Source organism: Eriocheir sinensis, chromosome 23 (genome assembly GCF_024679095.1).
Source record: "Eriocheir sinensis breed Jianghai 21 chromosome 23, ASM2467909v1, whole genome shotgun sequence".
Classification (NCBI taxonomy): Eukaryota; Metazoa; Arthropoda; class Malacostraca; order Decapoda; family Varunidae; genus Eriocheir; species Eriocheir sinensis.
In genome coordinates, this window is record NC_066531.1 from 6,774,660 (window position 1) to 6,846,748 (window position 72,089).

General features: G+C 45.6%; 4 protein-coding genes and 1 long non-coding RNA gene across 5 annotated transcripts in view; 2 read left to right on the plus strand and 3 right to left on the minus strand.

Moving 5' to 3' along the window:
- The first annotated feature begins 45,027 nt into the window (after positions 1-45,027).
- On the plus strand, positions 45,028-46,011 carry LOC127002561 (uncharacterized). The gene has a single exon (XM_050868643.1). The coding sequence runs from the start codon at positions 45,028-45,030 to the stop codon at positions 46,009-46,011; it is 984 nt and encodes a 327-aa protein (XP_050724600.1).
- A 441-nt stretch (positions 46,012-46,452) lies between these two features.
- LOC127002562 (bromodomain-containing protein 4-like) lies at positions 46,453-48,434 on the minus strand. Its single transcript, XM_050868644.1, has 2 exons — positions 46,983-48,434; positions 46,453-46,857 (listed from the first exon to the last, which is right to left on the minus strand). Exons 1-2 carry the CDS (start codon positions 47,844-47,846, stop codon positions 46,453-46,455), a joined length of 1,269 nt encoding a protein of 422 aa, XP_050724601.1. The 5' UTR covers positions 47,847-48,434.
- Positions 48,435-61,092: 12,658 nt separating this feature from the next.
- On the plus strand, positions 61,093-63,699 carry LOC127002563 (uncharacterized). Its single transcript, XM_050868645.1, has 3 exons — positions 61,093-62,369; positions 62,661-62,882; positions 63,133-63,699. The coding sequence occupies exons 1-3, from the start codon at positions 61,401-61,403 to the stop codon at positions 63,697-63,699; spliced, it is 1,758 nt and encodes a 585-aa protein (XP_050724602.1). The 5' UTR covers positions 61,093-61,400.
- A 710-nt stretch (positions 63,700-64,409) lies between these two features.
- Positions 64,410-65,287, minus strand: LOC127002564 (uncharacterized). Its single transcript, XM_050868646.1, has 2 exons — positions 64,750-65,287; positions 64,410-64,657 (listed from the first exon to the last, which is right to left on the minus strand). The coding sequence occupies exons 1-2, from the start codon at positions 65,285-65,287 to the stop codon at positions 64,410-64,412; spliced, it is 786 nt and encodes a 261-aa protein (XP_050724603.1).
- A 4,777-nt stretch (positions 65,288-70,064) lies between these two features.
- Positions 70,065-72,089, minus strand: part of LOC127002614 (uncharacterized) — a 3,374-nt gene continuing 1,349 nt past the window's right edge. The window contains exon 3 of the long non-coding RNA XR_007756340.1: positions 70,065-71,126. This is a non-coding gene — a long non-coding RNA (uncharacterized LOC127002614). The remainder of the gene's footprint in view (positions 71,127-72,089) is intronic.

Sequence of the window (72,089 nt, forward strand, 5' to 3'; positions counted from 1 at the left end):
TACTTAGAGAAAAGCATTTTAGAAAAGTAGGTAATGAGAGAAAAGCATTTTAGAAAAGTAGGTAATGAAAAGTAGTATTTATGGCCATGTTCATAACAACTAAAAAGTTAATGTCTTATGATGCATGTAAATAAAATACCGGTACTGGTTTAGCTTTCCATCACAGCATGTATTAAATGTTATTGGAGAAGGTATGATAAATAAAAAGCATGCCATAGTGAAACGATTAAGAAACTTGCTTCACATTTATACCCTGACAGTGGTACGTTGGTACAACGTACAACAAAACGTACAACAAAAATCAAAGCCTCACATTGCCAAGTGCAAGAATCAGCAGCGGCAGACTGGTAATTTTTTTTAGTTGTTATGTCTTTAAATGTAAAACTTATATTAGTTTTTTATGTGCTCACAGAATGCAGCTATACTGGCCACAATGCCTTTATTTCAGCTTAAAGTTAATAAGTTCATAGCAGTGAACTGCATATTTGATATCTAATTTTTTTAATGTTCATCTGTCAATGACTATCAATCTATCTAAATACCTTGGTTGTCTTCTCCCAGTGAAGGGTTTTAGCCAAGACAGGCACACACTTACTCTCACACTCATGTACACCACTCTCAGCTGCACAGCCCCTGAGGGAGTAAAAAAGGCCCTCACTGTATGGGGGATTATCTGCACAGTTTAGACAGGGAACTTCCACACCAAGGCCTCACAGCATACACTGGTTTACCCCTGCCCCTTCATAACAATGACATTTCCCCCAGCACCTGAGTGCCCCACACGTGTGGCACCACAGATACGCAGGCGCCTGCCTATATAACTATGACATTAACTGTGGTAGATAAACTGGTGTATGACATCATAGGCTGCTCGTCTCATGTATTTGAAGGGGTACCAGAGCCATTCAGCATTGACATGATGTGCTAGGGATAGAACAGCAGCAACAGTCAAGCAGCAGTGAAATATTTACTGGCCTGTATGTTTTTGGCAAAAACTTTTATATTCTCATTAAAACAATTTATTAATCACCCTTAAATTCATATTCTTTGTAGATACACACGTTATCAGTATTGCTAGAGACCATCCCAGCACATTGTTCATTACTTGTGGAAAAGATAACATTAGCTGCTCCGGCAACAGCCACTGCTTCAATATCTGCTGGCCCTATAACACCAGCCACTACTTCATCATCTGCTGGCCCAATGACACCTGCCACTGCTTCATCATCTGCTGGGCCAATGACACCAGCCACTGCTTCATCATCTGCTGGCCCAATGACACCTGCCACTGCTTCATCATCTGCTGGCCCTATGACACCAGCCACTGCTTCATCATCTGCTGGCCCAATGACACCAGCCACTGCTTCATCATCTGCTGGCCCTATGACACAAGCCACTGCTTCATCATCTGCTGGCCCAATGACACCTGCCACTGCTTCATCATTTGCTGGCCCAATGACACCTGCCACTGCAAGGGATGACAATGAAGCTGCTCCACCACAGTCACCACCTACTTCATCGGAGTTAAGAGATGCCTTTCATAGGGCAGCAGTATAATTTTTTGATGCTGGGGCTGAATATTACTGCCTCAAGGCTATGATTTTGTCACTTTTTTTTATTACTGAGGAGGTTAGGGTGGAAGGGGTGAAAAATAATATCTGCTGTTTTTCGACAGAAATGGTTAGCAAATTCATTCAAAGCACAAAATTTACCAGAAAAAAAATTGTGTGCCATTGTGAGTGGGTTCACTTGAGATTGGGCTCCAATACGCCTCCGTGGTCTAGTGGTCAGCATGCCTGGCTTCTACGCGGGCCCGGGTTCGAATCCCGGCCCGGGCAGTCGGCGTGCAGCTCACCCAGCTGATCCTCCTCCCTCTCGGGCTGGTCGATAAATGACTACCTGGGGAAACTGTGGTAACCCGGATGTCACACTGGCCCTGTGTCCCGGGGTAATGGGCTCCCTCCCACCACAGGCTCAAGGGCCAATGTTACGGAGATGAGCATTAGCTTATAACACCTTTAGGCACCGATCATATTTGCATTTTATGTAGTCTGTGATGTAGGCAGGATATTCATTAGCACCTAATTAGACTCATGCTGCTCTCCAGTGCTCTCTGATTAACTCACAATCAAAGATGTAGTATACCTATATGGCAGCATTGAGTAATCTTAGGTCACTTGGTAAAGTGTTCACCTAAGTCCGACCCGAGCTGACAACATAAACCTAAGCGTGTTTGCAAGCTGAGTGCTTAGAATATTGGCATAATAATAAAAGATGCTGAAAACTGGATTCCACTACTTTATTGAATATATGAATAATAATTATATATTGAATTTGTAATGGAGCCAAGATAAAAAAAAGCTATGTTTTTCTGTTATAGTAGGATATCAATGTATTATTATTATTTAATATCACCACGAATTAGGCGTACAATTGTCAATGGAAAAACCCACGACAGATAGATCACGCCACCTTATAGGAATGTCGTCCGTCAGTGTTTACCGTCTCAGTTTTGTATACTTCGCACTCCGATGGTGCGTGGAGGTCACCTTGACATACGTGACCATTTGTAACAATTATTTTCCAACCTGTAACTCGCCACTCCTTCACGAGAGTCCGACTGACACACGCTCCGTCGCTTCTTGTACATAAAGGCTACGAATATAACTCGCCTTAAGGAAGCTGAAGTCTTAATCAACACCCTTTAAACGCCCCCCGACAAGCCCGTTACATTTGGTTGGCAGCGGTCACCCCGCGCCTGTGCCTTCGCTACCTCGTTCTCCTCCAAGCCACGATAACTCACCAACAAACTCCGGGGACAGGCGTACAAGGGAAGAAGGAGTCAACGCACCTGCCGTCCGCGGCAACGCACCTGCCGTCCGCGGCAACGCACCAGCCGTCCGCGGCATCTCACAAGACGCCAGCTACGTGCAACTCACAAGGCGCCAGCTACAAGCATCTCACAAGGCGCCAGCTACGTGCAACTCACAAGGCGCCAGCTACAAGCATCTCACAAGGCGCCAGCTACGTGCAACTCACAAGGCGCCAGCTACAAGCATCTCACAAGGTGCCAGCTACGTGCAACTCACAAGGTGCCAGCTACAAGCAACTCACAAGGCACCAGCAGCAACTCTACAGGCGTCCAGCCTACAAGCCTCGAGCACACCGGCTACAAGCAACTCTACAGGCGTCCAGCCTACAAGCCTACAGGCTCTACAGCCTCCAAGCCTCGAGCACACCAGCAGCAACTCTACAGGCGTCCAGCCTACGAGCCTCGAGCACACCAGCTATAAGAAACTCTACAGGCGTCCAGCCTACAAGCCTCGAACACACCAGCTACAAGCAACTCTACAGGCGTCCAGCCTACAAGCCTCGAACACACCAGCTACAAGCAACTCTACAGGCGTCCAGCCTACAAGCCTCGAGCACACCAGCTACAAGAAACTCTACAGGCATCCAGCCTACAAGCCTCGAGCACACCAGCTTCAGGCAACTCTACAGGCGTCAAGCCTACAAGCCCCGAGCACACCCACAGGCCTACGCAGCCGAAAGCGAGGGCCACAATCTACAAGCCGCTCCCTCGCTTCAAGCCAGCACTGCTACGACCCCTGCAAGCCACTCCACGATACGGCAGAAGTATTCACACCTGCCTTGTTCCCTCTACACGATTTGAGAACGACTGTCCAGATCGGGTATCAAAATTATAGCCTAACACCTTTATTCACCCCGGACATGTGTCAATATTTTTACCCCTTGATTGAGTCCAGCCTCACCCCTGATGCCATAATCATTCATGTTCCATTTCAGACGGCGGACGTGTTTGAGGCACACGAAATTGTCCCGTTCCCTTTTTCAGCAAAGGACAGTGTGTTAGCCCTGGACACGTCCCCGTCTCTTGTTCTAATCGCGAAGGATTTCGCTCTGTATTCAACGGGTAGCTACTCACTCTTGCAGTATTGCAAGGAGACGGTTTTCGGGCGATTCTATTGCTCTGCGTCTCTCTTTGCCTTCCTTCCAGTTCGGGGAGGGGTATGCGAGATCGCCCTCACCCGCGTGAACGCGTCTGACGCTCTTTCCCTGTGCCCCTACAAGCAGCTAACACCAACGCCTGTTTTCCATAAGAACTTTCAGGGTCAGCATTATTTTTATTTCCCTCAGTCATTCTATGTATCGGTCATCTGCCCGCAGGGTACCACTTATCAACGGGTTACTGGTCACTATGCCATAGCGGAAGCATGCTATATCCGCTCCACTAACATAACAACGTACCCGTCCCGGATCCGTCTGGTTTTCACGGCCAATATTTCCCATCGAGTGTTTCCTCTACGGTCTCTCGATGACATTCATTTCTCCAGCATCTCGTATGTGACTAATTCCCTTAATTCATTGTCTTTCGCAAACAAAACAGAGTTTGCGGAAACCCTGGAGGAAACGCTGCCTGATTATTTGCATCTCCCCTACCTGTACCCTGGATTTTTGGTACCAATGTTTCTGATGTTCGTCAGTCTCGTCGTCATGTGCTACCTTATTAGGAGAAACTCTGTCCTGTACGATTATTTGGTTGTGCAGACACGGCGACTGGATGCAGGGAGGCCACTGGCAAGGTAGTTTTTCCTTTTCTCAGACAAGTCAGGGGACAGAAACCTGGCTGCTCCTATACTTAACATTGTACTGTGTTTCACTACTGTATTTTTTTTTTTAGGAGCTAGATCAACGTTTCATTGTCTGTAACTATGCCAGTTGATAGCTTCTTATACATGTGTCCTTATATTTATCTTTTGTGAGGTTTCTTATGTTTCATGTCACACACGTTGTGGTTTCCCTCTCACTATTTATATTATAACTCCACATCTGTTCTTACATAGCCAGTGTTTTATTGTAATTGTATCATAGGCAGTCTGCTTGACAAACTCCTGCTATGTATGTTCATGGTAACTAGACTGCTATTTAGATTTTTGTATATCGCGAGGTCGCGATCACTGGTAGGTGACCAAGCAGTGTTATGGTAGGATATCAATGTATTATTATTATTTAATATCACCACGAATTAGGCATACAATTGTCAATGGAAAAACCCACGACAGATAGATCACGCCACCTTATAGGAATGTCGTCCGTCAGTGTTTACCGTCTCAGTTTTGTATACTTCGCACTCCGATGGTGCGTGGAGGTCACTTTGACATACGTGACCAATTGTAACAATTATTTTCCAACCTGTAACTCGCCGACTCCTTCACGAGAGTCCGACTGACACACAACGACAGTCGCTCTCGCTCCGTCGCTTCTTGTACATAAAGGCTACGAATATAACTGGCCTTAAGGAAGCTGAAGTCTTAATCAAGCCCGTTACATTTCAGCGGTCATACCATGATCTCATGAAGATAATTAGGTTGACATATATAATTAATTATTACGTATTTTGGTATGATGACCATTGCACGTTAATACCATAGCTTTGCTAGCATTGAGTAATCTTAGGTCACTTGGTAAAATGTTCACACAAGTCCGACCCAAGCTGACAACATAAACCTAAGCATGCTTGCAAGCTGAGTGCTTAGAATATTGGCATAATAATAAAAGATGCTGAAAACTAGATTACACTGATAGAGTCATTATATACTGAATTTGTAATGGAGCCAAGATAAAAAAGCTATGTTTTTCAGTGGTCATACCATGATCTCATGAAAATAAATAGGTCGACATATATAATTAATTACTACGTATTTTGTTATGACGACTATTGCACATTAATACCATAGCTTTGAATCCAATGATGAATATCTTCAAGCAAGACACAAATAGCAACAGATTGGTCACCAATTCACTCAGTAAACACAATATTCCAGAAAAGTAAACACTGAATTCACAACAAAGTTGTTTTTCCACTTAGAACTGTGTAAACAGAAACCAAGTAACCTCGTTTTACTTCAATTATAAGTCATGATGTTCACGATGTGGTCACCTCGACCTTTCGTTCCTCCTCCCTCACACTGGTAGACGCCTCTAACAAGCTTTTTTACCACCATTATCTCAATACGAATAACCGGCAGGAGTAATTTGTTTTCTGACTTGATTTTAAAGCAACAATAATTATAAATCATATTCTAAATTACATTTTAATGCAATTTTAATGTCATCTTTTTCAAGTGTGTACCTTTCTGCTACAAATGAAAGTTTTTTTCCCATGTTTTGTTTTCCTTAACTCAAATATTTCACATTTTAATCAATAACAAAGGCATCAAACACTAATTGTATGTTCAAGCTATGTAAGTTTTTTTTTTTCTGTTCACATAAACTACTTCGTTTTCCTTTGGTGCCATTATTTTCACATGGGTGCAGTCTATCACTCCCACAACACCGGCAAGTTGGTACAATTCTGCTTGATTTTCACGGATCTCTACCCTATCAAGGGGAGACTGGATAAACCTCCCGACTACCTACGGGTCACTGAGGGCGGCCAGAGTTTCCGCAATCACCCTGCTTACACTACTCTGGCTTACCCCCAAACTCAAAACTTGAACACTGCAGCATTTTTCCTGTAGCCAAGTATCTAAGTCAAAATCACTTTCAACCCCGGGGTGAGGGAATGCTCCCTTTGAACTGGATCTTGTAGCTCTCTTCTCACCAAATCAGTCACATACTCCATTCCTGCACGGTCTAATATGTATGTCTTGACAAGTTCACCATCGTTATACAGTTCCAAAGCGTCCTATCAAACTCTAAATTGCGGAGGCGGGCTGGGCGAGGAAGTCCGGGGGCCATGTTGATATGGGTCTGGGTCTGGGATTCACTATTAACTTTACTATTAAGGGTTTAGAAGTCCTCGCCAGCACTCCAAAGTTAATACCAAAGTTAATAGTAGGTATTAGGCTAATAGTTGTTGAGGATACACTTTGAGAGTGAAGTTAATACCAAAGTCGAAAGTTAATACCAAGTTTAGTATTAATAGTTGTCGAGGATACGGGCCCTGGGGCTGCCCAAAGCCGCGCTCAAGCTCGTGGTGGTCCGGGCCCTCGAAGGAGGAGTCCGGATCTTCCAAGCACACAGAAACACGGCAGGGGCACCCGTGGCAAGGGGTGCACCATGAAAAGGGCCGCACCATGTGCAAAACACTAAGGGAATGTGCAAATGAAAAGAGCTGGATTGTGATAGTGAAGTGAGATGTGTTAAGACCTGGTAAGAGACGAGAAGTGCTGTGAAGTGTTGCACGAAGCCAATAATGGCACCCATCTATCCCTGTGTTCTCCTGCCTCATGAGTATGTATGTGGTGGAGGAGAGTGTGTGTCGGTGATGGTTTTGTTATTGTTTTCTGTGTACTATTTATTTATATGAAGGACTTCGTGTGTGCGTTCCTATTGCTTGACAGCAAAAAACAGAAACGGAAACACTGGGTCCATCCCATTAACGCAAGGAGAGATCGGTATGGAGAATACCACCGAACTGAAGAGAGATGAATCGCGATTCTTCCCGTATTTACGGATGAAACCGGCAAGTTTCGATGTTCTACACTCCCTTATAGAAAGAAATTTTTCGAAAAGGTAAGATAAGTTTTTATTTAGTAATAATTCAGAAATTTATCTTGAGGATACATGTAAAACAAAGCAGTTTGAACAAAATTAACTTCCTTTCATAACGTGTTTTATCCCTTCTTACAGGACTACAGCTTTTCGTAGGCCGGTTGGAACGGAAGAACGTCTTGTAGTTACTTTAAGGTGGGTGCAAGTAAAATAATTACCTTCAGAAGTTACTGCAGGACTGCAGGTCACAGTTCACAAAGGGGCTAAATTCTGCTAATTTGGCATGTGCATTTTTGGACAATTACCATGTGTTAGGAATATATACTGAAGAGTATTGTGTTGGATCCGGTGGGTCAGAATATTGGTTAGGTGGCACAAGAGTGTGGTATGTTTGCTGGACGGCAGATGCTCCCTGGACACAACTACTTTCTATTGGTGTCAATTATGCCTTCGGAGTTATTTGCTTCAATTCCAGCTTAGTTTGTATGAGAAGTCTCCCGTCTTCAATTTGCTTCAGATCATTGGCCAGATCCATAGCAAACACTTCCAGTGGGTCTTTTGTTTCTTCCATTTTCTGCCTTGAAATTGCAGTGGTTTCTTTCAACAGATTGAGCTTCTCTTGCTCAATGCTGTCCGAACATGCTGTGCTGTACCTTTTTCGCTTTGACAGCGAAGCTGAACTTGTCGATGCCTCGCTTGGACTCCTGCTTCTGGCTGAGGATATGCCAGATGCCTGTAGTGCTTACCTCACCACATCTTCCTCATTATTTTCCTCTATTAGTTCGTTTGTGTCGTCGAAGCTCTTGTCATCGTTGTCTCGTCCGCTGCACTGTGTATCCCCCGGGTGACCTGATGTCATTTTACGTCCAATGAATTCATCTTTCATGAAGTATTGTGATACAGTGAATTTACCGTACCCAACGGTTATGTTTCTCGCAGGACACTAGAACTACACCAGGACAACTCCACAAAAAAGACACACAAACCACTTACCACTAATTCATCAGGGGTGCCGGGCTTTCCCCTACAAGCACCTCCCAGCGTTACAACGATAATCCTAACAGGCCTGATAGTAATACCTATTTGTAATCATTGTAGGAGGCACTTATCTTTCGAAGGGTTTCAAAAGTAGTGGTCTCTTGAATTAAGTTCTGGAGGAGTCCTGTTGTCCTCGAGACTAAGTTTAAGTCAGCACTGCCGCGAGATAATGTGGGGCGAAAGCGAGCGCTGAGGTGTTGTTAGCTTGAGAGCTGGTGATGTTGTGGGCCGAAAGCCAACCACGTGGGTCAGAAGGGGTATTTTGAATTTCCCTCGCCAGATGGCGTGGCTTTCGATCGGTTAAATTATCCTTGCCGCAAGGGCAATTATTTATTATTTCATGAAAGGAAATTGTAAATTGTAAATGTGTTTAGTCTTCAGGCAGTGAATATGGTGATACTGTCTCGGTTTGGGAGCCGATGAGCGAAGTATGTAAGTACCATCCAAGGCTTATTTGAGCTCAGACGATACTCTTAGTTGGCTTGAACTCTTGGCCCGAGACTAGTTAATTTGCCTAACCCCCTGGTTAACTGACCTAATTCCTAACAGAAGAGAAGCTTTGTAAAATAGGGCCATGTTATCTGAGAGGACTTATCAAAGGCCGGGGCACCAGATTTTGTTTTTGGCAGGGAATTCACGTGCTTTCTCATGGCATCTTTCAGGGTTTTCAGGCGCTCTTTGACCTCGTTGAATGAAAAAAAAAAAGATTAAAGATTCACTTATATATTATGTTATATATTTATTGTAAAATTATATGGTCAAAATTAAAAAAAAAAAAAAAACGTGAACATTTAGCAAAATTTTGAGTCGAAAATAAACTTTCCACAATAATGAGTTAAAAACGAATACTTTCTTACGGTATTATTCTTACCAATGCGTAAATACCTAAGTCTTTTTCGATACTAATTTTTTTTTTTTTTTTTTTTCACTTCCAGGGTTTTGGCGACGGGAGCATCATTCAGATCATTGGCGTTTTCTTTTCGTCTAGGAGTATCTACCGTAGCTGGCATTGTCAAGGAGACTTGCTTGGCTATTTGGGAATTACATACAACGCATCTGCCAATGCCGACCCTGCAATCCCTTCAAAATACAGCAAAGGAGTTCCTTGATAGGTGGAACTTCCCAAACACCATTGGTTGTATTGACGGCAAACATATTCGCCTTCAATGCCCAGACAACAGTGGCTCCATTTATTTTAACTACAAAAAATTATTCTCAATCGTGCTACAAGGTGTTGCTGGTCCAGATCTCAAGTTCATTTTTGTGGACGGTGGAGTTTTCGGAAGATCAAAAATTAAGCATCTTTTGGACTCCAATGAGTATTTTTGTGGACGGTGGAGTTTTCGGAAGATCAAAAATTAAGCATCTTTTGGACTCCAATGAGTATAACCTCCAAGCAACTGCCAAAACTACCTCAGACTTGCTAATATAACTGCCCCTCTTCCTACTTGGAGACGCAGCGTATCCGCTACGAATAGACCTAATCACCCCATATATCACCGGCATGTCCTATGAAAAACGAGTGTTCAAGTACAGACATTCGCGTTGTCGCCTTTGTGTTGACAGTGCATTTGGAATTCTGGCCGGAAAGTGGCGTGTGCTGTGCACGGCTATGTAAGTCAACGTTCACAATGCTACTACTATCGCACTGGCGACAATCGTTCTCCATGACTTTGTCTTGTCAGTGGAACAAGTAGATCCAAATGATTACGAAGATTGGAGTGATGACTGTTGGTCAGGTACTTGTCGACACTTGTAATCATTGGATAGACAAACACTGAATAAACTTAAGTCCGTATATTCTATGGAAAGTAACAGAGAACGAACTAGTACGTGCGTACGCGATACAGAGACGGGGTGAACTGGCCCCTGAGCGGGAGCGTGGATGTTTTGGCACCAGCTTTCTCCGCGTGGTTTTAGACCCTTCTTTTCTTGTATTAAATCAACTCTTTTTATCACTCATTAATTACTCAATAAATGATCTCACCGTCTCGTATTCTTGGTAGCGTGATCCGGCTTAAGTTGTTATTGGAGACTAGTGTTCGGGGATAGACAAGGGAAAATATAATTTACATTTATTTAAGATTAAATGAAAATAATTGCCTTACGCAATATTCTATGCTCAGACGATCATAACACTCTGGCATATTAAGCAATGGATACAACATATGACAAACGACATGTCTTAAACATAATACTATAACATGTGCTCAATTGTTGCCAATAATAAAAACACCAAATCATATTACACGCAGTGGTTTGTATTTCTCTGCTTACATCACAATCATTATGTGCTCTCCTCACAAATCCTAGTAACACATCCTATAGTATAATCTACTGCAATTCACGGAAACACCAAATCATACCACACGATGTGGTTTCCATTTCTGCTTAACATCGCAAGCAAATAATCACTATCCTGTACCACTCACAATCCTACTACACATTTCCTCACAATATAATCTCTAGGACAATACAGTCGGTTTCCCTTAGATTCTCGAATTTCTACTCACGATTAAGATCACAAAAGCCATTCTCAACTGGGTGAGCAGGAGGTCTGCTTGAAGCGAGAACCAAGCTCGGTCTACCTATACCACTGATTTCTAGGTTACATTTTTCTTCGCTTTAGGCGGACTTACATCCTTGACACGCCCTTATTTGTCTACATAACCAATGGCCAATACTTCCTGTCACACCCATCTGCTCGCTCATTATGTTGTATTGTTTTACTTCTCCTGCTATTCGTGAGTCAGTCTTAAGACACTCCCACAGTGATTTTTCTGTTAAATTATTGGCTCATAACATGTCGCCACAACTGACGTCACGGGTCAGAGTCTTTTTCAATGGTTGTTCACACTTTCTGACCACGCCCACTGGGCATCTGTTTTCTGTATCTGAGTCTGGGTATCTGTTTTCCTTTACCCTCGTTGTTTCCCCTCTTTGGTACTTGATATGCTTACACTTATATATATGTCACCCTTTTTGTTAGTGTTTGTCCTGTCAGATGTTTACACAGTTGTATATCTCACTCTGTTTCCTCGTCTTCTGGGTCCTGACATACTTCCCCTTCCGGAAGAGCTCGCCCCTGAGATCTCACAGGTGTTGGTGGAGAAGATACGCCTTGCAATGTCTGCAGTTGGCTCGAGTCTGAAGTAGGCAGCGTCGTGCGTAGCGCAGGACATAGGAATACCCCCCGGCAGACGTCACCAGCAGTAGAACCAGGATCACGACAATGGCGAAGACAATCCACCAACGGATTACGGGTTGAAAGGGCTGATCCGGCTCGACCACATAATTTAGGGGCTGCAAGCCAGCTGTTAGCGCCTGTGGGGGGATGGACTCAGCACTGCGAAGAGAACCTTGCCGAAGCGTCAATATACCACTACCCGTCAAGCTGACAGTATGTTTGTTTACAGGATGGGTAGGGCATGTGAGTGTCAGAGTGATGGGGGAGGCAAGTGAACAGGTCCAGTAGCCAGGACCTTTTATAAACATAGCGGGAAATGTTTTCAAGACTATTGTGTGGCAGAGGTTGATCACAGACTCATGTTTCAAGAAAGCAGCCGATTCACAAGAGGCTGCGTTACTAGCCTCATGGTCGGGGCCTGTGGGAGGACAAACTAACATATGGTTATTCTTGTTACAGTGTTTTATACTAGAAAGCAGAAAATATATTTTCCTATTCTCACTGAAGGCAATACATCTTGAATCAACACTATACATAAGAAAGTAAGTGCTATTCTGCACAGAAAATGGAAGGGAGTCGATTCGAAAGACATCAAAGGTGTCAATCGGATCTCCTCGCTAAGGTTTGGTGAAATAGAAATTACGAGAATCGTGCAAAGCCGTTGTCCTGGAGGACAGTTATTACATCCCTATATAAAGCTAAAAAATCAAGAACTGCAAGGCACAAAAGACCTGGAGGCCGAACCTAGACTTCCTTGAATGTGCTGAACAACTGTTTGTCTCACATAATGGTTGGAGTTATGTATGTTTGCAGGGGAGCCTGCAGACTCAACTTTAAATCTTGTATACCTGGACTTATGTGTCTCAATGCTAAGTCAAAATACAACAATGCTTGTAGGAGCTTTTTTCTCTTCCTAATGCCATAGTCTATAGTAAAATGGCGCACAACTTGGTTCAATACATCTACAGCTGAATATAGCCTATTAAAGGCAGATTGCATGGCATGCATATTACTTAATGATGTTGAGTTTTCCATAATAAACATTTAACTATATAAAATCTTTCTCAGTTAATGACTCTAGTCCTCTATTTTTTCATGAATAGCATCAACTTGAGCCTGGGTCGCGGTACCAAATAGGTTATTAGACAAGGATCCTCAAAAAAAAATTATTTCCCATTTTTTTTTTCTATAATTCATAGAAGCATGCAGCTTGTTTTGAATAGTAGTCATCACATAGCCTAAAACTTTTCGTAGATGATGCAACAATGAACTGAATTCATTTTCAAAATTAAAGCGAGTGTATTTTACTGCTTTTACAGCTGGATACTCAGGTGACATTTGAATAACATTTCAAGCTAAAGAAGCAGTTAAAATCCGTACTTTATATAATGCAGCTAAAACATCTTCTGTGAGGCTAAACGGTACTATAGTCTCTGTCTGTGAGGACTATAATATAGATAGTATGTTGGTGTGAAACTTTGGCCAGCACGTGTTGGGGACTCCTGTTGTGTCATTGAGTCGTACACCGAACGAGTCAAATCAATCTGTGGTTTATTTCCTCATATTTCCGCTCAATCATTGCATTTTCATCCTTATACATTATTCCTGTTTTATATCGTATTAGTTTTGACACTACATTAGGCAACTCTTGTACCGTGCAAGAGCGAAGGCTTTTTTTTTTTTTTTTTTTTTTTTTTTACATTGCAGCCTATTGCGCCGGTAGGCTTCTTCCCGGTGGATCCTGATGGTCGGTCCAAGGCTTCTTTCCGGTAGGTCCTGATGGTCGGCCCAGCCCGTTCTGGCGCAGGCGAGTGTTTTATAGTGGCGCCATCTTGCATTGGCTCATGCTGCCCTCCCAGAGCTCATCTTTGATCCTAGAATCTAGAGTCCGGGTTGATAGGTGGTCTTCTGGACAGCATGTGGGTAGTTTTAAGCCACTCGGCGGCGGCTGAAAAATCCCAGCTTGGTGGCACCGGGCGGGGATTGAACTCGCGTCCTCCTGAACACGAGGCCGTTACTTTGACGACTCAGCCACCGCCTCCCCATCTATGCCGAGGTGACTCTGAAAGTTTGGGAGTAACCTGAGAAGGTACGGCCTGTGCATCAGCTGTTTATTGCTGTTGTAGAACGAACATTATTTAATGTGTCATGAGTAGCAGTCACCTCTCCGCTACGAGTTATCATTTTCGGTAGAATTTTTCTCAGCGATTTCAGGGTTGAGCAATGCAAAGACTAGACCAGTGTCTGTCTCTGGATTTAAAGGGTATGCTCGCCTAATCGTTGGACGTTGCTGCACATCGATGCAGTCTTCATGAAGGACTTTTACTCTATCTGTGGGGACCGTTGAAACCTTACTAGTCATGAGGTTCCTAATTTTTACCACTATATCACTGATCTTCTCTATTACCCTGTAGGGTCCATCAAAAATAGGTTGCAACTTTTTATTTGCTTTTCTTTGTGGTCTCGTTTGAGGAACATTGTCTCCAACGTTGATAGTTTTGATTTTGTAGCTTTGTATTACTTTTCTATTTCTTCTCTACCTTTTTCAATGTAAACCTGGCATCTAGCATAAACTTTCTTTGCAATTGCAGCCATTTCCTCTTCATAGGAGTAAATATCATAAACTTTCCTTGCATTACAACCATTTCCTCTTCATAGGAGTAAAAATCATAAACTTTCCTTGCAATTACAACCATTTCCTCTTTATAGGAGTAAATATCATAAACTTTCCTTGCAACTACAACCATTTCCTCTTTATAGGAGTCAATATCATACCAGGGCTGCTGATTTTTTAAATTTTTTTTCTAACATAGTGTAGGGTACAGGAGGATCTCTAAAAATCCCCTCTCTGTCTCTCTCGATAAAATAGGGACTCCTTTATGGTGCGATAATACGCAGCATTATAGGCCAAGATGTCTATAAGTAGCATTATATCCCAAACGGACACATTTCCTAGAACATTCTCCTCAAAATGTTAACAACAGTATAATTTGCGCGCTTTATTATTCCATTTCCATTTGTATGGTAAGCCGTTATTCGCGTGTCGCACAGGTAGCTTCTAATGTATCTCCTGCATCACGGAATTAACGAACTCTGAACCTTGACCTGTAACAACCGTCTGAGGAACACCGTGTACACAAACAACATCCACGTACAACGCCCTTGCCATTTCGCGGGCTTCCTTACTCCGTAAGGGTACTGTAATCAAATACCTTTTAAAAACATCAACTATGGGCATTACGTATCGAACCCCATTGTCCGATACACCCATGGGACCCACAAGGTCCATGTGTATTCTTCCAAAAGGAGCGGTGACGTCTGGATATTGCCGCCAAGGAGCAGGGTGCAAGTTCCCAACTCGCTTGAAACGACTACACGTGACGCACTTCCTTACATAATTCTCTACATCCCGTTTCATTCCAGGCCAGAAAGCGAACTTTCTACACCGAGATAACGTAACTTTGGTTCCTCCGTGCCCTGCAGTGGCGACGAATGAGCCAGAGTTATCGCTTTCTGGAAATACTTCGGGGGTAAAACCACCACCTTAGTGGCTTCTCCGTACGGATTCACAAGAACACGATATAACACATCGTGTTCCACCTGCAATTCTGACAGGGGCATCTTCACATTATACCTTTTATCTCTGAGTCTCTGCTCAATCTCATTCATGGGGCACCCTTCTTTAATCATATTTTTTTATCATTCTATATGCTGGCTGCTCATCTTGCAGCTCAATAATCTCTTCAATACTCCAGTCAAGTGTGTGGCCAATACACTCACAATTCATGTCCATACCTTTCATACATTTTGATTCCATATCATTTGGCGCCTTTTTCTTTTTCTGCACTAGTGCAATACCTTGCCCCTCATTATCCACGTGTTCCACGGTTTTTGTTGTTCCCCATCCACAAATATTATCGCGCGTGTCCTTCTAATTCAATCTCAGTGTCCTGTTGAGCCTTCATCCTTGATAAAAAATCTGCAACTATATTTTCCTTGCCAGGCACATGATTGATTGTGAAATCATACTCACTCATGAGAGTCTGCCATCTAGCTATCCTGCCGTTGGGACTAGCTACCTGTAACAACCATACTAAAGGTCTGTGATCCGTGTGGATCTCAATAGGGTAGCCCAGTATTAATGGGCGGTTCACTTGCAACCCATATATTACCGCTAAAGCCTCTCTTTCAACTGTACTATACCGCTGTTCTGCTGTGTTCAATTTCCTACTAAAAAAGGATATAGGTCTTAGTTTATTATCATTATCGTGTTGTTGCAATACTCCCAATACTATAGCTGGACGCGTCAGTAGTGAGCACGAAAGGTTTGTTAAAGTCAGGGAATTTTAGAGTGACTGTGTCAAGCATTCTATCCTTAAGGGTTGAGAACGCAATTTTTGCTTCATCTGTCCATATGATGGAGTTTTATCTTTTTTCTCGAGTGTACCTTTCTTTCCTTTGTTAATCTTTAGAAGAAGAGCAATGATTTGTGAATAATTTGCAATAAATTTGCGATAATAATTAGTCAATCCAAGAAATGACTGTAAATCATGAACAGTTTGAGGGGCCGGGATGTTTTGTATGGCCTCCAGCTTGCTAGATTGAGGTCTTATTCCCTCTGAGCTGATGACATGGCCCAGGTAATCTACTTTGTCCTTAAAAAAGCTACACTTCTCCATCTTAATAGTCAGTTTGGCTTCCTTTAAGCGATCCAGAATTTGTTCTAAGTTATCTACATGATTAGAAAATGTATCGCCCAGGATAATTATGTCATCAAGGTACACCTGAGCCTTGTTACCTAATAGTCCTGTAAGGACAGTGTTTATTATTTTCTGGAAGCAGGACGGGGCTGTTTTAAGGCCAAAGGGGAGGGAAGTAAATTCCCAATGTCCTGCTGGAGAAGAAAATGCCGTCTTTTCTCTGCTGATTTCTTCTAGGGGGATTTGATGGTAACCCTGTTTCAAGTCTAGGCATGAAAAAAGATTACTATCTCCCAATTGATTGAGTATGGTAGTTATATTAGGGAGTGGGTACCGGTCGTCCCGTAGTGTCTTATTAAGTGCCCGGAAGTCCAGACAAAGTCGTAGTCCTCCATCTTTTTTTGGCACTGGGATAAGTGGGGCATTATAGGGTGATCGCGAAGGGCGAATCACACCCTGTTTCTGGAGCGATATAAGTTGTTCATTTACTCTGTCATGATAACTGATAGGAATGTTATAGGGACGCCTGTACACTACTTCATCAGTGTTTTGCTTGATGGTGCTTAGGAAATAGGGCGTTATTGTTAATGGTTCTTGTTCTGTGGAAAACACTGTTATATATTTATTTATTAAGGACTTTAAGACCTGATTTTCTCTCTCTTCGTTTGGGAATTTAGCGTCAACAATTTGATAGAGGCTTTTCTTCCTTGCTTCAAGCTCTGCGGGCTTCAAGTCTGTCTTAACTGTGTCAGCGGTCTGTACCCTAGATACTTGTGGCAGATCAGCGTATTGCTCATGAGTGACAGGCTTCACAAATCCTAACGTTGTACTATCATCTATCTCTATGCTTTCACTTTCAACATTCAAATATGGCACAGTGACATAAGATCTTTGATTGTCAGGTGAAGGGTCAACTTAACTATCCCTGAGCACAAGACTCTAGCCTGAGAATTACTAACACAAGGCTCAAATAAAGCTTCACTTGCCTGTAGTTGCGTCACTTGCGTTATGTAACCTGCAACAGATGCATGCAGTTGCAAAGGTTCAGCTGCTTGGCAACGTTCGGCCTTGCTTTCAGTGAAGCTTTCTTCATTTTCATCTTCATTCAACTGAGGTCCCTCACCTCTAGATATCAGAGATATTTCTCCGGGCTCAATGGGTTGTATAGGTATAGTTTCCCTTTCTATCATCAGTTTCCAACCTCGTTTCCCTTGTTCTTCAGGTGGTTGCCACGTTTTTAGAGTAATTTCGTGTTGCAACATGAAATCAGTACCCAACAAGATAGGAGTCGGTAAATCTACATTGCATGTTATTATTAGATCTTGTACGCTATTTCTCCTTCCAAATTTAAGGTTAACCTGTCTCCTACCTTCATTTTCAATATGGTGTCCTAGCACCGAGACAATATTTACGGGTTTCGCTTCACTTTCATTTACTGCGAGCCCTAACTCTTGAATAAATTCATCAGTTATAAGACTCACACACGCTCCCGTATCTAGGAGAGCGGCCACCTTTGCATATGTTTTATCATGTTTTTGTACCTGTAAGTTTAGTGCGATCTGGCTACCAAGATTACTCCGAGTTCTGTTGATTATAGCCTTATTTTCATTGCTTGTTAGTGATGTGGTTACTCCCTTGTTCGTTCTCCGTTCATTTTCTGTTATTTCTACCGAAAGTTAGCGTTTTTTTTTTTTTTGTTTGTAGGAGTTACCCTGAGGTGGGTACCTGCCCTGTCCTCCTCTTCCTCTCGGAAAATGCCAGCAATGGGCAGTAGAATGCCCAGCCATGCCACAGTTTCTGCAAATTTCTACCCAGCAAGACTAGCTACATGTCCTACCTTTTCACAACGAAAGCATACTACAGAATTATTTTGGGGGCGTCTTTGCTCCTCCTTCCTAGCTTGCCTAGAGTGCTGAGATTTGTGGCCAGTCACCATCGCTACGGGCTGACGAGTCTCTTTCATGAGATCAGCATGTTAGTTTCAACTGTGGATTATTTTTCACAAAGTTCAGGGCTTTTTTGTACAATGCTGAAGGATCTTTCATGTCATCATCAGTTTAGTATGATCGAAAGCGTTTTGGTAAGACGATCAGAAAAGCAGATATATTACCCTCCTGTAATGATACTTTTTTTTCTGGCCTCATTTTTTGAAGTGAACAGGTTGCCTCATGTAGCCTTACCCAAAATTCAGGTATTGTTTCCCCAGATTTACGCCTTGCTGTGGCCAGGTCTTCTTTCCTCTCATAATAGGTTTTATCATCAGGAAATACTTCTAACAGTTGCTGCTTAACCTTGTTCCAGTCATAACCGTCCGTCTCATCTGTAGTGGAAATCATTTGAAAGACAGGGCCTAATGAGTGTTGCTTTGCTAACTGTATCCTTCCTTGATCTGTCCAGTTATCAGCAGTCCGTGAATCTATATCTTTAATCCACTGCCTTACACTAGTAGTACAGGAAAATGTAGGGTTGTCTGGGTCCTTGCTCCGACCTCCCATATAATATTTTAATCTTTTGACTTTGCCATAGTTGTTCCTCGAATTAAGGGAAATGATAGAGGCTAGATCAGTTTTATCTACTGTAGTAGACTTGTCTTGGCCACTGCCTTCACTAGTGCTCTGCTCAGGATCCGGTACATCGTTTCCGACCTGACCTTCGTCCGGCATGTTGTCTGATTCTGAGTCTAACTCTCCGGAAGAACAAATACTTATATCATCGCTATCACTACCACTGCTAAAACGAACTAAACTTGGTGAAAGTAGGAGCCCTTTTCTTATCAAACGTAGTTAATTTAAGGAAAGACACTGATAAACACACCCTCCTGTCAATCCCTATACCGCTGCCGCCAGTTTTAGACCCTTCTTTTCTTGTATTAAATCAACTCTTTTTATCACTCATTAATTACTCAATAAATGATCTCACCGTCTCGTATCCTTGGTAGCGTGATCCGGCTTAAGTTGTTATTGGAGACTAGTGTTCGGGGATAGACAAGGGAAAATATAATTTACATTTATTTAAGATTAAATGAAAATAATTGCCTTACGCAATATTCTATGCTCAGACGATCATAACACTCTGGCATATTCAGCAATGGATACAACATATGACAAACGACATGTCTTAAACATAATACTGTAACATGTGCTCAATTGTTGCCAATAATAAAAACACCAAATCATACTACACGCAGTGGTTTGTATCTCTCTGCTTACATCACAATCATTATGTGCTCTCCTCACAAATCCTAGTAACACATCCTATAGTATAATCTACTGCAATTCACGGAAACACCAAATCATACCACACGATGTGGTTTCCATTTCTGCTTAACATCGCAAGCAAATAATCACTATCCTGTACCACTCACAATCCTACTACACATCTCCTACATTATAATCTCCAGGACAATACAGTCGGTTTCCCTTAGATTCTCGAATTTCTACTCACGATTAAGATCACAACAGCCATTCTCAACTGGGTGAGCAGGAGGTCTGCTTGAAGCGAGAACCAAGCTCGGTCTACCTATACCACTGATTTCTAGGTTACATTTTTCTTCGCTTTAGGCGGACTTACATCCTTGACACGCCCTTATTTGTCTACATAACCAATGGCCAATACTTCCTGTCACACCCATCTGCTCGCTCATTATGTTGTATTGTTTTACTTCTCCTGCTATTCGTGAGTCAGTCTTAAGACACTCCCACAGTGATTTTTCTGTTAAATTATTGGCTCATAACATGTCGCCACAACTGACGTCACGGGTCAGAGTCTTTTTCAATGGTTGTTCACACTTTCTGACCACGCCCACTGGGCATCTGTTTTCTGTATCTGAATCTGGGTATCTGTTTTCCTTTACCCTCGTTGTTTCCCTTCTTTGGTACTTGAGATGCTTACACTTATATATATGTCACCCTTTTTGTTAGTGTTTGTCCTGTCAGATGTTTACACAGTTGTATACCTGCCTTTCCTCTCTGGGTATCTGTTTTCCTTTACCCTCGTTGTTTCCCCTCTTTGGTACTTGAGATGTTTACACTTATATATATGTCACCCTTTTTGTTAGTGTTTGTCCTGTCAGATGTTTACACAGTTGTATATCTCACTCCTCTGTTTCCTCGTCTTCTGGGTCCTGACAGTGGGCCGCCTTCTTACCCTTCTTGTACTGTGAGACGCCTCTCACGGCAGTGGACGGGGTCTCTATTTCAGAGTACGTCACATCGGTGGCCTCATACGACCGACATTTCGTCACTGTCTCTTGAAGCGTGCGGGAGGCGTCCATGGTGATATGCTCTCGCCTCAACTCCCCGTTGCGAACTCCCATCAACAAGGCATGCTTCATCCAGACTGCCTCGCAACGTGCCCCTGAGCACACTACAATCTCTTCCGAAAGACCCATGAGACGTGCGTAGAAGTCGGTGAAGCTCTCACCCTCGGCTTGCTGACAGGTGGAGAAGGCACGGCGACGGATCGCTTCGTTATTCTGACCCTTCACGTGCTCCTGCAGGAGGTCAAGCACCTCTTCCACCGTGTGCGGGGAGTCGACGGGGATCTGAAGCGAGGTCTCCAAATCACTCAGTGTCTTCGTGGAGAAGCACGTCCTCAGCTCTGCACGCTGCATGTCTTGGGGCATGCTCGACAGGCGACGCATTGTGGCGTGATCATTCCACCGGCTCCTCCAATCCGGAATTGTCGGAACGTCCCATCATGAGCGAGAGGCGGAGGAGTGGCGGCGGAGGCCTTGATGGGGGCCTTCTCGATTAGAGGGGAGACGCGCTGCTGCGTGGCACTCGTAAGCAGTGCCTCGATGCGCCGTGTGTCTTCCTCGCGACGCACTCGCTCTTCCTCGCGCCGAAGCCGTTCGTCTTCCCGACACACTCGCTCTTCCTCGCGCCGAAGCCGTTCGTCTTCCCGACACACTCGCTCTTCCTCGCGCCGAAGCCGTTCGTCTTCCCGACACACTCGCTCTTCCTCGCGGCGTTGTGCCGCATCCTCACGCATCCATTGTAGAAAGCACGACATGTCCATCCCTTGCGAGGCGGAGGAGGAGGAAGGGGAGGGAGGCGTGGGTGCCTCCTCCCTGCCCTCGGGATGCGCGGGCTCCGATGGTTCATCCATCAGGGGCGAGGTAGCGGGGGTGGCGGGCGAGGCGGCGGTGGCGTTACTCCTGGTGTTCCGAACACCGCGCTTGCCCATATGTACACTTAATACTGCGTTATTTCAACGATATATAGGGGCGGCGCCTCGACAGCTCGAACCGCATATAAATCGTAAATAACCATACAGCAATAAGCAGAGTTCACGGGCGGGTGTGGCCCTGGGCCTCACTCACCGGCACAGGTCAGTAAGGTCACGCACGGAATGCGGGCGGCTGGCCGTTACGCCAACCGGCTTGTACACTGCTTTTCACTATTTCTGTTTCCACAAAATCCTACTCACTGCGCCATGTTGGTCAGGTACTCGTCGACACTTGTAATCATTGGATAGACAAACACTGAATAAAAGTCCGTATATTCTATGGAAAGTAACAGAGAACGAACTAGTACGTGCGTACGCGATACAGAGACGGAGTGAACTGGCCCCTGAGGCACTGCCAGCCTCTAAGGGGCCACAACGGTCAAAACCGCTGACACCGCGGGATTAGTGTTGCCCCAGGCAAGGTGCCTATATTCAGAACTAACATTACCCACAATGACCATCCTGCCAGTCAGCAAACCCTGTATCGCGGAAGACCATTGGCCTATCCCTCATGGATCCGTGACCAGCTCAAAAATTATGTTAATGGTGTCGGTGCGGTTCCATGGCAAGCTGATAGGGTTGGATAAAGTGTATATAGTAAGTGACATAATGTAATTGGCGGTGGTTTTTCGTAAGTTTTAAACATTTACAAATGTAAAGAAAAACATTGTAAAACCGCAGTTGTAATTCAAAATTATTTTTTGAGATGTGCCATTGCTTACTATCTAAAAATTGAGAAAAACCGCCGTCAATGGGGAACCTTCCAAACCCCGTTAAAACCCCTGACGTATGTTACTAACATCAGTAGTCGAACATCTTTGAAATTTTATTGCATAAGTAGTAGGCTACGCGGATTTAACTATTTCGATTTTTCTCCTGTATCATTTTTGTTGTATTATCATTATTATTATTAGCTACCTATTATTATGAATGTTAAGTAAAACAAAAAGATTATTTTAAGATATTAATAACGATAACAAAACTCAATGACTATCATCAAAACTATTATTCTCCACTTCTAATTAAATAAATATAATCCACTTCCGAAATAATAGGCTAACTAATAAATTATACAGTATAGGCTAGTCTTGGCGCGAGGCTTGTAAATCTTTAAATCTAAAATTGTATGTGTTATGTTATATACATTATGCAAATAACAAAAATGTTATAGTTCATGTCCTTCTAGCTCAGTATTTCACTTGCGAACACTACTTATGCATGTCATTTACTTTAGTTTCTACTTACCGGTGACTGATAATACATCTGCCATTTCACGCAAGAGGGTGTCGCGGACATCTCCATTTTGGAAGTCTGGGTGACCTTTTTGCCACAGAGCAGGTCGGGCAGGCAAAAACCCGATAAATTATTTGGTGTTCATCTGGAAGAATGATGAAAAATGTAACGATTTACATGGCTGTGTGGGTCACTGATGATTGTGTATAGGATCAGAATATCACCAAATTAGCTTTTCTCAACATACGGCTATTATATATCGTTAAATTGTACCTCAACTATGCACAATCTGGTCAGTTTTTGTAATTTTTGCTTCAGCAATAAAAACTTACCTTTGTAGATAGCTTCTTGGCCATGTTGATTGAATGGTGGAGCCGTGGAGGACCGCTAGCTACGCCGCTCTGCTTGAAGTGTAAACACCTAAGGGTCTGTACATTCAAAACTATGTAAAAATTAATGCCGCTACTAACCGCTCTGCTCTGCCCTGCTCTGCTTGTAGTGTGAACGAACCCTAAGGCTCTTCGTCTCATTAGCTCTCCTCTTCTTACTACCAGCCTTTTAACTCTTAAATTCCGCCGCCATGCTGCTTCTCTTTCTATCTTTTATCGATATTTTCATGCTGTCTGCTCTTCTGAACTTGCTAACTGCATGCCTCCCCCCTCACGCGGACCCGCTGCACACGACTTTCAACTCATGCTCATTCCTATACTATCTAAACCCCTCATGCAAGAGTTAACCAGCATCTCCATTCTTTCATCCCCTTCACTGGTACACTCTGGAACAGTCTTTCTTCGTTTGTATTTCCTCCTGCCTATGACTTGACCTCTCTACTTTTTACTTTAGTGGGAGCGGCGAGTAGCGGGCTTTTTTTGTACTATTTTTGTTGCCCTTGAGCCGCATCCTTTGATGTAAAAAAAAAAGAGCTTGACCGTGAAGTCACAGAGATAGTAGTGCAAAAGTCTCTTGTTCAGGCCATTATCCATAATTTACATTCCTCCCCACATGCAGGCCACCCGGGGAAAGTTAGGTGTCTCCTATCTGGAATACTATTGGCCCACCATGCTGAAGGACATTCACAATTTCATAGATAAATACCAGTCTTGTGCTGAAAACAAAGGTTCTTTAAAGTCACAGGTGCCTGTTCTAAGTTATCCAGTTCCCCATGAACCATGCAACACTGTAGCGATTGACTTGTTAAAACTGGGCCACTCACCTCAGAAGGCCACCAGTACCTTCTTGTAGCCATTGATCACTTTAGTAGGTTCTCAGTACTGGTGCCACTCAAAAATAAATCAGCCAAAACAGTGGCGACAGCGCTAATTGATGAGGTGTTCTGCAAATTCAACACACCAAAGGTGTTATTGTCGGACAACGGCACGGAATTTAATAATCAAATCTTGCAGGAAATTTGCCGTCAATTCGAGATCCGTAAATGCAATATTGTAGCGTGTCACCCTGCTTCCAGCGCCATTGTTTACACAGACACTTAGTTGGAGCTCCTCGTATTTTGCAAGACTTCCAGAGACTCAGGGCTTCTACCGCACCAGGACTAGCACTGCAAGTTGCCTAAGGTTGCCGTTTACTAGCCAGGGCTACTTGGTAGCACAGTGCTTTTGGACTCTGTCGTTTTTTGCTATGCAAAATCAAGCTACTGAGTCCAAGGCCCCCTCCTGGCCGGGATTCCCGCCATTGCGCATGCGCAGTGGAGCTAGTGTGACGTCACTACCAGCGTCAGCACAACGTCACAGCGGCTAGTTTGCTCAAACATGGACTCGTCGACCTTCAAGCTGCTGTTGGAGGCCCAGGAGCGAGCGTACAAGTCTGCACTAGATGTGGTCGTCAGGCAGCTAAACGACCAAGTTACCAAGTTGGATAAGAAAGTGGCAGAACTAACAACTAGCCTAGAATTTACTCAGAGGGAAGTCGACGACCTTAAATCTAATGCCAAAGAACACGAAAAGGAGAAAAAGGAAGACAGAAGCAAAATAGACACACTTAACCAGCAACTTCAATCATCTCATCTTAAAATTAAAGAACTAGAAGAAAAAGTCACTTACCAAGAAGACTACAGCCGCAGGAAGAACTTGAGAATTAGTGGACTGGAGGAGAGAGGAGATGGAACCTGGGAGCAAACTGCAGCGGCTTTGACATCTCTCCTGGAATCAAAACTGCAGATACCAGGAATTATATTGGAGCGCGCGCACAGGGTTGGTCAACGCCGAGATGCCAGGCCCCGCCCCGTTGTGGCGCGCTTCGCTCGTTATGGGGATCGAGACGCAGCAATCAGACGAGGAAGACACCTGAAGGGTACTAACATATACCTGAATGAAGATTTGTCTGCAGCTTCTCTAGCAATCAAGAATGCTCAGATGCCCTTGCTCAAGCAGGCAAGGGCTGAAGGAAAAGTAGCTTTCTTCCGACACACCAAACTGATCATTCGGGACAAGACGTTTGGAAGTGCTACTGGACTGGACGTGCGGGCCGGGCGCGCGGCTGAAGCTGGAGGCTGGGGCTTGCTCGTGTCTTCCTCGCTGTGCCAGTGACTGCCGTTGCTGGTGCTGGTGATGCTGCTGATGGTGCTGACGCTGCTGCTGGTGCTGTTGGTGCTGCTGGCGCTCCTGATGGTGCTGGTGATGCTGATGGTGATGGTGGTGTCGTCCGTGTCGAGGCGGCTGGGGCGTGGGGTGGTGTGGACAACACTCGCTCTCCCCTCCCCGCGCACCGACCTGGTGACTCGCGGCTGTCCTCGGCCCCACCTGCTGCTTCGTCCCCCCAACGCAAGGAAATCAAGAAAATCCTGCGAAGCGGCACCAAGAAATAGATTCACAACGTTAAGTAATTTAGTACATAATAACTCACAATTCCACTACAACAACTAACAATGATTCTACTACTACTACTACTACATCTACTACTACTACTACTACTACTACTACTAACTACTATTACTACTACTATCTACTACTACTACTACTACTACTACTACTACTGCTATTACGTCTACCACCACCACCACTACTACTACTACTACTACTACTACTACTACTACTACTACTATTTTTATGGTTACAACAACAACAAATACTACTACTACTACTACTACTACTACTACTACTACTACTACTACTTCTATACCTCTTCTACTGCTACTACTACAGCAACTACAACTATTACCACTATTACTACTACTACTACTATTTCTACTACTACTACTACTACTACTACTACTACTACTACTATCACTATAACCGCTTCAATATACCACCACCACCACTACTACTACTACTACTACTACTACTACTACTACTACTATTTCTACTACTACTACTACTACTACTACTACTACTATTACTACTACTACTACTACTACTACTACTACTACTACCACTACTACTACTACTACTTCCACTACTACTAACGATAATATGCCTCCACCAATAGATTATATTTTCCTTTTGCCTCTATTAACAATGAAGATTTGTTGCATTGTTTTAATGTCAATAATACACAAAATCAAGACCTACATGCTTTCCATCCACTTAGTGTAGAAGATAGAAATTATAATAACGATCTTGATGTAACTCATTTTTATTTTAGAGCAAGAAATTTAAATTTTTCTAAATCTGAATATATTTATCTGGATAGCTTTCCTTTTTCTACTAATAATAGTGAATTATATTTATTAACACTGAATATTAGATCCATCTCATCGAATTTCCAATACTTTGTAGACACTGTCCTTTCGTGCCAAACTAAATTTGATGTCATAGGATTAACAGAAACCCGCTTAGATGTAGATACTTCTCCACTGTACAGACTACCGGAATATGAAATGTTCACTAATAACAGAAACAGGTTTGGTGGGGGAGTGGCCATTTATATCTCTAGTAAGTACAAATCTTCTGTGATCAATGAATTTTCTAAATTGGAACCTTTTATGGAATGTTTGGGAATCGAAGCAATATGTAATGCTAATACCTATTTATTTCTTTGTATTTACAGACCACCTCAAAGCAGTATAAATAATTTTCACAATTCACTTAATGAAATCTTATCCCTAATTAAAGATAAAAATTACAAGTAGGTTTTTGTGTTTGGAGACTTAAACATAGATTTGTTACAATGTAATAATGACAATGTGCAGGATTTAATTAATATAATGTACAGCTATTCTTTATTTCCTCTAACTACCTTCCCTACTCGAGTAACTTCAACTTCATCCACGTTAATTGATCATGTTTGGTCATCTCAGATTGAAAGTAATACTGCCAATTATATATTAAAGACAGATATCAGTGACCACTACCCAGTAATCCCTGTATTTAAATGTGGTAAATATCGTCATCCTTCTCCCACTTACGTAACTAAAAGAATATTTAATCAGGACTCCCTTGAAAAATTTAGTAATAGTATCTCACAAACTAATTGGAGTGACACATTAAATTGTATATGTGCTAATGAGGCCTACAACTTATTTTACAGTAAATTTAAAACATGTTTTGATAAGTGTTTTCCGGAAAGAAAAATTAAATTTAGTTTTAAAAAGGAACGTAGTCCACACATTACTCTAGCTCTTAAGAATAGTATTAGAGAAAAACATCGACTTGAAAAACTAGCTCATAAATGGCCTTTAACGTTTAAGGAGCCTTATAGAATATATAGAAATAAATTAACGTCACTTTTAAAATTAGCCAAGAAGAAGTATAACCAAGAGCAGTTACTTAATAGCCAAGGTAATCCAAAACAACACTGGAGATCCATTAATACTATTCTTGGTAGATGCACAGGTGCTAAACATACAGTTATTGAATTAAAGCCACATTGTACTGACATTTCTGAAACATTTAATGACCATTTTTTGAAGGCTGGGGGTCTAGATCATGATATAGTAGGGGATGAATATATGACATATTTACACAACTCACCTAATTACTCGGTATACTTATCACCAGCTACACAGATAAAAATTGAAAACTTTCTTAAGACATTAAAAGGTACATCATCTGGTTTTGATGAAATTTCTCCCTTGGTCGTAAGACAAACTGCCAGCATAATTTCCTTGCCATTAACACACATAGTTAACCTCACATTAATGAAAGGAGTTTTTCCGGACGAACTTAAGAAAGCTAAAATTATTCCATTATTTAAGTCAGATAATAGAGATGATGTCAATAACTACAGACCTATATCAGTTCTTCCTGTGTTCAGTAAAGTCTTTGAAAAAGTGATATGCACTCGTCTTGTAAATTTCATTGAGAAAAATAATTTATTTTCGAATTGTCAGCATGGTTTTAGACCAGGGCGCTCTACTGAGTCGGCCATATTTCAGTTTACCAATAATGTGTATAAATATCTGGAAAAGAAACATTATTTAGTTGGAATTTTTTTAGATCTTTCTAAGGCTTTTGATTCGCTATGTCATAAAATTATTTTAAGTAAACTTAGTAATTTTGGGATTCGGGGAGTTCCTTTAGAATTATTCAAAAATTATTTAACAAATCGATTTCAAGCTGTTTACTGTAATTCTAAATATTCTTCTTTCAAGCCTATCAACAAGGGTGTACCGCAAGGATCTATCCTAGGACCTATACTTTTTCTCATCTATATTAATGATATTGTCAATGCTAGTAATAAATTTAAGTATACCATTTATGCTGACGACACTAATTTACTATTAGATGATAAAAAAATATCAATTGGAAATACCAAATTAATTCTGTTGCAAATAAACTTTCTAGGATATGTGGCATACTGTATCGAATAAGAAATAGCCTTACACAAGAAGCACTTATCAGTATTTATTATACACTTTGTTACCCGCATCTCATTTATTGTGTATCTGTGTGGGCGTGTACGTGGCCTTCCTTTCTTAAAAATCTTCAGGTTTCTCAAAATAAGATATTTAGGTGTATGTTTTATATGAACAAGTTTGATTCCACACATAACGTATTTTCCACACATAGATTTCTTAATTTTAAAAACATTCATTGTTATTTTCTACTATTATTTATTTATAAAAACCTCGCACTGATGCATGGAACTCATCCTTTTCAAGTTATTAATACATTGCATAATACGCGCAGGAACAATATAAACCTTATCTCTCCACAGTTCAGGACAGTTCTTTTCAGAAATAGTAGTTTATGCTCAGGACCTCAAGTTTGGAATTCTTTGCCAGTAGAAAGAAAAATCTCCTTAATAGTAATAATTTCTCTCTATTTAAAAAGTCAGTAAAAACACACTTATTTGCAATCCAAAACAATCACGGTTAAAATTATAATTTATTCCTGAAACATGAACACAAATTTACATTATTAAATCTAATCAGTGAATTGCATAGTACTATTGTCCATATTATTTTTATTATTGTTATTATTATTATTATTATTATTATTATTATTATTGTTATTATTATTATTATTATTATTATTATTATTATTGTTATTATTATTATTATTGTTGATGCTGTTGTAGTTGTTATTATAGTTAACATTTTAGATATAACTATTATAACTTCATCTGGTATTATAGTTAATGTTATTTATTGTATATTTGTATTTAGCTTTATGGTTGGGAGCTATCTGCAACCTTTAGAAAGATATTAATAGTGCAATGAAATAAATATACAGTCTGTCGGGAAGCTTCGGCTTGACAGGCTAGATTCGTTGCCAGAATTATAATTATATTTATATGTATATATCAATGTGTGTATATTATGGCAATAAACATTACTTACTTAAAAAAAAAAAAACATTACTTACTTACTTACTTACTATGGTGGAGAGACAAAACAAAGATTATCCAACTCCTTCGTTCCCTGGTTTGCGATGTTTCTTTCTCCTAGCAAAAGTGGATGCCCCAAGTAGCAGCATCACTAAATTCTTCTTTACACTCCTCAATTCTAAATAATTCTGACTGGACTGAAATCTCGGCGGAAACAGATATTGATCAATCTTGGGGGGCCTTCACCACAATATTGAACAATGCCATAAGCATATGTGTACCCTATCGTAACAGACGTTCAGCTTTAAAGAAGAAACCCAAAGGAATAACGAAATTCAAAATAGCCTATCTCTTAAAAAACGCGTATACAGTAGATACATATCATTTCAAGAGTGAGGCTGACAAAATAGAGTTGGACAGAATTCGCCGCGAAACCAAGACATTAATAAAACGAATCAAGAAAAATATTGAAGAATATATAGCGGAAACGAGTAAATCTAATCCTAAATAATGTTTTAGCTATGTAAATAATAAAAAGTCACTCACTTGTGGTATCGGACCGCTTGCTAATGATAATGGCAACCACACGAACGATGAAAATTAAATGGCTACAATCCTAAATAACTTTTTTGCATCCGTCTTTACCGACGAAGATTGTTTAACACCTCAACCGCCAGAGGTTAGAAGAACCGAAAAGATGTTAAGTGGGGTGCTCATCATAGAAAGTGACATTTTACGCACAATTGAAAATATTAAAGTAAGCAAAGCTCCTGGTCCAGACAAAATTACCTCTAGGGTATTAAAAGAAATCAAACATCAAATTTGTAAACCGCTCTACATCATATTCAATAAATCTTTAACAGCTGGAAAAGTTCCGTCGGATTGGAAACTTGCAAATGTCACACCAATTTTCAAAAAGGGGGAAAAGTCTCATCCAGGAAACTATCGACCAATTAGCCTGACATCGATTGTTTGTAAGTCAATGGAGACGATCATTCGCGACAATATGGTGAAATTCTTCGAAGAAAATAATATAATAAATAATTCGCAACATGGCTTTGGGGAGGCGGTGGCTGAATCGACAGAGTAACAGCACCGCGTTCAGGAGGACGCGAGTTCAATCCCCGCCCGGTGCCACCAAGCTGGGATTTTTCAGCCGCCGCCGAGTGGCTTAAAACTACCCACATGCTGTCCAGAAGACCACCTATCAACCCGGACTCTAGATTCTAGGATTAAAGATGAGCTCCGGGAGGGCAGCATGAGCCAATGCAAGATGGCGCCACTAAAAAAAAAAACACTCGCCTGCGCCAGAACGGGCTGGGCCGACCATCAGGACCCACCGGGAAGAAGCCTTGGGTCGACCATCAGGCCCCACCGGGAAGAAGCCTACCGGCGCTAAAGGCCGCGACGTAAAAATAAAAAAAATAAAAAATAAATAAATAAATAAATAAACGTTCGTGTTTAACTAACTTACTTGATTTTTTTCATTATATTTTTGAGGTGTTCGATGAAAGCAGATCAGTAGATATCATATATCTGGATTTTCAAAAGGCATTTGATAAGGTCCCCCACCAACGATTGCTCAGCACGGTATCTCGGGTAACATTCACGATTGGCTTGCGGACTGGCTCTCTGAGGGGAAACAAAGAGTAGTTCTAAACGGTGTTACATCTAACTGGCTCGATGTCAGAAGCGGCGTACCCCAAGGATCAGTGCTTGGCCCCATGCTCTTCTTAATTTATGTTAATGATATCGATGATGGGCTTACTTGCAAAGTATCAAAATTTGCTGACGACACGAAGAAGCTTTACAATCAGATCTAGATCGACTTGTACGTTGGGCCAATCAATGGCAAATGGAATTTAACGTTGACAAATGTAAAGTGTTGCACATCGAAAAAATAACAATCGCGTTCGGCACATAATAAATGGCCAACAACTTTCTGCAGTAAGTAAAGAAAAGGATCTTGGAATTACTATATCAAGCGATTTAAAGCCCGGTCAGCATTGTTCAGAGGTAGTTAAAACTGCAAACAAATTGGTTGGCTTCATCGGTCGAGTCTTTAATAATAAATCGGAAAAAGTAATATTAAAACTGTATAATTCGTTGGTTCGACCCCGTCTAGAGTAATGTGTACAGTTTTGGTCTCCCTATTACAGAAAAGACATCGAAAAGTTGGAACGGGTTCAACGAAGAGTAACAAAGATGACTCCTAGGTTGAGAAATTTATCATATGAACAAAGGCTTAAATAAGTAAATTTTATCAGCTTATCAAAACGAAGAATGCGAGGCGATCTTATAGAAGTGTTTAAAGTGTTTAAAGGATTCAGTGATATTAATGCGGAAGATTACTTAACAATTGATCGATCAAATAGAACAAGAAGAAATCACAATTTGAAGATAAGTGGTAAAAGATTATCGTCGCACGAAGCCAAACACTTCTTCTTCAATCGAGTTGTTAATGTTTGGAACTCTCTACCTTGTGATGTCGTTGATAGTACAACAGTTACGGCCTTCAAAAATAGATTAGACAAGTGTTTTGAATCCAACCAGCAACTAAGGTATTACTCATTACATAATTTCCATGCAGTTTTTCCATGCTGCATGGTTCTTTTTCCTTTCCTGCCAGATTTTGCTGGATGGATGGGGGGTGGGGAGGAGCCTTTGCTGTCCTTCATCTTCCACCTTTGATTAGTTAGTTAGTAGCTTGTCACAAACAGCCTCGTCAGGACCGGCAGGTCTGCTGTTGTTTGTTCTTCCTTTGTGTTTCTTTGTGTTCAATCAGCGACGCGCCCCATTTCGTTGTCATCGGACAGGACTTCTGAGGCTTCTGTGAGGCCCATTTACAATTTGATGAGCGGATGATTACAATTTTGATGATTATGTGAGACTCAGAGTTGCAGACTTCCAAAACAGGATAAAATGATCACTCAGCAATGGCGGACCACTAAAGATAAACTAATTAGCCCTGGTGATGTTGTATTCAAGAGATTCAGGAGATTCAAAGCAAACTCGCTCCACGCTTTGAAGGCCCTTACCGGGTCCTCCAACATGAAAGAGGAAACAAGATTAAAGTACGACACTTAACGTAGTACAGGGTCAAAACAAAGTTGTCCACCTCGACCATGAAGCGTCTCTCGTTCTTTTGATAAAGGCTGGTTTACACGGACGACAGTTTGCCACGACATGCCACGACAAATGGGCACGAGGAAAGCTCAAAAGCAGAGAAGGCCATTGATGTCGTTGTCGTTGTCGTGCACCCTCCGGTCAAATTGCTTGCTACACAGGTCGCGAGGCCACGACAAACACACGAAGGGGGGTCGACAGTGGCACGAGGCTGTCCAAGGTGCTATGAGGGTGCCACGACAGCCACGAAAAGTTGTATGCCCCCAATGTTTTATATAGGCGACACGTCTTCTGCATGTTGAGGCCTCTCCCCGCAAACTGTGCCGGGCCTGGGCGACTGTCGTAGCCCATTGGGCACTCTTTCGTGCATACTCGTGACACCGGAAGCGCCAACCGCCGCAGGGCTATATATAAGTGACAAGACGAATTCAAAGTTTCATCCAGACGGCCTGCAACATGGACAGAGCTCTCGCCCTCGACATTAACAATCCTGAAGGTTTTGGCCCTAGCATGTTTGCTGGCGGCTTGCTACCTCTACCTGAACCCCAGCGTAGGCGAGGGCCCAGAAGAATTGTTCAAGCACCCCCCCAACAGGAACCCCACCTAGAATGAGAAAGAAGAAGACGTGCCCTGTGGTGTCGTAGCTGGCTTCGACGCCCTCTGTTCGGTCACTCCTACGAACTACACACAGAGAAGATCGAGGGGCTACCGGAGTTTTGTGTTTCACGCCAGAGGTTTTGGGGAAATGGTGGAGCGACTTACTCATGGATGGTTGGATGTCCAAAGACACCAACATGCGTCAACATGCGCTCTTCCCGTGGGCCTCAAGCTGGGAGTGACACTACGCTACCTCGCCACGGAGATGACTACACACCTCCACTACGACTTCAGGGTGTCTGTTCCATCGATCTCCAGATTTGTTCCCAAAGTCCTCAGGCCATCATCCATCGTTGATGATGGACGAGTACCCTGCACTGCGAGATGAGCCTCTGAGGAGTGGAAGGAGGGCAACGATTCCCGCAGGTGGAATACCACAACTGCCTCGGCCCCGGAGACCACCACACGTACTCCATCAGAAGACCACTCCATTATAAGAAGTTTCAAGTTCTTATAAGTCAAGGCTTTGCATTCTCCTGGCTGGAGGACTCCTGCCCAGGTTCATCTACGTCGACGTCCGGGGCAGGGGGGGAGCTGGCCGTGCAGGCACCTGGCGCTGCTTTGCACAGCAGCAGGCCATCGAATCATGAGCGCTCCTCCTGACGACACACGACCCTGCCTCACGACGACACTCCCCTGCCCTACCACATCGTTGGTGATGATGCCTTCGCCCTGCAGCCGATCCCCCAGCAGAGACTGTTTTCATACCGTCTTTCAAGAGCTCGCCGGGTGGTGGAGAACGCCTTCGGGGTGATGCAGCGCAAGTTCAAGGTTTTCGGAGTCACCCAAGGGATTTTGCCTGCAACAGTGAGAGATTGTAGCAGTCACCGCTCGAATCGCGTGTTCCTTCCCCTCAGTGACACAAGAAAACGGGGTGCTGCAAAGAGAAACTAAGATTCTCAGTGTTTTCATGTAATGTCCATCGTCACTGTGTCTGTCAGTCTGTCTTGTTGCGTCTTCATCGTTAACTTTCCTTGTATTCGTTTACCTTTGACTGTCCGTCCACGTTCTCTTGTTGTCCACCGTTACACATAGTTATACACATACACCAACACTTAAATGTTAACCTACACAAACAACATTCACACAAACGCATACCCACACAAACACCTTTTTTTTGTGTTGTGTTTGTCTTAATGACTTGTTGTATTTTTGTGCAATAAAGCAACCCTAACGGATACTGAGTTTCATTATCCGTGAACCGACTAGCACTTATAACACTCGCTACCACCAACAATTGGTGACCCTGCAGTGTTGCTATGGTTCAAGGTGGCTTATAGCCGGTGCCGTTTTAAGGGCACTCTCTCCTAGAGTGGAGGACCTGGGCAGGGTAACTTGTCCATTCGTCCGCCCTCTCCTGGGGCAAAAATCCTCACCTCCATTCGGGGTTCGTGGGGCTGAGCACTCAGGTCGGGAGAAACATTACGCCATAGGCGTAGTTGCCACCTTCAGGGTTTTCCCCCGCCCTCCCCTAGGCGCCTTCTGCGCCTTCCCCAGGCACCCTCTGTGCCTTCCCCAGGCACCCTCTGTGCGCCTCTTCCAGGCACCCTCTGTGCGCCTCTTCCAGGCACCCTCTGTGCGCCTCTTCCAGGCACCCTCTGTGCGCCTCTTCCAGGCACCCTCTGTGCGCCTCTTCCAGGCACCCTCTGTGCGCCTCTTCCAGGTTCCCTCTGTGCGCTTCTTCTAGGCTCCCTATGTGCGTCTCCTCCAGGCATCTTCAGCGCCCTTCAGGCATCTTTTGTGCCCCATGGTGCTTCTCCCGGCGCTCACCCACCCCCGCCCCTCCTCCTCCCTGCTTTTCTGCTGGTCCGGCGACTGAGACACGCACATCGTGTGACACGCTACACAGACTCAGTGAACACTCAAACACAGTGCCACACACGCAGTGTACACGCCACACACAGACTCAGTGTATACGCCGCCACACACCACAAACTCAGAGAGACACGCAAACACAGTGCGACACCCCACTGGGACTACTAGCTGCCCCCTGGATTAACCACCGCCTCCTGGATCTACCACCGCCGTCTTGGATTATCCTACTCTTGTGGATCCTTGTGTACAGTGCAGTGTGTCCAGCAACAGTTCAGTGCAGCAAGTCCCCAGCAACAGTTAGTGTCACAGTGTTCCCACTAAGTGTACAGTGTTGTTTTACAGTGCTTTCTTGGACACTGGTTCACTCCCCGGGCCACTGAGGTCCCTAGCACGCGCCAGTGCCTATACTACACGCAGTTCGTTCTACTCTCACGGACTGCCGTGGCTCCTGGCCCGTTGTACGCCAGCGCCCTTGCCAACACCGTTCAACTTCACCATGTCTGACGACGACAACTCTTCCGCTGCGGCGGCGGTGTCCTTCAAAGCGCCGCCCTTCTGCTCACACGACCCGTCCATATGGTTCTCGATTTTGGAGTGCGGATTCAAGACCGCCAAAATTACTAACAGCCTTACTCAGTACACTCACGCTGTTAGCCTCCTGCCCGCCGACGTCCTTCCACAAGTCTCTGACGTCATCGCCTCAGCCTACAACTCTGATCATGCCTATGAAGACCTGAAGACTGCCCTACTCCAACGCCTTCAGTCTTCTGTCGCCACCCGCCTCCGTGAACTCCTCTCCAAAGAAGAGTTGCTCGGCGAAAAGTACCAGTCTTTCGACCCAGACTTGTTCAAACAGCTGTTTTACCAACGTCTGCCCCCTGCTGTCCAGCGCAGCCTCTTCAGCGTTAAGGACGACCTGAAGCCCGACGCCATTGCCAAGTTAGCAGACGAATTCATGGCAACTCTACCTGGACCGGTAACTTCCTCAGTGTCTTCCGTCGTCTCCGAAAGGACCACTCAATTTGACGAACTCGTCAAGCAAGTCTCCCTGCTCGCGACGAAAGTCACCTCTCTTGAGGAGCGGCTCGATCGCCGCCGCTCTCGCTCCCCCACTCCTCACCGACGTCGGCGCCGCTCCCGTTCGAAAAGCCCAGGACTCTGCTGGTACCACAAAAACTTCGGCGAGAAAGCTACGAGGTGTACCACCCCGTGCACTTACAAGGCGTCAAACTCCAAGGACGAGCACTAGTGCAGCATAGCGCTCGTCATCAACCCTCAGCGCTGCTCCACCTTCATGATTGCCGTTCCAACACAAAGTTCCTGATTGACACCGGCGCTGATGTCAGTATAATCCCAGCAACCGCCAGTCAGCGAACTCTACCTCCACTCTTGCACCTGTACGCCGCCAACGGTACCAAAATACCTGTCTACTCGCGACACACCATGCAAGTGGACCTTTACCTACGACGTTGCTTCGAATGGACCTTCTACGTCGGGAACGTCTCGCAGGCAATCCTCGGAGCTGACTTCCTAAGGCACTTCAACCTCTTAGTCGACGTCAAAGGACGGAGGTTGGTTGACCCGCTCACTTCCATCTTCTCCAATGCTCAACCAGCACCAGGTGACAGCTCGCAACTTGCCGTCGTTCACAAGGACCACCAGTTCGCCGCCCTGCTCAAGTCCTTTCCCACGCTGACACAGCCCTATTCAGCCAGCCTGCCCGTCAAGCACCACGTTACGCATCACATAGAGACTACAGGACCTCCAGTACACGCCAAGGCCCGTCGCTTAGCTCCTGAACGCTACCGTCAAGCCAAGGCCGAGTTCGAGTCCCTGTTGCGTCAAGGTATTGTACGGCCCAGTAGCAGCAACTGGTCATCAGCCCTCCACGTCGTCCCCAAGAAGAACGGCGACATACGTCCCTGTGGAGACTACCGAGCCCTTAACTCGCGCACTAAGATGGACAGATACCCGGTGCCAAACATCCAGGAATTCTCGTCTCAACTTGCTGGTTCCACCATCTTTTCACGTGTGGACCTCGTCAAGGCCTTTCACCAGATTCCAGTCCATCCTGACGACATACCGAAGACTGCCGTCATCACGCCCTTCGGTCTCTTTGAATACGTCAGGATGCCGTTTGGACTCATGAATGCGGCCCAGACCTTTCAACGCTTCATCGACGAAGTTCTCCGCGGCTTTCCCTTCTGCTTCGCCTACATAGACGATCTACTCATCGCTAGCCCGGATGAAGCCTCTCACAAACAGCACCTTCACCAAGTCCTCACCCGCTTGCAAGACTACGGAGTACAGATCAACGTGGACAAGTCTGAGTTCGGTGTTACTTCCCTCACCTTCCTTGGCCACACTGTTACTCCAGAGGGCATCGCTCCACTCAACTCAAGGACTGAAGCCATCCAGCAGTTCCCGAAGCCGTCCACCCAGCGCCAACTCAAGGAATTCCTGGGTATGGTTAACTTCTACAACCGCTTCGTCCCACACTGCTCTCTCATGCTCCAGCCCTCTACGCCATGGTGAAGCCCTGCAAGCGTGGCCAGTCTGTCACTCTCGCCTGGACTCCGAACGCTGACGCCGCCTTTCTCGCTGCTAAGAAGGCTCTCAGCGACACAGTCATGTTGTCCTTCCCTGCCCATGACGCGGAGATCTCGATTGCAACAGACGCCTCCGACACTGGGACTGGTGCTGTCCTTCAACAGTTCGTCGACAACGCCTGGAAGCCGATAGCCTTCTTCTCCCGTAAGCTCTCCAAGTCTGAAGCCAAGTACAGCGCTTACGACCGGGAACTTCTCGCCATCTTCAAGGCTGTCAAACGTTTCCGCTACTTCATTGAAGGCCGGCGTTTCCACGTGTTCACCGACCACAAGCCCCTCACTACAACTTTCCTGAGGAACAAAGACTCTTATACACCACGTCAACTCCGCCACATGGACTACATCTCGCAGTTCACCACTGACATCCGGTATATCAAAGGTGCAGACAACGCTCCAGCTGACGCCCTCTCCCGCAACATTACCGCTGTGACGTCCTCTTCACTTGATTACGCCGCCATAGCCGCCGATCAGTCCGGCGACGCAGAGCTGGAGAGGCTTCTGAACAACCCGGCGCTTAAAGTGAAGAAAATCACACTCCCAGGCACCAAGGTCACTCTCTACGCTGACGTCTCTACGGCCACCATCCGTCCCTACCTGCCACAACGACACCGCTACCAGGCCTTCCGTCAGCTTCACGACCTCTCTCATCCTGGCATTCGAGCCTCGCAGCGCTTGATGACGTCCCGCTTCATTTGGGAGGGAATTAACAAAGACGTCAGACTATGGACCAAAACCTGCACTGACTGCCAAGCCTCCAAGGTGACGCGACACACACTCTCCACCCGGCACCTTCACGCCCGTCACGGAGAGGTTCGACCATGTCCACATCGACCTTGTTGGTCCCCTGCCGCCCTCCGCAGGCCACCGCTACATCCTCACCTGCGTGGATCGTTTCACACGCTGGCCCGAGGCCGCCCCCATCGCTGACATCACTACGGACGCCGTCGCCCACGCCTTCATTGCTACTTGGGTCTCCAGGTTCGGCGTCCCTCTCAGCCTCACCTCAGACCGCGGCGGCCAGTTCGAGGCTAACGTGTGGAACAAAGTCATGACCCTCCTTGGCATCCGCCGCTACAGAACGTCAAGTTACCACCCGCAGGCTAACGGCATGGTCGAGCGCTTCCATCGGCAGCTGAAATCCTCCCTCATGGCATCCACCCAACGCGACAACTGGTCCCTGGCTCTTCCCTTGGTCCTCCTCGGCATCAGGTCCTCCCTGAAGGAAGACCTGCACCACTCCTCGGCTGAACTAGTGTACGGCACCACCCTCCGGCTCCCAGGCGAACTTCTGGCGCCCACACCTGACATCGCCCCCTGCGGCGTCCAGGACTTCGCCGCCCGCCTCAAAGGTGCCATGAGGAGCCTCCAGCCGGTGCAGCCTCGCTCTTCCCCGAAGAAGACCTTCGTCAACCAGGACCTCGACACCTGCACCCACGTCCTCGTGCGCGTGGATGCCGTTCGGCGGCCCTTGCAGCAGCCCTACCAAGGACCCTACCGCGTCCTGAGACGGACCAGAAAGACTGTCACGATAGACAGACTGGGTTCTCAGGACGCGGTCTCCGTAGACAGGGTCAAGCCGGCTTACCTACTGGCCCCAGACCAGGCGCCCCATCTCTCCGTCGCCGAAACAACACCATCTGCACCACTCCGCACCAGGAAGATATCGTTCCTTCTATGAAGTCACTGGGGGGGAATATCTGTAGCAGTCACCGCTCGAATCGCGTGTTCCTTCCCCTCAGTGACACAAGAAAACGGGGTGCTGCAAAGAGAAACTAAGATTCTCAGTGTTTTCATGTAATGTCCATCGTCACTGTGTCTGTCAGTCTGTCTTGTCGCGTCTTCATCGTTAACTTTCCTTGTATTCGTTTACCTTTGACTGTCCGTCCACGTTCTCTTGTTGTCCACCGTTACACATTGTTATACACATACACCAACACTTAAATGTTAACCTACACAAACAACATTCACACAAACGCATACCCACACAAACACCTTTTTTTTGTGTTGTGTTTGTCTTAATGACTTGTTGTATTTTTGTGCAATAAAGCAACCCTAACGGATACTGAGTTTCATTATCCGTGAACCGACTAGCACTTATAACACTCGCTACCACCAACAAGATGTCGTCACCACCTGCTGCATTCTCCACAACATGGTCGTCACACCCGCCATCCAACCTGCCGAGATAGACCACGAAGACGAGGACCACAACATTGTTCCTGGCAGCTGGAGAGAAGGCGAGACCCTGATGGCAGACCTCGCTCCAGCCAGAGGCAACAACCCCAGCAGGCGAGCAAAGGCCGTGAGGGACTACCTGGCGAACTACTACACTTCAGAAGTTGGAGCTGTGCCCTGGCAGGAACGGCTGGTCTACCCCCGAGGACGCCCCCAAGACGCCGAGTGAAAACTAATAAATATGTAATATAAATTGTACTCTCTTGTAACTAATAATATGCTTACTTTAAAACTGTGTTTCATTCTCTTTAAGTGTTTGTGGTGTCTGTAGTTAGCCATTGAAACTTTTATTGAATAATAAACAAAAAACAAAAAACAAAATGACATGGAAAAAAATGAAAAGGTACCAAAAAAAAGATATATAAGAAATGTAAGAAATATAAGAAAATATAAGAAAAGCTACCCACTGAAACATATATTGAATGAGAAATAAAAAAAATGAAATGGAAAACTAAACTTAGAAGGTACCAAAATAAAAAAAATAATAAGAAATAATAGCATGCTAATAATGAAAGTTATAAAAGCTATATGATTAAAGTAGAACAATATACAATGAATCTCTAGTAACTTGAAAAGAGCAAATGTCTACCAATGAAAAAAGTGTATTTGGACAAATAAAATATATTAGTGAGATTGCATTAAACTTTAACTCAAAAGGTTACACCATACTTGATGACATACTATTTTCTAACAAGTTAAATATAAAATATATATATATATATATATATATATATATATATATATATATATATATATATATATATATATATATATATATATATATATATATATATATATATATATATATATATATATATATATATATATATATATATATATATATATATATATATATATATATATATATATATATATATATATATATATATATATATATATATATATATATATATATATATATATATATTCAGAACAAGATCCGCACTCTTAAATTTCGACAATACCGTAAAAGAAACAGATCGAACTACAAAGAAACAGATCGAACTATAGAAAGAAAGTGAGAGAGAGAGAGAGAGAGAGAGAGAGAGAGAGGGGGGGGGGGTTGGGGGGTTGGGGGGAGCTGGGGTCACAGGTAAAGAAAGGGGTGGGGGGGGGGTGAGGGAGGTAAGGTCACAGGTAGAGAAGAAGGGGTGGGTTGGCAGGAAAGGAGGTGAGAGAAAAGGGTTTGGGGGTCAAGGAAGGGGGGTGAGGTCATCGGTAGATAAAGGGGTGGTTTTTTTTTTGGTGGGGGGGGGCGGTGACTGAGGGTGGGAAAAGGTAATTAACAGGGCAAGGGTCTCAGGTGACAGGTAACTACTTCTGTCTTCAACCGACACGAAACAAGAAGCTGTGTATGAACGCATAGTTTGAATAAGTTGTTTGAGTGGTTTCACTACTTAGTTCATGGACCCACAAGATGTCCATGCAAGCGTACTTGTATTACTTTCTACAATTAATGTCATTACTTGTGTTTTTCCTAATTCCTTCAAAGCGCATGCAATACACAATGCGTCCATGCAAGCCCACTTATGAAGTTTGAGTAAGTGCTGTCACTATTTTTTTTTTCTAAGTCCTACACAATCCAATGAACCTAAAAGCTATTCCTGCAAGCGTACTTCTAGTGTTGACATACTTGATTCTATCTAACTGCACTAATGTGTGCTCTATAAGATGCACATGCATAGCTACTTTTTGTAAGTGCTACATATGAAATTTTTCTAAGTGCAACTAATGTGTCTACGAGACTACTGTCTGCATTCAACAAATCGACATGCACATGCATAGCTAATTTTTCTAAGTGCTGCATATCTAATTTTTCTAAGTGCAACTAATGTGTCTACAAGACTACTGTCTACATTCAACAATTCTACTAAGTTACCTAATTTTTTTTTATTGTTTTTTTGCTAGCTATATGGTCTTCTCTATTTTCAGTTATATTTCCTATCATATTGTAGGCCATTATTTTTTAACTATCCTAGCTATTACTTTTTATATATGTTTTGTTTTTCCATATCTATTTTTATGTTTCTTTTTAGCTGCTAAACTTTAATTTTCTTATAGTCTACCTACCTACCTATCTACCTGCCTGCCTAGCTACCTAACTTTTAGAGTTACGATAGGAAGGATTTGTCATTATCATTCTCTTTTAGGAAGTGCAACCAAGAGGTTGCTGTTTTTTGGAGTGCCTACATAAGAAAATACAAGTTGTGTGAACACAGCAAGTATTAAGTTATGTGTGGCTAGTCAGTCATTCTCTTTTTTTTTTAAGTGCATAACAGAGCTAGAGCAGAGTCATAGCAGAGTTATGCGTAGTCAAGTCATTCTCTTTTTAGTAATTGATTGCGGCCTCCTAGAGGAGGCCTTTAAAAAGGTGGCTGACCTCCGCAGAGGCCAGGAAAGGTGAGGTTTTTAATTGTCCTCGTCAAGGTTCAGGGCCTGGGGTGTGTTATGGCTGGGCGTCATGGATCTAACGTCCTTTACAGGGCTTATGGTGGGCAGGCTGAAGGGTGACATCGGAGGAAAGGTGTGCTGGACCGGTATCTGCTGCTGGATCACAGGAACGGTCTGGAATTGTGGCTGTTAAATAGTCTGACTCGGAGGCCAGGACCCATGCTGGTACTGCGATGACTGCCCCGCCGCTTGAACAATCTGGGTGGCCGCTGGAGTAGAAGGCTGGCTAGAACTTGGAGGTGGTGCTTGAGGCTCGTGCATGTGGGAAACAGATGAATCCATCGCCCTTCGCATTCTCCTGTGCATGGCCTGGCGATGCTGAAGAGGACGCCGCTTGCTGCACTCGTTGGCGTACACCATCATGTTGGCCTGCAGCTCCTCGCAGTCGTCATCCTCGAGGTGGGCCAGCTTGTACCGGAGCATGTTGAGAAATGCGTCGACCTCCCTCTCTCGCGGTGTCATCTGCTTCTCCAGTTGCTGAGCTGCGTGGTCTACCAGGCGTTGAATTTGGCCCCGAACAGGTGTTGTAGGAGTGGCAGAATGAAGGGCTCGACGGCGGGCGATGGAGTGAGCTGACAGGTCAGAGTCAGCATCACTGAGAAGATCGGGAGACGCTGCAGTGGCTTGGGAGAAGGTGTCCGAAGGGTCGTCTGCTCGTGGGCAATGTGCCCCTTGAGGAAGCCCCACGTCTCCATGATGGTCTCCTCCCTCTTGGTCCGCTTGCGTCGAGGAGCACCACTCTTGTTCTCCTTCTTCTCAATCCTGCCGTACTCCGTCCGACGATTGTCAAATAGTTTCTTGACCTGCTGGTGCGCAGCCCCCTCGAACTTCGCCGCAATCTCCTTCCACAGGTTAGTCTTGTGGTTCGGGTCCATCCACCGGGCGTGGGTCTTGTCGTACAGCTCGGGGTTTGTAGCCACAAAGTCAGCCACTTCCAACACTTGGGCAGGGGTGAAGGAGTACTCCGGGATGTCCTTCTTCGATGTGCGGGATCTCTTTTTCTTGGCCGGCGCAGGTGGTGTATCGGTGAAGAGATCCTGGCTTTGGATCTCTTCTATCTCCTGCGACATAATTTCCGGTGTCTGGCTACGTTCAGGGTCAGGCTCGTCAGGTGAGTCGTCCTGGACGATCTTGGTGGGCTGGGGTTGCTTGGGGTTGACCATCTTGATGATGTGTTGTGAACGGCGGGCCAGCAGGGAATGGAAATACAGGCTGTACCTGCCTTGCTTTTATAGGGGGGTTGCGGATCAAGGTGCTACAGCGTCTCAGCCAATCAGCGTCGAGTATTTTTCCCCGCCTACGCCGCCCACAACTCATTCCGCCTCTGACTGTCGTGCCCTCCACATCTCGTCGCGCGCCGCTCGTGACACCTCGTGGCAATAAAATTCAATAAAATTTTTCTGTCGCGTCAAGCCCGTGCCACTGTCGCTGCAGGCCATTTTGCCTGTCGTGCCCTCCTCGGCACCCCTTGGATTTCTACGGACGACAGGGCACGACGTCGTGGCTGCCACGACAGTTCATCTTCTTGCACGACGGGCCACGGGGCGCCACGAGGTGTCGTGCCCTTGTCGTGAAGGGGCTACGAGGTGGCACGACAGAATGGGCACGACAGATTTAACATTTTTCTCGTGGCACTGTCGTGACCAAATATTGAGCATGTTCAAAATTTTTCGGGTTGTCGCGACAAGGCCGCGGGGTGGCACAACAAAGTCACGAGGAGTCCACGGGCTGCCACGACAGTTGTATTTACACGGACACGAGGTGGCACGACAGTTTGTCGTGGCATATCGTGGCAAAACTGTCGTCCGTGTAACGTGACACTGACACTTGCACGACTTTGGCACGCATTGCCACGAACTGTGTCGTGGCAATGCGTGCCATTTTGGTGGCACGCAGCGGGAGGCTCCCGCACTGTTCCCGCACTGTTCACGACGACTTCACACACTGTTCACGCATAGGTTACGAATGCGCGCCCAATAGTGCCCACATTGACACGAACTGGCATGACGTATTTACGCATAGTTTACGCACTGTTCGCGCAAAGTTTACGCACTTCCCGCATTGGCCCGACGAGTTTGCGCTATTCGGAGGCCGTCGTGGCGATTTGGGCACGCCATATAAAAAGGGGGCCTCCCCACCCCTGGCGTCATTTTTGGATTGCCTGTGGAAGAGACAACATGCTGAATTCCAGAGACAGCGTCGTAGCAGAGAAGAGAAGATGCCTATACCTGGCGGCTGCTCTAGCCATTGTTGAAGAGCAGCAGAAAAGGGTGCAAGAGGCAGAAGATGAAGAAAAGGCAACCCCACCTCGAAGAAGGACACCAAGGAAAGTGTGGGTCAGGAAATGGTTGGCCAGAAGACAGGAGTTTGGACAGTATGACACGCTACTGACTGAACTCCACAAGGAAGATCCAAGGGGCTACAAGAATTACCTCAGAATCACACCTGACCTGTTCCAAGAGATGGTTGAGAAGTTAACCCTCGCCTCCAGAAACAGTCCACCTTCATGAGGGAACCGCTTCCAGTTGGACTCAAGCTGGCTGCCACCCTCCGCTTCCTAGCCACTGGAAATTCCTATCCAAGTCTGCAGTTCAGCTTCAGGGTTGAAGCAAGTACAATCTGCAAGTTTATACTCAAGGTGTGTCAAGCCATCATCGCGGTCTACAAGGACGAAGTGCTCCGCTGCCCCAAAACTGAAAAGATGTGGAAGGAAGTTGCTGCCAAGTTCAGCTCCAGATGGAACTACCACAACTGTCTGAGAGCTGTAGACGGCAAGCACATCGCCATGAAAAAGCCACCCAATGCTGGTTCAAAATACCATAACTACAAGGGCTTCCACAGCATTGTACTGATGGCAGTGGCAGATGCTGGCTACAAGTTCCTGTATGTGGATGTTGGGGCAGAGGGTGGTGCATCGGATGGAGGAACATGGAGTAACTGTTCCCTGCATGATGCTGTAGAAGACCACAGAGCTGGAGTGCCTCAACCAGAACCGCTCCCTAATGATGATAAGCCAGTGCCCTATCACTTCGTAGGGGATGACGCCTTCGCACTCCGAACCTGGATGATGAAACCATTCTCCCACCGATCACAGGTCCATCGAGAACGCATATACAGCTACATATTGTCTCGTGCCCGTCGTGTTGTGGAGAATGCCTTTGGAATCTTGTCTCACAGGTTCCGTTGCTTCTTGACAACAATGCAGCAGCACCCCGACAACATCAACCTGATCACCATGTGCGCCTGTGTCCTACACAACCTCCTCCTCATCAGATACCCACATGCAATTCCAGAAGTGGACCGCGAAGATCCGGACACACATGATCTGATCCCTGGTAGATGGAGACTCGACCAGCAGCTGCTGGGGCTGATGCCTCTACCAGGCCACCATTCAGCGAGGGAGGCGAAGGATCAGCGAGACTACCTGTCACATTACTACATGTCCCCTGCTGGTGCCGTCCCTTGGCAAGAAAGAATGGTATCCCCATGAGCTGCATCTATATTTGTACCACTATTGAAATAAAATCTTTCTCGTTTATTTTTCTTTTCTTTTCCTTTTTGGTGTCTCTTTTATTTGTGGCTAACTTTATTTTAATGTGAAAATGAAAACAAGTGTTTTAAAGTAGTCAACTTTATTAACATGAAAACAACAAACAACATTTTCAAAGTGTCTCACTCAGTGTCCTTGCTGATGCTGGGACCGCTGCCTGGGGATACACGGTGGACTTTCGGGGTGTTAAGGTCCTTGGAGGTGAAGGGGGTTGAGGGTGAACTCCTCTCTAGGATGCTGCCTACCGACCCTGGGGTCAGGCCCGGGAAGCTGGGTGATGTCACAGGTGTCTTTAAGATGACTGACGGCGACACTAAAGGGGTTGGTGATGGCGACTGGACAAGAGTCGCTGACGGGGCAGGTGGCATCCGTGGTTCCCACTCAGGACGACTGGCCTGAAGACTGGGAGGCCAGTGGTGGCTGGGGCGGCAACAAGGGTTGAGGTGCTGGCTGACTTGCTGGAGGTTGCTGCTGCTGCTGCTGCTGCTGTGGCGGTGCCTGCCAGGTGGCCGGTTGAGGGGGGTGCCAGAACTGCTGCTGCTGAAGGGGCTGCCAGGGTTGCTGCTGCTGTGGGCCTTGCCAGATCATGGGTGGTTGTTGCTGTGATTGCTGGAAGAGCGGACGCCGCTGCCTGTAACGGTGGACCAGGTTGAGGCAGTCAATCTGGAACTCGTGCCAGGATTCCTCCGGGATGCCCTGCATGTGCAGGCACACGAAATCATGGACGATCTTCTGGTGGCCGGTGTAGGAGTGGCTGGCGCCCTGGGAGTCTGCTTTGGAGAGGATCTGAAACATACAGACATTGGCACCAGTTAGTACAGCATTTGATTGCATCATATTGCACATGTCATGTCAAGAGAAATGGAACAAACTGGAATACAATCTACAACTAGTGACATTGGGATTCTCACCTGCCTGACAGCTTCACTGAGGTCAATGTGGGTGACCCCCGATGTGGTGGTAGTGACGGCGGTTGTGGTGGCTGTCTCTGTTGTTGGGGGCCTGGACCGCTTCCCCTTGCCCTTGCCTGTTGTAGTAAATGCCTGGCTCTGGGACCCTGTAGACTGGACATCATTATCCTCATCGTCGCTGCTCGTCACTGTGGCTGACTCGGGGACAGCAAACTGCTCACTGGGGACTGTCTTTCCCCGAACGATGTGCTGTGTTAAGAAACTCCAAGTCTCCATGATCTCGTCGTCACGGGCACTCCTCTCAGGCTGGCTTGCCCCACTCTTCTTCTCCTTCTTCAAGATCTTCCCCACCCTGGTGCGCATGTTCTCGTAGTGCTTCTTGCATTGGGGACCAGTGGCAGGGGGATTCAGCTGCTCTCCGACTCGGTTCCACAGGCTGTTCTTGGTCGCCACGTTAAGCCACTCCTTTTGCTTCTTGTCATACAGCTGGGGGTATTCCTTGATGAGGTCAGCCAACCCCCTCTCCCCCTCATCTGTCCAGCGGTACTCAGGGATTTCCTTCTTGGATACCCGGACCCGCTTCTTCTGCTGCCGGGTAGCCTCTTCCTCACTGGATGGCTGTCTCTGGGTGTCAAGTGTATCCTGCTGTGTCTCAGGGATGCCATCGACACTTGATATGGATGACTGGAGGGATTTATCTCTCTCAGCGGTCTCTGGCTCTGGATCTGCTCCAATATTTTCTGGCCTGTCGGCTTGTGGCCTTCTCTGCTTTGCTCTTCCACCTATTTGTTTCGTCTTCGGCATGTTGTCTGCTTGCTGGCAAGTTGTGGAATGGCGAGAAGTGGCTATTATATACCCCCGCATTGACGCGAGCGACACTGTTGCGCAATAGTTGCGCAATAGTCGTGAACTACTCGCAAACTCGTCGTGAACTGCTCGTGCCAAGCGCAAACTGTTCGTGAAGTGCGTGAACTAGTCGTGAACTGTTCGTGCCATCAAGGCGTGAAGTACACGTGACCGTGTCAGGGGTAACGCACGACCATGCTGCGACGCGCACCAATGCGTAAACATGTCGCAAACTTGTCGTGAACAGTTCGTGAACAGTTCGTGAACAATGCGTGGCAGGTCGTGCATGTCGTGGCATGGCGCGCACTGGCACGCACTGGTGCGCATCCTCCTGCATTGTCCCGCACTGTTCGCGACAAGTTCACGAACAGTTTGCGCATAGTTAACGAACCCGTCACGAAAAATTTGTCGTGCCAAAATTTTAAACATTTCAAAATTTTCGTCCCGACATGTGATGCAGTCACGACGAGTTTCCGAACACTTCACGCGAGTTTACGACTAGTTTGCGCATTGGCACGACCGAGTTCGTGCCAATGCGTGCCACAAAGTCGTGCAAGTGTCAGTGTGGCTTAAACCAGCCTTTACGAGTGCCACGCAGCAGCGCGTCTCCCCTCTAATCGAGAAGGCCCCCATCAAGGCCTCCGCCGCCACTCCTCCGCCTCTCGCTCATGATGGGACGTACCGACAATTCCGGATATGAAGGAGCCGGTGGAATGATCACGCCACAATGCGTCGCCTGTTGAGCATGCCCCAAGACATGCAGCGTGCAGAGCTGAGGATGTGCTTCTCCACGAAGACACTGAGTGATTTGGAGACCTCGCTTCAGATCCCCGTCGACTCCCCGCACACGGTGGAAGAGGTGCTTGACCTCCTGCAGGAGCACGTGAAGGGTCAGCATAACGAAGCGATCCGTCGCCGTGCCTTCTCCACCTGTCAGCAAGCCGAGGGTGAGAGCTTCACCGACTTCTACGCACGTCTCAAGGGTCTTTCGGAAGAGATTGAAGTGTGCTCAGGGGCACGTTGCGAGGAAGTCTAGATGAAGCATGCCTTGTTGACGGGAGTTCGCAACGGGGAGTTGAGGCGAGAGCTTATCACCATGGACGCCTCCCGCACGCTTCAAGAGACAGTGACGAAATGTCGGTCGTATGAGGCCACCAATGTGACGTACTCTGAAACAGAGACCCCGTCCACTGCCGTGAGAGGCGTCTCACAGTACAAGAAGGGTAAGAAGGCGGCCCACGCGGAGAAAGCTGGTGCCAAAACATCCACGCTCCCGCTCATGGGCCAGTTCACCCTGTCTCTGTATCGCGTACGCACGTACTAGTTCGTTCTCTGTTACTTTCCATAGAATATACGGACTTAAGTTTATTCAGTGTTTGTCTATCCAATGATTACAAGTGTCGACAAGTACCTGACCAACAGTCATCACTCCAATCTTCGTAATCATTTGGATCTACTTGTTCCACTGACAAGACAAAGTCATGGAGAACGATTGTCGCCAGTGCGATAGTAGTAGCATTGTCAACGTTGACTTACATAGCCGTGCGCAGCACACGCCACTTTCCGGCCAGAATTCCAAATGCACTTTCAACACAAAGGCGACAACGCGAATGTCTGTAGTTGAACACTCGTTTTTCATAGGACATGCCGGTGATATATGGGGTGATGAGGTATTTTCGTAGCGGAAACGCTGCGTCTCCAAGTAGGAAGAGGGGCAGTTCTATGAGCAAGTCTGAGGTAGTTTTGGCAGTTGCTGGGAGGTTATACTCATTGGAGTCCAAAAGATGCTTAATTTTTTATCTTCCGAAAACTCCACCGTCCACAAAAATGAACTTGAGATCTGGACCAGCAACACCATGTAGCACGATTGAGAAGAATTTTTTGTAGTTAAAATAAATGGAGCCACTGTTGTCTGGGCATTGAAGGCGAATATGTTTGCCGTCAATACAACCAATGGTGTTTGGGAAGTTCCACCTATCAAGGAACTCCTTTGCTGTATTTTGAAGGGATTGCAGGGTCAGCATTGGCAGATACGTTGTATGTAATTCCCAAATAGCCAAGCAAGTCTCCTTGACAATGCCAGCTACGGTAGATACTCCTAGACGAAAAGAAAACGCCAATGATCTGAATGATGCTCCCGTCGCCAAAACCCTGGAAGTGGAAAAAAAAAAAAAAGATTTTAGTATCGAAAAAGACTTAGGTATTTACGCATTGGTAAGAATAATACCGTAAGAAAGTATTCTTTTTTAACTCATTATTGTGGAAAGTTTATTTTCGACTCAAAATTTTGCTAAATGTTCGTTTTTTTTTTTTTTTTAATTTTGACCATATAATTTTACAGTAAATATATAACATAATATATAAGTGAATCTTTAATCTTTTGTTTTTTTGTCATTCAACGAGGTCAAAGAGCGCCTAAAAACCCTGAAAGATACCATGAGAAAGCACGTGAATTCCCTGCCAAAAACAAAATCTGGTGCCCCGGCCTTTGACAAGTCCTCTCAGATAACATGGCCCTATTTTACAAAGCTTCTCTTCTGTTAGGAATTAGGTCAGTTAACCAGGGGATTAGGCAAATTAACTAGTCTCGGGCCAAGAGTTCAAGCCAACTAAGAGTATCGTCTGAGCTCAAATAAGCTTTGGATGGTACTTACATACTTCGCTCATCGGCTCCCAAACCGAGACAGTATCACCATATTCACTGCCTGAAGACTAAACACATTTACAATTTACAATTTCCTTTCATGAAATAATAAATAATTGCCCTTGCGGCAAGGATAATTTAACCGACCGAAAGCCACGCCATCTGGCGAGGGAAATTCAAAATACCCCTTCTGACCCACGTGGTTGGCTTTCGGCCCACAACATCACCAGCTCTCAAGCTAACAACACCTCAGCGCTCGCTTTCGCCCCACATTAACTCGCGGCAGTGCTGACTTAAACTTAGTCTCGAGGACAACAGGACTCCTCCAGAACTTAATTCAAGAGACCACTACTTTTGAAACCCTTCGAAAGATAAGTGCCTCCTACAGTGATTACAAATAGGTATTACTATCAGGCCTGTTAGGATTATCGATGTAACGCTGGGAGGTGCTTGTAGGGGAAAGCCCGGCACCCCTGATGAATTAGTGGTAAGTGGTTTGTGTATCTTTTTTGTGGAGTTGTCCTGGTGTAGTTCTAGTGTCCTGCGAGAAACATAACCGTTGGGTACGGTAAATTCACTGTATCACAATACTTCATGAAAGATGAATTCATTGGACGTAAAATGACATCAGGTCACCCGGGGGATACACAGTGCAGCGGACGAGACAACGATGACAAGAGCTTCGACGACACAAACGAACTAATAGAGGAAAATAATGAGGAAGATGTGGTGAGGCAAGCACTACAGGCATCTGGCATATCCTCAGCCGGAAGCAGGAGTCCAAGCGAGGCATCGACAAGTTCAGCTTCGCAGTCAAAGCGAAAAAGGTACAGCACAGCATGTTCGGACAGCACTGAGCAAGAGAAGCTCAGTCTGTTGAAAGAAACCATTGCAATTTCAAGGCAGAAAATGGAAGAAACAAAAGACCCACTGGAAGTGTTTGCCATGGATCTGGCCAATGATCTGAAGCAAATTGAAGACGGGAGACTTCTCATACAAACTAAGCTGGAATTGAAGCAAATAACTCCGAAGGCATAATTGACACCAATAGAAAGTAGTTGTGTCCAGGGAGCATCTGACGTCCAGCAAACATACTACACTCTTGTGCCACCTAACCAATATTCTGACCCATCGGATCCAACACAATACTCTTCAGTATATATTCCTAACAAATGGTAATTGTCCAAAAATGCACATGCCAAATTAGCAAAATTTAGCCCCTTTGTGAACTGTGACCTGCAGTCCTACGGTAACTTCTGAAGATAATTAGTTTATTTGCACCCACCTTAAAGTAACTCCAAGACGTTCTTCCGTTCCAACCTGTAAAAAGGGATAAAACACGTTATGAACGGAAGTTAATTTTGTTCAAACTGTTTTACAGGTATCCTCAATATAAATTTCTGAATTATTACTAAATAAAAACTTATCTTACCTTTTCGAAAATTTTCTTTCTATAGGGAGTGTAGAACATCGAAACTTGCCGGTTTTATCCGTAAATACGCGAAGAATCGCGATTCATCTCTCTTCAGTTCGGTGGTATTATCCTTACCGATATCTCCTTGCGTTAATGGGATGGACCCAGTGTTTCCGTTTCTGTTTTTTGCTGTCAAGCAATAGGAACGCACACACGAAGTCCTTCATATAAATAAATAGTACACAGAAAACAATAACAAAACCATCACCGACACACACTCTCCTCCACCATATACATACTCATGAGGTAGGAGAACACAGGGATAGATGGGTGCCATTATTGGCTTCGTGCAACACTTCACAGCACTTCTTATCTCTTACCAGATCTTAACACATCTCACTTCACTATCACAATCCAGCTCTTTTCATTTGCACATTGCCTTAGTGTTTTGCATAGAGTGCGGCCCTTTTCATGGTGCACCCCTTGCCACGGGTGCCCCTGCCGTGTTTATGTGTGCTTGGAAGATCCGGACTCCTTCGAGGGCCCGGAGCACCACGAGCTTGAGCGCGGCTTTGGGCAGCCCCAGAGCGCTCCACGTATTCGCGGAGGCAGGGGAAACCACCCCCGCCACGACAGTGTGAGCGAGCTGACTACGGGGGGTGTTCCACTCCACTCTTTTACTTTATCTCTCACCGCAGCCACGTTGTAGTATGACACTTTGCGCTCGTGGGCCACGTGCAGGTCCGTGGCGGCACTATCTGCAACAACCTGCACGTCAATTACCCGCGAGCGATCATCCCTCCAGCATACAATATCTGGGTATCTTAACCCTGCTGGAGTCGGGATGGAGTGTTCTTTAAGCACCTGATACCCAGACTGCTGGAGGGCCTGGACGGCGCCATCAAGAATGGTATTGTGGCGTAGAGTTCTAGCCCCTGCAACGGCCGGACACTGCTGTAAGATTTGTCCAAGGGAATGAACCCTACGGCCGAAGCAGAGGTCGCACATGACGTCGGGCTTCAGTCAACCCCTAGCCGAGCGGGGCTTCGTAGGTAGCAAGGCTCCTCTAAGCCTCACCGCCTTCGAGTAAATCTCGCCCTTCATCAGGGCAGACCCGTCCAGGAAGGCTGCGGATACCGGTGTTTGTGTTGCTCCTCGCAGCCCCCGACCGTCAACAGAACCATAATGGTTCTCGGACCAGAGACTCTCTTCTCTCTTTCTCCCAGATGGAGTGGAGGCGTCGTCGAGTGGACTTGCCGCAGGGTCATGGGACTGCCTGAGGTGGGCTAGAAGGTCATGGTTTAATCGGGGGGATGCGAGACTCGAGAGCTGCTACTCCGAGCCCGCCATCCACGCCGGTCGCATGAAAGTACTCCTTGGGGGTATCATGCGGCAGATGGAGGGCGATCCGGACAAACTTCCGAATCTCCACATCCATCCTTTTTAAAGCACCCTTGTTTGCCCTCGAGTGTAGCAGAGGGTACAACATCTGAGGGAGAAGCACACTGGCCAGGCCCCATTGCTTCTGCTGGGGTTTGGCTGGGGCTCGTTGGAGTTGCCCCAGCTTAGCGAGCTCAACATGTGGGACGGACCACTCGCCCAAGCGGCGCCCACCCGTGAACCCAGGTACTTATAAAAGTCACCTGGGCCTAAGGACCGTATATCCTCGCTTCCAGCATGGAGCCTTATTTTGTCTTGGTACCAGGTCTTTCTCTTGCCATCCGCCACTACCCCCACTGAGGCGCACTTTTAGGGTCCCACCTCGAGGCCCAAGGCAGCCGCGGCAGATGTCAGTGCTCGCAGGTTTGCCTCTAAGAATATTCTGGTGGAGGCCAGTAGCACCACGTCGTCAGCAAAAGCCAGGTAGCCGTGAGCGCGGCCATCCTGCTCTACTCCGACGTTCTGGGGCAGGGCGGACAGGGTCTGGTCTAAAGTGAGGTTGAACAGTAAGGTCGACAATGAGTCGCCCTGCATGACACCTCTTCCATATTCCACTCTGGTGTTCTCATCCAGGTTCGTGGATACCTTGGCATATACATTGCCGATGTAGTTGGCAAATCGATCCCCTAAGCCCCATCGCCTAGTGGCATTTACTATGGCGGGGTGGCCCACTGAGGCAAAGGCCTTCTTGAAATCAAAGAAGGCCATGTACAGGGAGCGGGGGGTGCTCTTAGTCACTTCGAGGGCACGTCTCACCAACAGTAAGTTGCCGGCGCAGCCCTCTTCCCGCTTGAATCCCGTTTGACCCAGCGGTAGGGGAGCGTGTAGTAAGCCGCTGCGACAGCACCGTACGGAACGTCCTCGTCAGGATGGGAGCTATCGTCAGCGGCCTGTAGTCAGAGGCTGTCCGAGGTGCGTCCACCTTCGGGAGCAGCACGGTTCGGCCATGAACCCAGCTCTCGGGGACGGAGCCCAGCATGATGGCTGAGTCCATCAGCCACAAAAGCTGCTTAGGGCCTTCTGGTCAGACAGCGTCCTTCCGTCAGGCCCGGATGCCGTGTCAGCCGTTGTGGCGGCGAAAGCCGCCATCACTTCCTCCAGTTTCACCGGGGCCATCATCAGATGACCAACACCCGGGTTCACCGGAATTAGCTGCCCGGCAGAGCCGGGCCTAGGACGTTCGAAAACCTCCCGCCAGAACTGGACTGCTCCGGGAATGAGGTCTCCAATACCGCCCCCGGGGCTGCGGCTGGCTAGGATGTCAGTTATAGCTCGGCCTCGGTTCTTTTTGTAGGCCTCCTGGAACCGCGCATACTCCCGGCACCGTCGCGTCCGGTTGGTCAGGACAGACCGCCCAGGTGGTGTCGACGGTTTTGGCCGACCAGTCCGCCTCCGACTGGCCGGTCCCAACGGCGCCCATTGTTTGTCGAAGTTGGTCCTGGAGGTCCTCTGGTGACGTAGGGACAGCCACACCAAGCAGTTGAAAAGGCGCCCAACCTCCCTGGTGACCTCCTGCTCAGTCGTGCCATCGCTGCACTCGGGCAGAGCAGGTGTTGTGCTCGCGTCCGGGGAGGGAGCAGCCTGCGCTCCCCCCACTTCCCCAGGGTCCACAATAGATGGTGGTGGAGTCCGTCCCGGGTTGGGGCTGAGCGAGGGCCGGTCTCCAGTATCCCGGCTCTCGTCCAGGGGGTGCTGAAGAGGAGGCACACGTGATGTCTCTAGCAGCCCCACTGCTGCTCGGACCTTTGCCTTTTAGACTTCTTGCCTACTCTGCCTTTGATGGCGTCCAGGGTGCGGTGGGCAGCACCTCCCTTTGGACAGCTTGATTTATTACGCGAGTGTTCGGGTGGGACGCTTCAAAGGTAGCCATCAGGGCATAGCTGGGCACGATAACAGAAAACCTTATTCCCGATAACCGATAACTGATAATGGAAAACCTTATCGGCTATAACCAATATTCGTTAACTGGAAACACAAATATAGGCGATAACCGATAATCGATACCCGATATTAATCCACAATTCCGATAGCGATAAGTCCGATAGGCGAAAATGATACTATATTGATATTTCCAATAAAAAACATCGATGAATTCAAATTTTCATTATTTGTATTTTAGAAAACTTACAAAACCTGAAAACCACAAGTTGACACGTACCTATGGACGGTAATACTATAAACGCCTGAACCGTGTTGTGTATTTGGCGTCCCCACCGTCAAATGTTGGCGCTTTTGTTTACAAACACTGGTCTCTCAGAACTGTGCATGCTCAGAGCAGCAAGCGTAGACCTGTACAGTCTCACAAAGCTTTTTAACCGTAATTAAAAATTGCTGGAAGGCTGAATCAGACATACAGTACCACTTCCACCATCCCCGCTGTTTCTAGAACGACACTCTGTGCGAGTTGTATTTATATGTACAGAGTGCCGTTTTAGAAACAGCGAGGATGGTGGTACTGTATGTCTTAATGTGTTAAAAAGCTTTGTGAGACTCTACAGGGCTACACTTACTGGTCTGAACATGCGTAGTTCACGAGAGACCAGTATTTGTAAACAAAAGCGCCAACATTTGACGATGGGACACCAAATAACACAACACCGGGTGCCTTCAATACCATGGCATGCTCACAAACGAATATGGAATATCAAATTTGAGGCAGTGAATAATAATTTTGGGGGGCAAAGTTAAATGATTTTTTATTTATTTTTATTTTTGAGTCTTACATAAAAAAAAATAACCTAGTGTTTTAATGGTGATGATCAAAGTATGAAATATCTTCACCGAAGATACTGTCGGGTTCATAGCGAGGAAATTCGAGTGTAAAACGCCAGACGTGATTCTATCCTTGTATAATTCCATGGTAAGACCGCACCTCGAGTATGCAGTACAGTTCTGGTCTCCTAATTACAGAAAGGACATTGATTTACTGGATAGGATTCAACGACGCGCCACGAAAATGATACCAACCTTAAGGGCTCAACCGTACGAGGAACGACTCAAGCGACTCAATCTCTTTACATTGGAGAAAAGACCCCTACGAAGGGATATGATTCAAGTCTTCAAGTATCTGAAAAAAACTCAATAACGTCGATTACTCCAATTTCTTTGAATTGCAAACCAACTCAAGAACTAGAAATAACGGTTTACCCATTCAGTCTAGTCGATGTAACAAAGACATCGGAAGGAGTTTCTTTTCAAACCGAGTCATCCGTCACTGGAACAATCTTCCTTCAGAAGTAGTAAAAGCGAATACTATCAACTCCTTCAAATAAAGAATCGACCGTCACTTCGCTGCGTCGGGAGTAAACTGAATATTGAGTTGCTTTCATCTGCTCCTCAATATCGAGGTGCTTTCATCTACTCCTCAATGTCGAGGTGCTTTCATCTGCTCCCCAGGCCCCAGGCTGTCGAGCATATTAAATCACCAAAGCGGGCAACCTCGTAATGAGCCAATAGGCTTTATGTTGCCTGCATTTCCATGTTTCCATGTTTCCATGATATTTCATACCCCGAAGTTTTTTCATACAACACCGGGCGCCCGGGCCACGTGTAGGGAGGAGACAACGTTTTTTTTCTGAGTCGGAAAAAAGTAGCGATTATCGCCAGTTTGGTTACAAAAGTAACGAAGATACCGATATATATTTAAATAAGTAGCGGATGGCCGATAACCCGATTTTGTTATCAGCGATAAAGTATCGCGATAACTTATCGCGATAACGCCCAGCTATGTATCAGGGCCACCTCCTCAGCACCCCACCTTGCCTTTGGGCGAGTAGCAAGCTTCTCAGCCTCCGCAGCGTGGAACAGAGTAGGGTGCGTTTGTCTTTCGTGGCCCGATGAGGGAGGCGAAGACGCGCCCACATATTGGGCAGGTTGACCCGTGGTCATCGGGGTGCCCATTTCCATCGGGGTCCATCCTGCGCTGATTAGCAGGTGAACACAAGAGGAATCTTGTTCGGGAGACGATGGTGCACGCTGGCGCCGAGCAAGGCGGGCCAGCGCGGAGGAGACGGGGAGGGGCGGGGCCTCCCGACGTATCACGCCCAGCGGGCCCACGTGGAGTGGTTCTCCTTAGTAGACCTATGACTCTACCGGCTGACCGTAGTGTGAACGAACCCTTAGACTTCACTCTGTCCAGAAGAGCTGTGTGAGTGGATCCTCCCCCACACGTGAGATGCATACTCCATATATGGAAAGCATCTGTGCGGGGGAGAAGAACTGGCGGAGACGATACAGAACGCCCAACATTGAGAAAGCTGATTTAGTAAGGGAGGAGATGTGAAGTTTCCAGTTGAGATTTTGAGCAAAGGATAGACCGAGGATATTTAGTGTTGAAGAAGGTGACAGCTGGGTGCCGTCGAAGAATAGGGGATAGGTGTTTGGAGGATTGTGTTGAGTTGATAGATAGAGAAACTGGGTTTTTGAGGCATTGAAGGACACAAGGTTCCTTTTACCCAAATCGGAAATGATAGCAAGGTCTGAGGTTAAGTCTTGTAATTCCTGTTGAGAGGGTCTTCTGTTGAAAGAAGTTGAATAATGCAGAGTGGAGTATTCAGCGTATGAGTGGATAGGACAATTTGTCATGGAAAGATGTATATATAGATGCAGAAAGTATGTGGATCTAACTAGCACATCGCCTCTGATGTCGAATTCAGGGAGTGGGACGGGAAGACGAGGAAGGTGAGTTGCATCGCCCGACTCCAGGTAATACACAATTTGCGAGCAGAACGTATCGTCCCTCTGGGCAGAAACTAACGTTTGTTTGAAATCCTCGTCCCCTAGTGCCTGGATGGAAGCTATGTGGTGTGATAAGGCGTCTGTCACTACGTTGGCTCTACCTGGCAAGTACTCAAAGTGTGGGTTAATATCTTGTACGACCAACGCCATCTTGCAAGTTTACCAGTGAGGTTCCTGGCGTTGAACATTTCGACTACCGCGGCGTGGTCCGTCATTACTCGAATCGGGTAGCCGTGAATGAGATCACGGAAGTGACACAGGCTCCATACGACTGCGAGGGCCTCCTTGTGAGTCGTCGAGTAATTTGTTCGGCCTTGTTAAGGACTCTACTGGCGTACCCGATAACCTGCAGTTTATCTCTGTCCTCCTTTTGCATGAGTGCCGCGCCCAAACCGATATCCGATGCATCTGTGTACAAATAAAACTTCTTGCTAAAGTCGGGATATGCAAGAATTGGTGCAGTGGTAATGTCTTAAGCTAATGGAATGACCGTTCCTGCTCCTCGCTCCATTCGAAAGGCGTGTCCTTTCTCGTCAGTTGCGTTAGGGTCTCGCTGTGGTTGAGTAGTCCTTAATGAAGCTGCGGTAGTAGCCGCTGAGACTCAAGAATGACCGTAGGGACTTTAGATTTGTGGGAGTCGGAAACTTTCGAACGGCCTTCACTTTGTCCTGTGTGATATGGACGCCTTTGTCATCGAGAACGTGATTCTCTTCTGTAGGAAGTTGCACTTACTCAGTTTCAGTGTTAAGCCTGCCGATTGTAGACGAGAAAACACTTCCTGGAGTTTGTGTAAATGAGACTGAGTGTCCTTAGAGACTATAATTATGTAATCCAGGAAGGCAAAGACAGAGTCCCCCAAGAGACCTGCAAACACTGAGTTAATGAGACGTTGGAAGGCAAGTGGGGCTCCAGAGATACAAAATGGCATTTTCTTGAAGGCGAAATGGCCTGACGGGGTGCTGATTCCTCGTCCAGCGGGACTTGTCAGTACCCTGTCCGTAAGTCAAGTGTGGAAAACACCCTATTTCGTGGTCCGATGGACATCAGAATGTCCTGCAGAACTGATAGTGAGTACCTTTCCTGTCGGCAATGTTTGTTTAATTGCCTGTAGTCAAAGACAGGGCGACTTGTGCCGTCCAACTTAGGGACTAGGAACAATGGAAAATTTCAGGGTGAATTACTCTCCTCAGTAACATCCTGAGCAAGCATGTCCTTCACGATCCTGTCTAGTTGTAAGCGTTGTGAGTGAGGGTACCTATACGTAGGTATATATATTGGCGCCGTGCCTGCCTGTAGAGGGATACATAGGAATACATAGGAGGAACAGACACCAGAAGACCTGGCGGTCTATGGCGAGGGTGTCTGTTTACTACCGCTACTATAACAGGTTGATTTAAGACGTCTTCTATTTTGAACACTGATCAGCTCTAGATCACTGGCCCGGATCCGAATCTGATCTGGATTCGCTCTGGGTAAATAGAACACTGAGCGACAGATCAAAACAAAACGCGCGCACACACACACACACACACACACACACACACACACACACACACACACACCGCTCCGGTAGCTCAATCGGTTAGAGCTCTGCGCTGCAAGGCTTAACGGCCAAACAGGCGGCGATTCGAGCCCCGGTCAGGCCGGATTCTTTCCGTTGAGGCGAAGGATGCCAAACATGAAAATTTATATAAAGAAACAAATATTTTTTGATACTTCTACGTAGTTATAAGCATTGAATGATACCTCATTTTTTAGCGCGCGCGTCAGGCTATGACGCAACACCACGGGCCATTTAAAAATGGCGTCTGGGAGCGGACGGGATTTAATTTTTGTAAAAAACTTCACCACGTGATAATTTAGGGTGTCTGGGACACGCTGAGCGAAAAAACCGAGAAAGCTATATTTCAAAATATTCGTCAATAATTCACCGGGTGGCCCCCTTAAAGGGCCGCCTTGGTGCAAAGGCCCTGTCCCCTTTTCAGGAGTAAATCTTCACCAGCTAACCAAGATATTCTGAACACAGGGCTTCACTGAGACTGTTTTTCTTTATTAGGTTACTTTATTCTCATTCATTGGAAATAAAATAGCATCGGTTCTCATGCTTAGCCTACGCAATTGATCCATATCAAAGAAAATGCCTCTTTCATGCTTAGCCTACGAAATTGATCCATTTAAAAATAAATATTTATTATTTCATGATTAGCCTACGTGATTGATCCATATAAGAACATAAGAATGTAAGGAGTCTGCAGGAGTCTGGTTTGCCTATAACCACAAGGCAGCCTTCCTTTCCTTTCCTGTTTCATGCTTAGGCTACGTAATTGATTCATATCAAAGAAAATGCTTTCCTCTTTCATGACTAGCCTACGACATTAATCCATATAAAAAAATGCTTTCTTGAAAAGCCAATATAATTTTCATCCATATGAAATAGATTGAGTGATAAAATAATAACTATAAAAAAGCTACTTTCTTTCTGACTGGGAGGGGGGCATTCATCATTCATGTCATTAGAAAGGGAAGCAGTCTGCAGTCCACTGTCTCCCATAAGTGGCGGTGAGAGACTGCGGGTCTGCGGGTAACTGGGAGTGGGATGCGCGGCGCGTGACACTTGTGCCAGAGGCAGCGTTACCAACGTACAGAACGCCTCCCTTCTGAATTCCTAACAAATTGTTATTTTTTCTCATCTTCTGCTTCTTTTTATGCCTGAACCTTGATGCCACTGTGTTTATAACTATATTTACAATGTAACAAAGAAGAGACAGTGAGTAGGATCCTGAATTCATTGACTCTATAGGCTTCCCATACAAATGTCATCATCACTCTTGACAGACGACAAAGTAATGACAAGATCTGCATGACTAAGATGAAAAATGAAACATGAAACGCTATGCTAACTAGGAAAAAAAGATTCGCGGGTGTACATGGTTCAGCAGGTTTATAGGAGTAATGTAAAAATCGTGCTTCCAAGAGGCGTACAGGATGTTACCGGAGAAGCCGCCTGAGAGGCGTACCGCAGTTTAAGGTCCAGTCACACATGCATGTTTAGGCCAGCCGTATTATCACGTATCAAAAAGTGCACGTATAACGTCAGTACAACGCAGTTCGCTGGTTCGTGCAACGCAGTAATTGTGGAAACGTCCCAGCAACCTAGGACGTACCTTGCCGTATGAACGGTACCTCGTGGATACCTGGCGGTACGGCGAGGGCCACGTATATTGTGGGCAGCTCACAATATACGTGGGTCGTCACGTATCCGTGATTGTACTTGACTATACGTTGGGCGCACGGGAGGCCAACCTAGGGGCAACCGGAACATACGTGAACATACGTAATGTATAACGTCAGTGCTAAGGAAGCCCAACGCCATCTTCACGTATTGTGGCTGTTTCCCCGCCAAACACGCCAACCCACGCCACCGCCAGGTAGCGTTAAGGCAGCGGCGCGGCAACGTGGCTTCAGTGTGACAGAGAGAGCCGTACCCTGTGGATGTACCACCACTGTGTTGCGTGTTTATACCGTGGATGTACTACACCTCACCCTTCAGAGCCACCACTGTGTTGCGTGTTTATACCGTGGATGTACTACACCTCACCCTTCAGAGCCACCACTGTGTATAGTGCATTGTGTTGCGTGTTTATTATTCAACATGGTAAAGGGAAGTAAAGGGTCCAAGGGCTTGAAGAGGCCCATTGTCACCTCTACCCCTGCCCATGACCTCCCCAGTGATTTTGAGGACAATCCCTCTTCGCCTGTCGGTGCCGAGGACGACGAAGGCCCCCCTCCTCCTTCAGGCAGAGCTTCATCACCCTCTGTTGAGCTGCTCCTTAATGATTCGGCCGCTGCTGTGTTTGAGAGGAGGGATAGGAGCCCGCAGGAGAATTCGTCCAACTCCCAGGGCGAGGGCCCTGCTCCTGCTCTTCAAAAGAAACAGAAAAGGAGGAAGAAGAACCCCTCAGTGATCCTGACTGATGCCCAGGAGAGGGCCCTGGCCCAGTGGCTCGAGGTGGAGGGCGAGTTTATTTACAACAGGGGCAAGACGGCCTACAAGGACAAGGCCAAAATCGCCAGGGCCTGGGAGGAACAAGGGGCCAAGTTGGAACCCCCAGTCTCAGGGACCGACCTCCGGACCTGGTTCAGCTCCCTCAGGAGCCGCTATGGGCGGCTCACAAACACCGTCAGCGGCCAAGCAACGGGCTCCAAGAGGCACACGGACCGAGAGAGATGGATCCTTGAGCTGTTCCCCTTCCTCAAGGCGCACATAGTACGCCAACACAAAACGGCCACACTAGGTCTACCAACGGTGAGTCAATTTTTTAACTTAAAATGTGTTTGTTAATAATTTCATAATAAACTATATAAAAATGTACCAAGTCAACATAGTAATTTATACAATGTAGTAAAATTTAAAAAAATTTAACCTACAATATGTTTGTTAATTTAAACTATATAAAAACGTACCAAGTCAACATACTAATTTATACACTTTAGTGAAATAAATTCACTAAAAAAATTAACCTAAAATATGTTTGTTAATCTAAACTATATATGCATATTTGACCGTGCATTTTAATTGATTGCCAATCCATTCCAGGACGACGACACTCCTGCCACCAGAACCACCGCAGCCACAACAACCACAACAACCACAACAACCGCGACGACTACAGGGGTAGGGGTTTCTCATGGCGACCCGGACACACCCTCGCCGGCCAGCGAGGACGAGGAGGTAGTGGTGGTGCCTGCAATCAAGGTTCCAAGAAAACCCCGAACCAGGAAGCACCCCCCAATGAAGCCAGGAGCGGCAATTGACTCGGTGAGTTGTGTTTTAATTTTGTTTAAAAGGAAGGCAGGTATAGTAGTAATAAAGTTCTAAATTTTGTATGAAATAAAAACCCAAAAGAAATCTGTACAAAGGTATTCACTACGTAAAGTTTCAACTAATTAAAAAAAACATGTTTTTATGGTTACTATTGACTAGTAATACAACTGCATCTAATTACATTCATTAAATCAACTAATTTTAGAATTTTAGAATCTATTCGATTGGGTAATTTTCTTCCTAGGTAATCGATGGGGCCAAACACTTCCTGTCGGAGTTCAAGGAGCTGAGTGGGGACAGGGATACAGAGGCGGCGAGGCACTTTTTGGAATCGTTGCTCCCCATGCTACTGAAGGTTGGGCCAAGCCTGATGCCCATCTTCAGGATGGAGATCACCGCCTGCCTCAGAAAATATGAGCAGGCGACCAAACAAGGTGCTGAAATGGCCTCACATGACCTAAAGTACCACATAATTAACTCTGAGTACTGCCCTGCCTCTCCGCCCAAGGCCCAGCCCCAACAGCAACAGCAACAACTACTAATGTTGGAGCCACAACAGCTGCAGCAGTTGCAACAGCTGCAACAACAGCTGCAACAGCCACAACAGCAACAGCCACAACTAGTGCCACAGCTCCCTGCCACATTCCCTGCCACATTCCCTTCCATTCGGCAGCAGGGCCAACCAGCGGTGACATCGGTTACCCCCCAGCAGCTGCAATTGTTGCAGCAACAGTATCTCCTCAGGAGCCCTTCTACAAGCAGAATTTGGGTTCCTGCAACAACACCACTGACCTCAACATGTCCCTGTTGATGGACATGCAGCTGCCGGGCCAAGCCTCCACAGCCTCTACTCCAGCAAAGGCTCCTCCGCAACAAAGTACTACAACACTGCATACGCCGACCTCTTCAGCGGACTTTAGCTTTATTATAATATGAAAAGAATAAATAAATGTTTATTTTGAGTTTACTCCATTTTTCCTTCAGCTTATAAAATTTATGTAATAAAACAAAATGTACACAATAATTTGAAAGGAATAAATAAATGTTTATTTTGAGTTTACTCCATTTTTCCTTCTCCTATTAACAGTTATTAGGCAATAAGAAATAAATATAAAATATAAAGAAAGAAATATAAAATAAATATATTATAAATAAATAATATAAAATAATATAACATAATTATAAACAAACTAATATAAGAAAAAAACACATGTTTGGTTTTTGTTTTATTGGGTATTTACAGTACATAGTGTGGTACAATGTATTATTATATCATATTGTTTTGCCAGGCAACAGCTCCTAGGGGTGACGTCACATACTTCTTCAGATAGTTCCTCTGGGCAATTGCAATGGCAGCATTGGCACGGCCATGAATAGATGGTAATGGGGTGCCAACAGGTGGGTCGTTTCTCAAGTCTACATCTACCATGTATTGTGTGTTGTGATCCTCCGCAACGCTCAGGCTGCTGGCCGAAAGTACTCTATTGCGCAACATGTTGTGCAACACACACGCTCCCATCACTACAGCTTCAACATTATCGGGTCGGAGGCATATGGGTGTGTGAAGACCCGGAACCTATTGGCCATGATCCCAAAGGCATTCTCAATTGTTCGACGTGCCCTGCTCAGCCTGTAGTTGTAGATCCTTTCATCAACCGTCAGCGACCGAAGTGGGTATGGTTTCATCATATAGTGTCGAAGGGCAAAGGCATCGTCTCCAACGAAGAAGTAGTCGCACTTCTTGCCATCAGTATCGCCTGGTAGAGGTCCTGCAGGGGGGATGTGGGCCTTAGAGTGCTCAACCAGCTCTTTCAGCTGTGTGTGGGCGAACACCCTGCATCTGACTCGGACCCTATGGCACCCACGTCGACGTAGAGGAATCTGTATTGGCTGTCGCAGATGCCCACCAGGAGTATTGAGTAGAACTTCTTGTAGTTATAGTAGTAAGACCCTCCTCCAGGTGGATTCTTGATGCGGATGTGTTTCCCGTCAATGGCACCTATGCAGTTGGGAAACTTCCACTTGTCCCAAAAGCCCGCTGCAACCTGGAGCCATTCCGCCTGTGTCTGTGGTGTTCGGAGCTCTTCACTTCCATACTCGGCGACAATTGCGCGGCAGGTTTCTGGCACAATGCCGCTGATGGTGTTGTGGGGAACTCTGAAGCTGTACTGCCTATTCATGTAGCTGTACCCTGTAGCTAGGAACCGTAGTGTGATGTCAACACGCAGGCCAGGTTCGAGGGGGTATATCCACCAAGTTGTTTGCTTCTTGATGTGCGGCGTAACGCGTTCAACAATCTCATCAAACAGGGCTTTGCTTGTCCTGGTGTAATTCTTGAACAGTTCAGGAGCTTCGTTGGCCAATTCCTCCATCAGGTTGTTGTAGTGACCCTGTTCCATCCGACGTTGCAAATAGGGCTCCACCCATACCCTCCGTCGTTTTCGGCGACGTTTCTGTGCTTCTTGTTGTTCTTCACAGTAGTCGACGACTGCTTTGGTCACCTTGAGTACCACATACAGTTTCAGGGCTTTTTTAAGTTTAGCATTGCCCCTATGCCGGCCCCTCAGCAAAGCTAATGAATCTCTCATGGTGTCGTCCATAGTGCTGCTCTGGTGAAGGTTGGATGGTGAATGACTGTCAGGTACCGCCCAGCACCCTTTTTATACCTGGGAGTATAGAGGAGGCATGCCTGGCACCAACCTCGCGCTGATATACCTCTGACGAAAGTCTGACGTAGCTCTGACGTTGCTCTGACGTAGCTCTTATGTAGCTCTGACGTAGCTCTGACGGCACTTGACGTACCACCTACGTCACCATACCTAGTAAAGACGTTATGCTTGCGTGACCCTTCACGTACTACCTGGAAGTATGTCCATACAGTAGGTCCACATAACGTATGCACAACGTAAGTACAACGCACAACGGCTGCCACTCACGCACTACGTCAAACTAACGCAGTACTAACGTCATACTGACGTGCGTAGGTGCAACGTAGGTGCAACGTTGTGCGGCACAATTCAATACCTGTGTGGGCGTGGTTATTAAAACGCACGTTTGGCCGCGTATGGGCATACGGGAGGACATACCGGGTGAGAACATGCATGTGTGACTGGACCTTTATTTTACGGGTTAGGGGAAGAACAGTGACCGTCTACCACAGCAGAGTGACCGTCTACCACAGCAGAGATAGAACGACCGGAAAGGAAACTGGAGATAAAGGAACAGAGAGAGGGATAGAATCCGAAAGAGGGCAGTTTAGAAAGCAAAGACTTGTGCCAGACTCTGTCGAAAGCTTTCGATATGTCTAGCGCAACTGAGAAAGTTTCACCGAAACGGCTAAGAGAGGATGACCAAGAGTCAGTTAAGAGAGTAAGAAGATCGCCAGTAGAACGCCCCTTGCGGAACCCATACTGGCGATCAGATAGAAGGTCAGAAGTGGTAAGGTGCTTTTGAATCTTCCGGTTAAAGCCTCGGTCACACATTCACGTATCAAGCCCATGTATGCTCACGTATGTGATTTTTGGCCCATACGTGGCCATATGCGGGATTTGTTGCCGCGATCAACTGGATACGTGTCAGGGGCCGATGTACGTAAAGCTTGCACGGTCAACATAGGGACGCCATAACATAAGTGCGAGGTAACGCGTATTGAGCCTACGCACTGCGCAAGCATGACGTGACGCTTACCCGAATTGCCACGACAAGAGGCCACACCCCCACAAGTAGTGCGTGGCAGAGCACGTAACAGCCACGTACGTATACCGTATGTGTAACGTGGTGCGTTACGACCCTGCGTCATCCTCACGTTATCCCCACGTACGTCGGTGGGTAAACGTGAGAGGTACGTACATAAGGGCCGTGCTGCACATCTGTGATTGCAGTTCCCGTCAACATCTACCTGCAGTAAGAAGTACTCCCCTCCTGCTGAATCAACATGGAGAACATTGAAGACATCCTTGCCCTTATCACACCAACAAACAGCCATAACACATAATTAATGGAGGCCATCCTGGAGTATGTGCACACCATGGTACTGGTGTTAGTTGTGAAGGTCCACCTTGCAAGTGAAAAAACCGAAAAAAAGAGGAGGGCGAGGAGGGTTTGGGCTTGGCCGTACCTGCAAAGAAGAGTTGAGCTAGGCCACTATGACAACCTGATTGAGGAGTTGGCAACCGAAAGTCCAGAACTGTACAGGAATTTTACCCGGATTGACAAGGACCTCTTCAGTGAAACAGCTGAACTTGTCACACCCCACATTCAGAAGCAACGCACATTCTGAAGAGAATCCCTTGAGCCAGGCCAGCGTGTGGCTATCACCCAACGTTTCCTCGCCACGGGTGACTCATATACTCCATATGACTCCAATACTCATTCCGAGTAGCCCACAACACCATTAGTTACACTATACCAGAGACCTGCAAGGCTATTGTTACTGTCTACGGAGATGAGGAACTGCAGGTGCCACAAATTCTTGGTGGTGTCCTTAGGCATAGTTGAAAGCAGTGGCGACAAGGTCTACTGACGAGGGCGCTGGCGGGGGTGAGAGGCGGTGGTTGTGGCTTCCAGGTATATGCTGTTGTTAGTCCGAGAGAGGAACTGAAGCCGCAAGCCCGCCGCACGGCGTATACACACCATGCACAGCGTTGCAACGTCGTCGTGGGTACCCGAGGAGCGGCGCTGGTGCCACGGATGCTCCTGCACCGCGTGAGGACCCACGCATTGCGTTGAGGGAACAGGGGAGCAGCGTGGGACCACGTGTAAGCGCCCCGCAAGCACGCCGTAAGCGCCAGGTATGCGCCACGTTGTACGTGTGGAGCCACGTAAAATGGCGGTTGACGTGAGCACCCACGTATCTTTTGAACATGTCGAAAGATGAGTGGCTCCCCACGCACGCTCGGGTGGTGCGTAGCGACCCCCCCGTCTCCGCCCTGTATGCCCACGTAGGTAATTACACATTACGGGACATTTACGTAGTACTTACGTAAGCGGTTGCCGACTGCCAATTTATGTTCGTGCGTGGGCGTACGTGGCTTGATACGTGAATGTGTGACCGAGGCATAATAATTGATTTAAAAGCTTTAGATAGGCAGGAAAGTAAAGCTATAGGGCGGTAGTTTGAGGAATTGGATCGGTCACCCTTCTTAGGCATAGGCTGTATGAAGGCATACTTCCAGCAGGAAGGAAAGGTAGATGTTGACAGGCAGAGGCGAGAGAGTTTGACCAGGCAGGGTGTCAGCACGGAGGCACAGTTTTTAGGTACAATTATTACTAAGTATTACTAAGAGTTTTGAGACTGGTGAGTGCTTTTACCACTCTATCAGCGTAGTTTTTTATGAATTATATATCGTAGCTTTGGTTTTGTACTCGCAGGGAGACACACGGACGGGTGGGAGAACTGTAACGGGCCCTTGGCTAGCACAGTATTTGACCTTGCTTTCGGCCACCTCTTTTGTTTCTTTTTTTATGAGCAGCGAGTAGCTGGCTTTTTTTATTATTGTTTTCTTTTTTTGTGTGCCCTTGAGCTGCCTCCTTTGTTGTAAAAAAAAAAAAAAACAGTACACACACACACACACACACACACACACACACACACACACAGTTGTGACCTCGTTGTCGCGGGGTGTTGTGTGTGAGTGGTCTCAGTCCTACCCAAAGAGACTATACGAAGAGATAGTGGTATGTAGTTATTCCTCGGGTATGCGGGCGGAAGTAGCGCCATCTATTGCTTCCACCAAAAAAGTCACTTTTCAGGGGAAGCTTTACTATTTTTGAAATACCTGCCACAGCACCCTATCCAGCCTTTACTTATTTTTTAATTATTGTAAAATGATTTACTAATGGGGTAAAGAAAAAATATATTTGTTTTTATGTTTTATTAGGTATTATCTACACTATCAAATTGTTATTTTAGGAAAAATATAGTGTAGAAAGCATTTGCTATATATATATATATATATATATATATATATATATATATATATATATATATATATATATATATATATATATATATATATATATATATATGTGTGTGTGTGTGTGTGTGTGTGTGTGTAGCAAATATATCCAGTGCTTTAAATACAAGCAAAGCATACAACATTCTATGCATGCTAGATTACTATAATGCCTTTGCAACTGTGGTAACCCGGATTTCACACTGGTCCTGTGTCCCAGGGTAATGGGTTCCCTAACACCACAGGCTCAAGGGCCAATGTTACAAAGGTGAGCACCGAGGCCACACGCTGCCACAGCGTATGCCCCCAACCGTACCTTTACCTTTTGCAACATGCTCTTAGCTGAGCAATAATATCATACTAACTGTATACGTGCCAGATAATGGCAAGCATTGCATACTGTTTGACAGGGCAGAGAACAACAGCATCTAAGCATTACAACTGAAATAAACAATGGGAGACACTCAAAGCTTGTTAACTGAACATGAACCGATTTATAACAGGCAAAACCAACAATGGTGCGTTATATACAATGAAAACTATATAAAAATGTTGCAAGGCACATCAATATAAGAGCAAAGCATCATAAAACATGCTGAAATACATGATGGAGGACATCAAGAAGGTAACGCATGAGTTGTCTTAAATGGAATGCAATAACTTGGTGGTCCTGGGAGACAACCGAGACTGAAGGTGAAAATGAGATGTAGGACATGATATGATCTCACAAGCTCTGACCTTGGTGTCAGGGTCATGAAGATATTAAGCTCAGTAGGCACAACTATGCAGCGGAGGCACATATGATAAAAGCAAATGAGACAAAAGAAGGCAACTCATAGTGCAATAAAATAGCGGGAAAGTTATGCTGCAGTATGTGACACACCAAATCACAAGGCAGAGAGTGATATGTATTTCATAGGCTACATCAGTAAACATGTAGCATTTATTGCAGGAACCACACATTAAAGTTGGATGTAATAAAATATATGTTTTTAGCACATTAAAGTTGGATGTAATAAAATCATTTGATATGAAACTCCTTGAACTGGCCAACCAAACAAACCACTCTCTGTCCACCCCCTTTCGAAAAAGCATTATTTTTCACAAGGTTTATGAGGCTTTAGTCAAGAATATCAACTGCCATTACATTTTGTCAAAAAAATAAATCATACCTATGTGATTATGTATATCATATAAAGCAGAAAAAAAATTGTATGCTGTAATACAAACAAGATTACTCCTGGAAGCCACATTAATGATGCCAGACACGTGATGATAGACACTTAGTGTGATGAAATTACATGCTGTATTTCACATTATGAAACCAAGCCAAGTGTCACTGCAGCACATTATTAGGTAAGGCAGACACCGAAAGCTTGTTACCTGAACAAGATTAAATATAACAGGCAAAATCCACAATAAAGCATTGCATACTGTTGGGTAGGGAAGAGAACAAATGCTTCCAAGCATTACACCTGAAATAAACAATGGCAGATATTCAAAGCTTGTGAGCTGAACAATATCTGATTTATAACAGGCAAGACCAACAATGGTGCATTACATGCGATATCTGGCAGGGGATTCCTTGCATTACAATTGGAAAGTGGCAGACACCTAAAGCTTGTTAACTGAACAAGATCTGATTTATAACAGGCAAAACCAACAATGGTGCATTACATGTGATATCTGGCAGGGAAGATAAATGAATCCTTGCATTACAACTGGAAAGTGGCAGACACCCAAAGCTTCTTAATTGAACAAGATCTGATTTATAACAGGCAAGACCAACAATGGTGCATTACTTGCAATATTTGGCAAAGTATATGGAAAAAAATTATTAGCGTAACAAGAGAAATACTAAATAATGGCAAATCCCACGAAGTTTCTCTTTTTTTGACAAAGCCTGTGCTCTTTGCTGCAGGGCTGTCAGAGTCTGTTTGCTCCAGCCAACATGTACTGAAATACCCCTGAGTCATGAGTGAAGTGTTGAAACTGAAGGCAAGTGAAATACTGTGCTTATAAATCTATTAGCATTTGGACTTTGATAGTATAAGGCCAGAGCAAACCTCCTCTCTTGTAACCCATATCTCCTACTAGGCTTAGATCTTGGCATCTTGCAGCATGTTGAACCTGACCTCAGAAAAAATCCATCCCTACTGGATGTAAAAAACTGCTGGCTCTGGGCAAAAACTGCCCAGGAGTTGTAACAGCCTGGGCTTTGAGCTGCCTTGCCTCCCGGTGCAGACGACAGACTGTTGTGTGCAGCAATTTTCACTTTTTATGTCTGAAAATACATGAAAAAATATTTAATCACAATTAATCACAATTCAAATAATAAAATATGTGCATGTAATTGCATTATTTTCAGTGCTATAAGGACAGTGAATCTAAGCATTGACATTATGTCTGCACGCCAGCTTCGATGAAAGGCTTCACTTAGATTGCCTGACAAGAGTAATATTTTCAGGAGATGGGGGAGAGGATACAACTGGAGACTCTTGACAGATATAATGTCAAGATCTACAAGCACCCGTTTACCATATATATCTTTGATGTTCAGTCCATACTAAAACATTTGTCAATGTGTTAACACACTAACACTCTAAAAATTCCCTGTTTCTGCAATGTTAGTCGTACCTAAGCCCTGCTAAACCATCCAAGTGAATCAAGAATGAGTTCCGGGCAGCAGTATGAGCCAATACTAAATGGCGCCACTATAAAAAAAATTGCCTGCATCATGACGGGCCTGGGCCGACCGCCAGGCCCCTGAAGAAAACCTACCGGCGCTATAGGCAGGTGGGGAAAAAAAAAGGATCACATCATCAGAATGGACAAAGGTTTGTTAGTGGCACTTCAAGGTTATGCTACCTCTTCAAAGATTGGCCAGTCATGGTTTAAAGTGGAACAGGATAAACAAGAAACAGGCAGGTGTCTGTGGACGCTACTCTTACTATCAATTGCCAGCCTATGGCAAAATTTGAACCTATGCTATCAAAAACATAAGACCCATATGCTGATCATTCGACTAATCGTAACGGTACTACAGCCATAGAAACATAATAAAGAGTTTAAATATATCATTCAAAATGTCAACCTTTTTACATACCTTTTTTTTGAAGATATGAAGCCTACTGGTGTAACAGTTAAATATTGAACTTAATTTGTATGCAGAGATGTGAAGTATGTTATTAAGCTGTAATGTTTCCAACACATTAGTTGTGATTAAAGCAACATGGAATAGTAACTA

Bases quoted from the DNA above. Each gene is read 5' to 3' on its own strand.
- LOC127002562 (XM_050868644.1), bottom strand. From the start codon at position 47,846: ATGCGGGGGTATATAATAGCCACTTCTCGCCATTCCACAACTTGCCAG. The intron at 46,858-46,982 runs GTGAGAATCCCA...TGTATGTTTCAG, and splicing joins TCAGTGAAGCTGTCAGGCAG to ATCCTCTCCAAAGCAGACTC.
- LOC127002561 (XM_050868643.1), top strand. From the start codon at position 45,028: ATGAGGGAACCGCTTCCAGTTGGACTCAAGCTGGCTGCCACCCTCCGC.
- LOC127002564 (XM_050868646.1), bottom strand. From the start codon at position 65,287: ATGGAACAGGGTCACTACAACAACCTGATGGAGGAATTGGCCAACGAA. The intron at 64,658-64,749 runs GTGCCATAGGGT...TCCCCCCTGCAG, and splicing joins ATTCCTCTACGTCGACGTGG to GACCTCTACCAGGCGATACT.
- LOC127002563 (XM_050868645.1), top strand. From the start codon at position 61,401: ATGTATAACGTCAGTGCTAAGGAAGCCCAACGCCATCTTCACGTATTG. The intron at 62,370-62,660 runs GTGAGTCAATTT...AATCCATTCCAG, and splicing joins CCACACTAGGTCTACCAACG to GACGACGACACTCCTGCCAC. The intron at 62,883-63,132 runs GTGAGTTGTGTT...TTTTCTTCCTAG, and splicing joins CAGGAGCGGCAATTGACTCG to GTAATCGATGGGGCCAAACA.